Source organism: Arachis ipaensis, chromosome B5 (assembly GCF_059453495.1).
Source record: "Arachis ipaensis isolate K30076 ecotype BB chromosome B5, ASM5945349v1, whole genome shotgun sequence".
Classification (NCBI taxonomy): Eukaryota; Viridiplantae; Streptophyta; class Magnoliopsida; order Fabales; family Fabaceae; genus Arachis; species Arachis ipaensis.
The window spans coordinates 144,385,180-144,457,268 of record NC_142440.1 but is presented as its reverse complement, the minus strand read 5'-3'; the positions used below and the strand labels follow the sequence as shown (position 1 = coordinate 144,457,268).

At 34.9% G+C, this 72,089-nt stretch overlaps 3 protein-coding genes across 7 annotated transcripts in view; 2 read left to right on the top strand and 1 right to left on the bottom strand.

Annotated features, from left to right (window-relative positions):
• LOC107636010 (LEAF RUST 10 DISEASE-RESISTANCE LOCUS RECEPTOR-LIKE PROTEIN KINASE-like 2.4) overlaps positions 1–3,109 on the top strand; it is a 5,261-nt gene extending 2,152 nt beyond the window's left edge. Inside the window, exon 3 of the mRNA XM_016339550.3 lies at positions 1,743–3,109. Coding sequence (XP_016195036.2) covers positions 1,743–2,863 — 1,121 coding nt within the window. The 3' untranslated portion in view covers positions 2,864–3,109. The remainder of the gene's footprint in view (positions 1–1,742) is intronic.
• A 20,165-nt stretch (positions 3,110–23,274) lies between these two features.
• LOC107641192 (LEAF RUST 10 DISEASE-RESISTANCE LOCUS RECEPTOR-LIKE PROTEIN KINASE-like 2.5) lies at positions 23,275–26,660 on the top strand. Its single transcript, XM_021102875.2, has 4 exons — positions 23,275–24,059; positions 24,845–24,877; positions 24,990–25,079; positions 25,459–26,660. The coding sequence occupies exons 1-4, from the start codon at positions 23,315–23,317 to the stop codon at positions 26,658–26,660; spliced, it is 2,070 nt and encodes a 689-aa protein (XP_020958534.2). The 5' UTR covers positions 23,275–23,314.
• A 1,183-nt stretch (positions 26,661–27,843) lies between these two features.
• On the bottom strand, positions 27,844–48,544 carry LOC107644271 (LEAF RUST 10 DISEASE-RESISTANCE LOCUS RECEPTOR-LIKE PROTEIN KINASE-like 1.2). Of its 5 annotated transcripts, none has more exons than XM_016348106.3 (4): positions 47,654–48,544; positions 29,493–29,531; positions 29,123–29,380; positions 27,844–29,025 (listed from the first exon to the last, which is right to left on the bottom strand). In XM_016348106.3, the coding sequence occupies exons 1-4, from the start codon at positions 48,393–48,395 to the stop codon at positions 28,094–28,096; spliced, it is 1,971 nt and encodes a 656-aa protein (XP_016203592.1). In that variant the 5' UTR covers positions 48,396–48,544; the 3' UTR covers positions 27,844–28,093. The 5 variants fall into 5 exon arrangements, with proteins under 5 accessions (XP_016203592.1, XP_016203589.1, XP_016203588.1 ...); XM_016348103.3 differs by lacking the exon at positions 47,654–48,544 and adding an exon at positions 36,028–36,928; XM_016348102.3 differs by lacking the exon at positions 47,654–48,544 and adding an exon at positions 32,569–35,669.
• Positions 48,545–72,089: the final 23,545 nt, after the last annotated feature.

Genomic DNA, 72,089 nt, shown 5'->3' with positions numbered 1-72,089 from the left:
ATAGAAAATAACAGAGAAATTTTAGTAAAAATTACAAAAAGTTTAGTTAAATAACACGTAAATATTAGTTGAATAATGCATAAATTGTTTCGAAATGTACAAGTTTTTTAGTTGAGTAACACAAATTTTAGTTGAATAACACAAATAGTTATTGTGTTTATATGTTTATCGCTAAAATTTTTGTTTATCGCTAAAATAGTTATTGTGTTTACCTTCAAATTATGCTTGTGATCACAAAATTTATATATTTATCATGAATAAACTTTGTTTTCTTTTTTTATTTTTCTTCAAAAAGTTGTGTTTACTTTAACATGTATATATTTATTATCGTAAAACTTCTATGTTTTTCCTCAATAAAATTCTTTATTTTTCTTTATGTTTCTCTTAAAAAAAATTGTATTTACCTTCAAAAACTTTTCGTATTTATTGTATAAATTATGCATTTTTTTTCTATGTTTCTCTTAAAAAAAATTGCATTTACCCTCAATTACTTTTGTATTTATTTATCACAATTTGCATTCAAAATATTTTCATGTTTATCATAACATAATTTTTATATTTTTTCAATAAATTTTGGTATTTTTTCTACGTTTTTATTAAAAAAGTGTTTACCTTAAAAGTTTTCCATGTTTATTAACAAAAAATTTGGGATAAAGTATATTTTTGTCCTTGAAGTTTGCTCAAATTTTCAAAAATATCCCTAAATTTTATTTTGTTTCAAAAATTTTTTATTTGCATTAAATATACCCCTAGCGACTAATTTTCTAAAAAACTTAGGACAACTTCAGCAACAATTTCACAAAAACAACTTCAACACAAGCAAATCAGACATAGTTATCATGTATTATTGTTAGATTGATCCTAAACTTTTTGAAAACTTATCTATCAGGAGTATGTTTGATGCAAATAAAAAACTTTTAAGACAAAATGAAACAAAATAAAACTTATAATATTTTTAAAATTTTTAAATTTCAAAGAAAAAAATTACACTTTATAAAAAAATTTGTATTTATCATCAATAAATTTCTGTATTTTCTTCTTGTGTTTCTCTTCAAAATTTGTGTTTACCTTGAAGAATTCATGAGTTTATTGTCAACAAGTAATAGTATTTTTCTTTGTCTGTTTCTAATCGAAATGTTTTTTGTTTACCTTCAAAAAAATTGTGTTAATCATCCTAAAATTTATGTATTTTTCCTTAATATATTCAAAATATTGTGTTTATCATCCCAAAATTTCTGTGTTTACATCAATAATTTTTTGTGTTTTTTACTTTCATTTGTCTTCAAAAAATTATGTATTTACTTTCAAAATTTTTTTGTGTATCATAACAAAATTTCTATGTTTATACCTAATATATTTCTATATTTTCTTCATATGCTTTTATTCAAAAAGTTGTATTTACTTTCAAAAATATTTTACCACAAAAAATTAAATTCTATTTTTTATTGTCAATAAAATTTAATTTGTGTTTTCTTCTCGTGTTTCTTTTCAAAAAGTTTTGTTTACCTTCATAACTTTTTCTGTTTATCATCACAAAAGTTGTATTTACTTTCTGATATTTTTCATGTTTCTTTCTTTGTTTCTTTTCAAGAAATTGTATTTTATCTTTAAAAAATGCCTATGTTTATTGTCGTAAAATTTATATATTTTTCCTCAATAAATTTATCTATTTGCTCTCTATGCTTATCTATATTTCTCTATGTTTTTCTTAACCCCTAACTCTCCGAAGCTACTTGTATCAGGTTCAGGTATTATAGCTGTAGTAATTATAGTTGCTGGACTAATGGCTAATTGTTTTACATGTAAGTCATCAAGGATAAAGAATAACCAAGATATTGAAACCTTCTTAAGAGATCAAGGAGTCTTAACTCTGAAGAGATATAGATTCTCGGATGTGAAGAAAATGACCAATTCTTTCAAAGATGAATTAGGACAAGGTGGTTTTGGTATTGTATACAAGGGAAAATTATCCAATGGTTCTGATGTGGCCGTCAAAATGTTGAATCAATCCAAAGAAAATGGTGAAGATTTTATTAATGAGGTAGCTAGTATTAGTAGAACTTCTCATGTTAATGTTGTCACCCTTCTTGGATTTTGCTTAGAAGGTCATAAGAAAGTTCTAATCTATGAGTTTATGTCTAATGGTTCCCTTGACAATTTTATTTACAAAAAAGAACCTAAAAGTTCTCTATTCTTGAGTTGGGATCATTTGTATCACATTTCCATAGGGATAGCTAGAGGATTGGAGTATTTGCATAGAGGATGCAACATTCGAATTTTACATTTTGACATAAATCCACGAAATATTCTTTTGGATGAAAACTTTTGTCCTAAGATATCAGATTTCGGGTTAGCAAAGCTTTGTCCTAGAAAAGAAAGTCACATTTCCATGTCCAAAACTAGAGGAACAATAGGGTATATAGCTCCAGAAGTGTGGAACAGACATTTCGGTAGAGTTTCACATAAATCTGATGTTTATAGTTATGGAATGATGCTTCTAGAAATGGTAGGAATGAAGGAGAAGAACATAATTGCAGAGACAAATCAAACAAGCGAGATGTACTTTCCTGATTGGATATACAAAAGGCTTGAGCAAGGCACTCAACTAGGACCGGATGATGATGGGGAGGTGACCATAGAGGAAAATGATGTTGTTAAGAAAATGACAGTGGTGGGTTTATGGTGCATTCAACCAATTCCAGATGATAGACCAACAATGAGCAAAGTTGTAGAAATGTTGGAAGGCAGCATGAACTCCCTGGAATTGCCTCCAAGACCCGTTCTGTCTTCTCCGATAAAATCGGCCATAGAATCTTCTACAATTGTATCGGCATTGGTAGAATCTTCTTATATTGTTAATTAATTCATTGCATTGTACCCCTATGTTGTCTATATGTACCAAGCACACATAGAATATGTTTTCACTGATAAGTACTTAATTCTATTGCCTTGAGGAGGAAAGATATTTTTGAAAATTCTCTGGTTTCACATTAAGGTGGTACCTGTAATTTATTGTAAGTATGCATTGAGGTCAGAGATTCTATAATGTACCTAATTGATCAAGAAATAGTTAAAGGGTCCTGCTAATTGTGTTGATGCCTTTTACCATGAATGGTTGTTATCTTTTTGCTTTTCAAGATTCAATTTAGCTCTATTGTTCTTGATGGAAAAAATTTCCTAAGAATATTAATAACAGAAGGTGCTCACGGATACAAAATGGTAGGTTGATGGATCTGTTCCCTAGATTGTTCTGTGTTGCAGACCAAAAAAATCTCTAATTGCAGAGTGTGGGTTCTGGAATGGGGTATATTGGGCTGCGTTTGTTTTTTAGAACAGGATAACACAAGACATTGAGAACAAGACACAAATGATATAAATACAAAATTTTGTGTTCTTATAAACTAGAATAAATTATGCAAATTTAATTTATTCTAATTTTTTTTTTTCATTCAAAAAATTTAAGAAGAAAAATATAATAATAAAAAAATATAATTATGAAAAATTAACAAGAATAATAAAATAAAAAATAAAAAACAATCCCACTACATTACCAACAACGTTTCTGCCAACTTCTGCCAACTCTTGTTTATGATCGTGTTTAACGGAAGTGTCTTTGTAGATGTGTTAGTGTCTAACAAAAATGTCTTTATTATAGTTGTGTCTAATAAAAGTGTCTTTATATATATATTTTCTGGATGTGTCTCTTTATATATGTGTTTAAAATATAATAATTAATTATTATTGGTAATAAGTTGGCAGATAGTTATTGGTACCCTATACTTTTCTAATAAAAAATAAGTTATATCCCTTGTTAGTGTCTCTATTCATATTTCATCCGTTAAATATAATTTTGTGTTTCTGTATGTCTGTCTTAATGTTCGTCTATATAAACCAAGGCAGCCTTGGATATGGAATTTTCTTTGGCGCAAAGAACTACGTCAGTGGGAACTTGAATTGCTTGATGAGATGCACTTAATTTTATTATCAAAGGAATTATGGGGTGTAAATGAGGATCGATTAATATGAAAATATGATAAAAATGATATTTATGTTACTAACTCATTAGTGCAGCTTTTGCAAAGCTAGCAGTCGAAGGAGGAAATTACTAGCTATAGCTTTACATCAAAGTTGTGGAAAGGATGAGTGCCACCCAAAATTGAGACCTTTGCATGGTTTGTGCTTGTTGGGAGGATAAACACAAAAGTGAGACTGGCTAGACTGAAAATGATAACCCAAGATAGATGCTTGTGTTTTGTGTGGTAGGGAAGAAGAAAACTTGGACCATTTATTCATAAAATGCAGATTTTAATGGAAGTTATGGGAAAAGTGGTTACAACTCTTTAGCACTCAATGGGTGACGTCAGGAAACATGAAAGAAATTTTCTTATGTTGTTCCGAGGCATAATCGAAGAAGGTTGAGAAACGAAGATGGAGTGTTGCGTTCTTTGCAGTCATATGCTCATTATCGACTACAAGAAATGAGGTCATTTTCAAAGAGAAAAAGGTATGCTTTAATAAATTCCTAGCTAAAAGCAAGTTGTTTTATGACTTTTATGGTAAGATGAAGGACACTGACACACATATGGGATACGATACGGGACATGACTACATACAAATTTTAAAATGTTATAAGATATAGGAACACACATACATATAAAATATAAAGTATTTTTTAGATAAATTTTAATGATATTTTGATATTTTATTGATATTAAAATATAAATTAATTTTTTAATTATTTTTAATATCTTATTTTAATTATATCAAGTATTTAAAATATTTTTTTGTTTTAATAAATAATAATATATATTATATCTAAATTTATTTTAAAAATATATATTAAAAATAAGACTAAACGCACCCACACGTGATGGTATTTAGGTGTCTCCAAGCGTGTCTGGATAAAAAAATTTTATTTTTTTATTAAGACACAATAGACACACGTGTCAGACGAGTATCGGTGAGTGTCATTTCCGAAATATATTCGACATGCGAACACAACAATTTAGCAAAGTGTCCGTACTTCATAGCTTTTATCACTTGTGGATTTGAATGGAGTTGAGTATGTATAAGAAAAGATTTGTTGATTAGTAGAGTTTGAGGTATTTATAGAGGTTTGAGTTGATGAAATTTCAAAGTATCCTAAATATCGCAATGGCAATGGCGAAGGTTGGTCCTAGGGTCCACGAAAGGGAAAGAGGAAATAGCAATGAAGAGGCTGTGAAGTTGGTGATACAATGTGATACAATGAGATACAATGAGGAAATGTTGGAACTTGGAAGGCAGCATCATAGAATCTTCTACTATATATTGTCACTGTTCCAAGCACACATAAGTAATTAATTCTAGACGAATTCTCTTCTGTCTTTAAGTTTGGTATTAAATTTGCCGAATTTATCTTTTATAGTAAGTATTAAATATTTAAAAATTATTTATTTTAATAATTTTTAAATTAAATATTATTTTTTATTTTAATAAATTAAATAATTATATATAGATATCATAATAAATACTTTAATTCTATTGTCTTGAAAAAAAAAGATATTTTTAAAATATTTTCTATTTTTATGGTAGAATAGTATCTATTATATATGAATAAATAGTTAAATTAGTTTTTAAAAAATCACACAATTTTTAAATTAATTTTCAAATAATTTTTAATCAAATTCATTTCTCAAAAATTTTAAAGTTAGTCATGCTAGTCTTTTCATTGTTGTCATCATTTATAAAATTAGATCAAATTAATTTTAATTAATAAATCTTAATCTCAATTTTATGTATGAATATCTACTCTACTATACATATGCAGAATCTGATTATCACCAAAATTGTATGCACAATCCATCTGTCTCAAATACCTCTCAACAGAGTAATTTCCAAACTTACCACAAGTAGTCCACAAGGCTTGCATCCAACAAAATGTGTCACAAGTGGCCACTTATGATCACCAATATCAGGGTGAATGGGTGATAATTCTCAATCATCTCTTCATAAACGATCCACAAGAACTCCCAAATAGTCATGCAAGTACTAAGTAGTAATCATTTTCGAAGTACATTTTTTCATCCAAATAGCCATGTTATGAGAAGGATATGGGTAGGGGTGGCAATACTACTCGAACCCCGTGGGTACCCATCCCGCTTTTACCTGTTCGAGGCGGGTAATTATCCGTCTCCGCACTAGGGCGAATTTTTAACAAGACAGATTCTTGGAAAAGGCGGGAATGAGCGGGGCAGAATCGGATTTAGGATAAACCTGCCTCGGTGTATATAATATATATAAAATAATAATAAAATGATTAATAATATTGTATCATATTTAAATTTTTACTTTAATTTATGTTATGTATATAATGATGGTTATATAAATTTTAAAATTTAATTTTATTTGTTGAATTTTAATAATTATAGGAGCGGGTAGGGGTTGCGGGTACCCGCAGGAACGGGTTAGGATTTAACTTCTTACTACCAGCGGGTAGAAGCGGGACGGGTTCGATGCGGGTTAGTGTAGGGTAGGATGGGATCGGGTAGAGGCGAAAACCCGCCCATTGCCACCCTTAGATACGGGACTTGTTTCGAACAATGAAATTTGAAAAATTAGAGTATTGTTGGAGCCTTCTTTTGCACCGTTGGTCAATTAGTGATTTTGGGCCTAATGTGTATGGTGCGTTTGTAGGTTACTTCCTTGTTGCTGGATGGCTCGTCAACGAGAATCGTGAAGATATCAAAAGTGACGTAGTTGGTGGTGGTGGTTTTTTCTAAGTGTTGTGTTGTTCTTCGAGAACGAAACCGTGCGAATTGAGGTGGTGGCTGAGATTATTGAAGCTTTGTTGAGGGGTTTCAAACTTGTCGCGCCAACAGTGTTGTGGAGGACGATGACGGTGAGAAAAAAGTATAGGAACGTGAACGGCACCATGGTGGAAGGCACGGCGAATCTAACGGACTCTGTTGGGAGGGTTTTTTACTCATTGAGAGTGAAGAGAAGTGTATGTGGTTAAAGTGCGAGTGAGTATAGTTTTGTCAAGAATATAAAACGGCGTTGTTTTATATGGTGACATGGATTTTAACATGTCACGTTAGTTTCTATTAACGTCCTTAGCGAAGAAATTGATGGAAGGACTAACGTGACTAATTTAAAAATTTTTAAGGATAAATTTAATTAAAAAAATTATTCAAAGACTAATTTAATAATTATGTGATCTTTCAAGAACTAATTTAACCATTTACTCTTATATATATTATTGTAAATATGTATTAATCTCATAAATTCTATAATGTACCTAATCTATTTTTAATATATAAAAGTAGATACATAAGTTTACCCACATTATTTCTAAGCTATTTCTCTTCTTATATTAACGCCATGTCAGCAACATCGTTTACTTGGCAAAATTTTAGAATCAACCACTCAATTTTTGCCAAATCATCTATTATTTCCAAATCAGTAAAAAAAATAAAATATACAAAAATAATACAATAATCACCAATGACAATAATTAAAAATTAATAGTGTCTAACCAAATTTGTAACTTACAAAGACATTAAATTCATATTCCTATATTTATTATATCTTACCATTGTAAACAATACAAGACATTTATCACTCCAATAATTAATTTATTAATTTCTATAAATAACTCATTCAATGTAATAAACATCCATATTACAAATGTCATAATAATATTATTAATCATAATAAATTTTACGTTACAAATATTCAAATTCTATACTATTTGAATTACTTATATAAGTCTCTTATCACTATTTCTTCAAATTATATCAAATTTAGCACAAAAAATTTATTTTCGAACTACACAACATTTGTGGCACATGTAATCAAACACTACAATATCTAACGATAAGGTAACTCTATATACTTTTCATAATCTCATCTATCAAATTATTAGTTACTAACCCAATACTTATTTTAGGTTCAAAATTCAATTAAAGGTTTCAGATCAAAGTGGTACAACAACTTTTGTACTATTTGATGGCGAAGTAAAAAAATTAAAAAATTATTGGGTACAACTGCTTCAAATCTAATGACAGTAATGACATTGAAGCACCACCCCAATTGAAAAATTTGTGCAACCTCACTTATATTTGAAGTCAATGTAAATGATTTTAATCTTAAAGAAAGTTCTCAACAATACATTGTAACTAAGACATTTGTTCTAACAAAAAACACTAAATTTCAACACCCATTTGTTACATATCATCAGACGAATATCACATACCCATCAAGAGATTAAGGAGAAAGAAAACTATAAAAATTTAAGACACATTTTCGGAAGAAGAACGTACTTGCAAAGATGGAACAAACAACACAATAGAAAGTGCATATAACTCAATAATTCATAAAGAACATGCCTTCACAAGAACTTACACAAAAAGAAGAAAGTAACAACTCTAACCAAAACCAATAAAAAAAAGAGGACGAACACCACATAAGAAGAGTAAATTTATCAACTAAAATAAATACAAAAATCAAACCACCAAATAAAAATATTATTTTGTACATACAACTTTAATATCTAAATTTTTTGTACTACAAATTATTTTAAATAAAATACTTTTTAAATTTAACTTTAGTTTACACATTTAATTTAATTCTATAAAATATAACAATTTTTAATATTTATTACATACTATTATTAATTTATCCCGCGCCGCGGGGCTCCTTCTAGTTGATTTAAAACATGTAAACGAAAGTATGGTGATTGCTGATTAGCTCTGCAATACAAATAGAGTACTGCTAAACTTTGATGGAAAAGGCATACATGATTTCTTAAGAAAAATATTTATATAATTTATAGGATTATTTTTACTCATTTCTAATTTAAAAATTCAAGTTTCACGTATTTATACTATTAACTATTTTAATAAGTATAAATAGATTTTATTTTTTATTATATCAAATTAAAACATAAATATTAAAATAAAATAATATTAAATAATTACTTGAATGAATTAAAAAATTAACTTTTAAGTTAATTATTATTACTTTTAATATGATCTTATAAATATAAATTATTTTTTAAATATATTTATTAATAATTTTTTATAATATTTTTTTATTCTCTTATTTTAACTCACTTATTATGTTATAAAAATTGAATACAAACTAAATTATAATTTTATCTACCATTATTATAATTATTTCTGTTGATATAAAGTTGTTAATGTTCAATTCATAATAAAATATAATTATTTTTTAATAGTATAAAGCAAGAAAATAAAATTTTATAACAATTCACTCCAAAAATTGTCTCTGATATGTGTATGCATGTAAATTAGGTGTTTTATAAAATATAAATTAAATAATTAAAAAGACATTTAATATTATTAAGACGATATTTTAGTTATAGAAAATCACCATATGAATTATTGTAAGGATCGTTATAATATATGAATTGAATAATTAACAGAATATTTAATATTATTAAGAGGAGAATTTAGTTGAAAAGACCACTTTGCTAATTATTATAAGAACCATTAGAAAAATTAAGGTTAAAATAAGAGATATATTTAATTTTATAATAAATGACATCTATAATAATATATTGAGTATTGACATGCCAATTTTTTTTTTTATTAAAATATAAAACTCAACATGAACGGTAAAATAAGACAAAAAATATAAAGACTAATACCAATCTTAATTTGTTTGTCATCTTTAATATTGTCATTAACAACAACAGAAATTAGCACAATTCCATTCACTATAATTTCTAAAAGAATTTGCAACAACCTTCCCAACTTTCCATCAACTGCTTCTTGCAGAGTTCCTTTTTCATTGTGGCACCGACCCAAGTTTTAAAATATTCTTTTATAGTATCGGACAATTTAAGGGCGACTATCATCACAAATTCAAGTACATCACACTTACAAGAATATTCATAAACAATAAATAGGTAGTGAATATTTTTAACATTCTTACCACACAATACACACAAGTTATTATTATAATCAATTACACCACTCCTACTCAAATAAAAATTTTAATTCGAAGTGAAACCAAACTCCTCCAAATAACTTTTGTAAAGCTATAGCTCAAAACTTACACAAAAGAGTTAATAGTAAACCGTCTATTTTTATCAAATTTTTATACAACTGTATCTTCTCTTTCTCTTATTAACTTAGTAGCTTGTAGAACACCATGAGTTGACTTATCAATTCCAATTTTTATTGAAAGATATTTCTTTTCCATTAAAATCCACACTCTCACCCATCCCAAAATCCACACTTTCTTATGGTAGAATTTTTTTTTGTTTGAAATTAAAAAAGTCTTAAAACTAAAGTTTTTAAAACACCATACTGCAACCAATTATCTTTCCAAAATCTAATCTTCCTCCCATCTCCTGCCTCTATAGATAAATCATTAATCATCTTCTCTTTCACCATATGCTTCTTGATTTGAAGTTGATAGATGTCTTTTCATAGGCTATCTCTCATAAAAAGCGTTTGAGTGGATAATATTCGATTTCGATCTAAGTTTTTACATGAGCACGCAATCTTTTTTCAAAGCAGACACTCTTTCTTAATAAATTTGCACTATCATTTAAATAAAAAAACTGTATTTGGAATAATTACATCACCTACCTCAGATATTCAAGCTCCTTAGGAGCTTGAACTACTTCTCATTTTACTTGAGCGATTTCTGGTCTACTATTATATTTACCTTTAGAAAAATCTCTTCAAGAAATTAATTTCTCCTTGTGATATCTTGTATAAATTGAGATAAAGTATAAAAAATTTATATATCATTACTTAAATATGAAATAGGGTTTATCTCTCTTGTGTTTTAAGAACACATGTTAAATTTATAAATTAATTTTTATTTAAAAAATCTAAATTTTTAATGTATTTGTGTTACTTGACAAGTGAGTCTGCTGATAGTTAGTTAGAGAAAACTAATTAGAGTAGTTAGATATTTATGCTACTTAGTAATTAGTTAGTTGTGTATAAATATAGGAAGGTCAGTTATGTGAAAGTGTGATTCATCATTTAATACAAGTTTACATTTTCACTCATTTTTCTCTCTGGTTTTCGTCTGCTTTTTGTATCCTCTGCACTCTTTCCCCATTCTTATGTGCAACCTTCAACATGGTGCGGTGAGCGTGGAGGGAGAAAGAGTGAACGAAACCATCGATTAAAGAGAGAGTGGCTTGATCTTCGATTCACGAGCATCAATTATGGTTGGAGAGAGACGATGGATCCAGGTTCCTTTTCAAGACTTATTTCTCCAAGTTCAAGTTCTCTTCGAGTGTTCTGTTTTTTTCAAGTTTCTTCGATCTCCGATCTCATATCTTTCTGCAATTTCTTCTTCGATCTCCAATTTCTTCTTCTCCTACAACTTCTTCTCCTCTTTCAAACTCATACTGCAGAGCTTGATGAGAACCTAATTACTTCCTAGTTCGACGAGTCAGATCGAAGCGATTAGGTGTTCCGATCAATGAGATTGGAAGAGGAAGGTTTAGATTTGTGCACCAAATCCACAATTTCCGTAGTTATGAGCTCCAATTCAAGTTCTAGTGGAACGCAATTTCTCGCCATGAACACAACTCAGTTTGCTGCATTCTTCAATCAGATCACTGCGATCCAATCGCACATAAGCAAAAGCGCGAATCCGACTCAGGATCCTACAAACCCGTACTTTATTCTCCCATCTGAAAGTTCAGGTATACCTCTCACTTTTGTTGTTCTAACTGGATCAAACTATAGAGCCTGGAGTAGAGGTATGTTGTTGGCTCTCAAATCGAAAAATAAGTTGAAATTTGTATATGGTAGTACTGAGAAACCGGATAGCTTAGATCCATTGTTTGAGGCGTGGGAAAGGTTCAACATATATGTCATAGGTTGGCTTAATCTCTCACTAAGTCCAGATATCTACCAAAGTGTTTTGTAGAATAATTTAGCCTATGAGATATGGGATGATCTAAAGCATAGATATTATCATGGGGATAGATTTCGAGTGGCTAAGTTGTATGAGGAGGTGTATGCACTCAAGAAAGGAGACACGAATGTGATGAATTACTATACCAAGCTCAAGTTAGTTTGGGAAGAAATCGACAATTTTATAATCTTGCCACAATGTGACGGTGATAAAAAGTGCTCGTGCGCCTTATCTATAATTAGAAAGCAAAGAGGGGACGACAAGGTAACAAAGTTCCTTCGAGGTTTAAATGAATAACATTCCACCGTTCAATCACAAATAATGCTCATGGACAATTTACCAAAACTTAATGTGGTCTTTGCTATGATTACACAGCAAGAATGACAGTTTTTCAATCCTGACTCTACCTTGGACATTAAGATGTTGGCTAGCTTTGCTCATCCTTTGAACACTGCATCTCCTTCACTAGTTAGAGGAAGAGAGAGAGAGGCAGAGGAGGTAGATTTCAGCCTGAGAGAGGACAAGGTAGCAGAAGTAGGCTGCAGTGCACTTTTTGCAACAAGACTGGACATGGTATTGATACCTGTTATAAGAAGCACGGGTTTTCCCCCAATTTCAGACAACGATATGAATATTCCAACTCTCAAAACACTGCCACACCAATCCTCAATTGCATTTCAGCAAATGCAGGTACTGAGGGTATTAATGATGAGCTCAGTACCAATTAAGACCAATTGGAAGCGAGTGAAATCACAGGGGATGGATTCACTCCAGATTAAAGGGAAGCCCTCCTAGCTCTACTTAGCAAGCAAGAGGTCAAGTATATCCATAGTGTTAGCCAGATTACGATAGAACCTCAACCATCACCTCATCAAGGTTGAATGGTTCATCTTCTACATTTTAATTCTCACATACAGGCTCTAGATATATGCATTCAAAAGCATAAATCCTGGGTAATAGTGGTGCCACGGACCATGTCTCATATAACATAAAAGATTTCAAAGATTTTCAAAAAATTGAACCAATAATTGTTAGATTACCTAATGGTGCCCACACCACCAGCTGCATCATGGGCACAATTGTGCTTTCTGGCACATTATTTCTCACAAATGCATTATACATCCCTTCATTCAATTTTAAACTAATCTCAGTCTCAAAACTGACATCATCATTGCATTGCAAAATGAGTCTTACTGATGAAAAGTGTGAGATATAGGATCGGCACACTCTAAAGATGATTGGTGTAGCTAGAAATGTTGATGGCCTGCACATTTTGCACCACGAGGTTCAAGGACCAACACATACATCATACATTACTGCACTCATCTCTCATACATTTTCAAAAAATTTGTGACATGATAGACTAGGACATCCATCTAATCATAGGTTAGCAACACTGAAACAACAATTTGAATTTGTAGATTGTTCAATAAGTAAGGAGCCGTGTAATTCTTGTCATCTTGGCAAGCAAAAACGGTTAGCCTTTCCACATAGTGTTTTTGTGGCTGAAAATGTACTTGAGTTAATTCATTTGGATATTTGGGGTCCAGTCTCCATTCCTTTATTTTCCATTCAAAAATATTTTTTATCAGTTGTGGATGATAAATCTAGATTTAACGAATTTTTCTTATGAAAACTAAGGCTGAAACAGCTCAATTAGTGAAGAATTTTATTAATTTTGTCAAAATTCAGTTCAATACAATAGTGAAAGTAATCAGGTATGATAATGGTGCTGAATTTTCAATGCCTTTTTTTTATAATAATTTTGGAATTCTGCACCAACGATCTTGTGTCGAAACGCCACAGCAAAACGGAATTGTTGAGCGAAAGCATTAACACATTCTAACTGTGGCTCGCACCATTATGATTATTCATTCTCACCTGTCCAAAATCTTTTGGAGCTATGGTGTTGAACATGCGTAACAGGTTGCTTTCACCATTCTTGACCAACCAAACACCCTATTAGGTTTTATACAATGCTCCACCAAATCTACTTCATCTTTGGGTGTTTGGTTGCCTTGCTTATGCTAATATTATTACGCATAATAGAACCAAACTGGATTCAAGAGCAAGGTGCATCTTGGATTCAGGGAGGGTGTTAAGGGTTATCTGTTATTGACTTATGTAAGAGCTCGGATTCTTTTGAAAATTAAATAATAAGTTATTTATAATTTATTATAATCATTGATAATTTTATTTAAAGAAAATTATTTTACTAAAAATAATTAAATTAAATTTTATAATACTTTGAGTTTAAAATTTATTAGAATTAAAATTTTTTAAATAATTGAATAATTGAAAGTTTTGATTAATTTTCTGAACTAAAGCAAATTATTTATTTAACTCTAATTTTAAATTAGAGTACTTAATTAAAAATAATTTGTAAGTTAAAAAATAAATAGTATTCTGAAAGTTAATTATATTGGATTAAATTTGGTTTTTTATTAATTCTCTACCTAAACTCTAATTCCCAAATCAAAACCCTAAATTCCCAAAACATAACTCTAACCCTAATTTTCCTAAACCTAGCTTCCATTCCTCCATTTTCCTTTCTTTTCCAGCACACACTCACACTAACAGCAGGAGAGGAGAAAGCAGAGGGAGAGAGAAAGAGAAGCGGAGAGGGAGAGAAGAAAGGAGGGAGTTGTCCACGCCGCTGCCGCCACTGCCAAGTTGCCGTCACGTAGCCACCATCACAGTGTTGTCGAGTAGACCCGCGAAGAGAGAGAGAGAGAGAGAGAGAGAGAGAGAGAGAGAGAGAGTTCGCGAGTGAGGGAGAAGACGACGTGGAGAGAGAAGGTCGCGGGACCGGAACCGCCGCGCCATCACCGCAGACCGTGCCACGGTTGTGGTTCGTCACCGCCGCAGCTGGGTCACCGGGAGGAGGAGAACCCAACGCGAAGAGGAGGAAGAGTCGCTGTCGTTCGTCACACCCAGCTCATCCTCGCTATTGCCTGCACGCCGTTCATACTACTGCCATTCTGTTCGCTGCCGCCGAAGGCCCGTCGCTATCCCGTCGCTGCTGTCGCCGCTGGGTCCACCGTGGCCGTGGAGAGAAGCTTGAGTGGGAGAGTGAACTTGGAGGTTGTTGTTGTGGGAGTCACTGCCAGAGGAGGAGAAGGTTGTCACCATGATTCTGGCCGCTAGGAACGGTTTTGTGGCCGCCAGAACCACCGCCGAAGCTTCTGTGGTTTGTTTCAGTTATTACTCCTTTGTTACGGTAAGCGTTTACGTTTTGGAACCTTTGAAAATCAGTATTCTGTTGTGTTTGGTTAGAGATTCTGAGATTTTGGTAACATAAGGTTGAGTTCTGGTTATTGCAAGTCGTGATTGAAGCTGCCGCTGCTGCGGGTCGTGAGGAAAAAGAGTTTTGTCGCATAATTGAGTCGCGATCGAGGTAGGATTTTTCTTAAAACTTATTTTATATCGCAAAATTGTTATAAATAGATATTGATGTGAAAATATATTCTATTTTTGTGATTTCGTAAGTCATATAGATTGAATTGAGTTGTTTTGATGAATGAAATTGTTTGATTGACTGATTGATTAATTGAGAAAGTTGAATATTTTGAATAGTTGGTGATGTTGTTGAATTGGGGTTTCTTGAATTGCTGAAAAAGATTTATTGGAATTTAGTTTAATTTTAGAAATAATTTGATTTTAGAAAAGATTTAATGTTGGAATGGGTTTGGTTTGGAAGAGATTTAATGTTGAAATTTGGTTTGATATTGAACCTGATTTGATATTGAAATTTGATTTAAAACAAACTTGTAAAGGATTTGATATTTGGAAACGATCCGATTAACGAAAAGGAGTTAACATTTGAAAATGGTTTGATTATTAAAAATGATTTTGCTATTTGGAAATGGTTAAAAAGAGTTTAAGAAATGGTTTGGTTAGGACCCTTGGAGGGTGACAGAGTCTAAATTTTAGAGGAGATGGTCGGGGGTAACCGGTTTTCACAGTGGCTGTAGGCTGCGATTGAGAAAAATAGCGAGGGAATCCAAAAGATGCGTGTTACATACTGTGACAGGAGGGCTTTAGTATTTGTAGTTGCAGAGTTGGAGCCGTTTGAGGGGTGGAGTTAGGGTTCATTTCGTGTCCGATTAAGGGAGGGGACATGTGATTGCAGGCTTTTTCAGTCCCTTCATTTTCCGTGCCGTCACACACTTGCATCTTATGCAACCGCCAGCGTGGAGTGGGGTCCGTATGTGCATCAAGTCTACTTGCAAGAGACTATCTTTAAGGTGTACGCGATGGAGTTTCCGCCTATCCCTGACGAGAAGCTCTGGCCATTGTGGTACGATACGCGTTTGCAGCCGAATTCAGCCATGAGGAGGAAGGCAACTGGTAGGCCAGTTTCTACCAGGTTCCGCAGCAACATGAACGAGGTGGAATGTCAAGGGAAACGATGTACATTATGTCGACAAGTTGGTCATACTCGGCTGGGTTGTCCGAATCAACCCACGGATGACATCTAGTAGCTGTTAATAATGTTGTCATTTCATTTTGTACTTCAAAGCATCACAATGTGGTAGTGGATCCATTATGTTTCATTAAGTTATTTTCATTTTAGTTTTGTTGTTGCCGTTGTTAATGTTGCTTTTATTTTATTTTTTATAGTTGTCATTGTTAATGTTGTTTTCTACCTTATACTAATGATTTGCATACATAATGGGTGACAAAAAAAGATAATGAGTAAATAAATAAGTCAAGTAATGCCAGTTCATACAACATTTTCAACCAACGAGTTACAAGATCACTACAGTAAACATATATAAAAAAGTATTAAAGTATCATTCTACCACTATAGTAAACAAAAAGGATAAAGTACGAAAGTACTAATCGTCAACGATGCTGGTCCCATGGTAATGAAAATGCTCCTCAGTCCCACACGGTGGAGGTCGTGTCTGACAAGCAAGTCTGCGGGCATGCGTGTCTTGTTGAGCTGGTGGTGAAGGAGGGGCTGCTGCATGTTACGAGGGTGGAGGAGGCTAAGGATAGTACGGATATGCAGCATTAGAGGCTGAGCCTGAAATGGTGGTGGATACTGCGGAGGAGGAGGCATCCACTGTGAGGTCATCAGCAATCGGCCGTAGTCAGTAGAGGGCAGTGTGGCATACTGAAACCCAGGCCGCTAACTTGGACCATGGGAGGAAGATGCACCGGGAGGCATTTGAGGCACCCAGATTGATGTCGTAGCAGGTGGGGTAGAGAATGGGACCCCATATGCAGCACCATGCTCTCTCGCAACACAAAATTGCTCTGCAATCTGGAACATGGGCAAAGTAGCTCACCGGAGGTCGACCCACCCCGGAGGAGCTGTGAACGGGTTGTCATGGGCAAAGTGGCTCACCGGTGGTGCTGATGATGCTGGTGGACCTGGTGGTGGTGGAGGAGGTGGTGATGGTGGTGGTGGTGGTGGTAACTCATCGACAGCATTGAGTATGTCGCCATGATCCTCATGCCTGTTGAACTCCGCCTCCTCCTCCGACTCCACGTCCTACCTCTACCTACGGGGTCGGGCTTGCTCTCGTCGAGGCCCTGCAGCTCCTCCTCGGAATCCCTCGCCCCTCGCTCCTTCCGGGCGGGCCTTCTCGTGTCTGGGCGCACCTCCCTGGCACGCCTCTGGTGATCAGGAACATCTGCTGGAAACTGCAGGACCTCTATGGGCTGACTAAGCGTGGGTTGAACATCGTCAAGAATTGTCGCAAGTCTAGGATCATCTAGCACATCCTCACCTGACAGATGTCTCACCTTACAAGCCTGCTAGTACCACTCCCAATACTCTAGTGTTGGCCTGTCATCTGCGGTGGGCTGAACGGTGATCATGTGGACGGCCTCAAACCGAGCCCTAAAACCATCGTACCAGGCTCATGCAGCCTGGTTGGCCATCGTACATCCTCTCCTCGTCCAGTACTAGTGAGAAACCAGTCGACATTGACTGAGTCGACCGGGACCAGCTGCTCACCTTTGAACTGGCGCTTCACCCGGTTAGGCTGGTAAAACTCCATAATGTTGAAGAACACAAGTGGGACAACAGACAACCAAGTCCTCCACTCACGAGGAGTCCTCACCCACTTCGGTGTAATGGCCTGCAACCGGTCATCAACGTACGGCGTCCAATGAAGCTACAATGCACAACATCATATTTCCGTAAGAAGCAATTCACTACTAAATGACGCATAAGTGTAACATTTAACAAAGTAAAGATAAGGGTATACCTTGTCTAAAGCGAGTTGGTCTAACAACGTACGCCAGCGAAGAACCCTCTGTGCATGGTGGTCCCTAGTCTGATGCGACATTCCTATCAACCTGTTAAATAAACAAAGAAATTTACATATGTCAACCCGTGCAGGTAAAAATTGAATTCAATAATTAGAAATAAAAAAATATCAAAACGCAAACGGTTACCTCATTGCTAGTGGAAATGTTAGAATGTGGCTGTTCTCAGGACGCCGCTGTGAAAACTTGTGGTATATCAAGGACATAAGAAGCAGTGTGCAGCCGGCGATGCCCGTCGTATCACGACATGCTGCATGGCACAAGGAATGGTACGTCTATGCAAGCACAACAGACCCCCAAGAAAGACCGCTGCACCTCCCAAAGTCCGCCAACAATGGCAACCACCTGATGTGCACCTAATTGATAGACTTGTCGGTCATCAGGTATCCGTCGATCGACAGCATGATATAGCACCTAGTGTACTATCGGAGGGTGTCTGGATCATTGGTGGCTGGCATCTGCCGGACTCGGTCCCTGAGCCAAGTCATCTTGGTGCCAAGTCTGGAAGTCACGTAGGGACCTACCCACTGGTCTCCATCTGTGCATAACCCAAGGTGGTACACAATATCCTATAGGGTGATGGTGCACTCATCTCATGGCAAGTAGAAAGTGTCGGTCTCCGAACGCTATCACTCCACAAATGCAGTAATCAGGGAGTTGTCAAAAACAAAGTCCCTGAACTACACCGTGTCACTAAACCCGGCTTCTCTCAGGTAAGGGACAATGGCATCCGTGGATGCAAGTGTGTGACTAACCCGCCTAGGCAATAAAAGGCGAGCCCTCTGTTTAAAAGGCAAAAAAGTTACAAATACAAGAATTCAAACTAACTTCTTTAGCATGTTCAGATCTATTCTTAAAAATATCATATGCAACTCAGATAATCATCATCAGATAAACATCAGAATGAATAGCATTTATTATTCCTATTTGCCAACTAACATACTTCTCAAATTTTTGCTATGAATAAACTTAACTTCTGCTAACTAAGTTGTCAACAAGCCTTCCCTATAAATAAGAAGTTCACTATAAATTAAGTTAACTACTTATAAATATTTTAATCCATATTTGTCAACTAGCATACTCTGTGTTACCTAAATATGTATCTATGCCGTCTATTCACTAATTAAAACACAGTCAATTATTAATCTGAAACACAAAAGATAGCACCAACCTCGAAGTCGATGGCTCCCGCAATGTGCCAGGTCGCGTTCAGCCAATTTATGTCAGGGTTGCATACCATACCGATCTAAGAACTCAGAAATATCAAGAAACTAGCCTAAGGATGGAGGGAAAGGAGAGAAATGTGGGTCAAGAGTGGTCCCAACCCATCTGTCAACGAATTGCTTTTATAGGTGGCATTTAACTTTATCTCGTTTATAGTGTTGATGGATATTTGGTTTGGATGGAACCCTTGAAGGGTGGAGAAATCCAAATGTTAGGGGAGACTCTGTTAAAATTTTTATAAGATTTTCAATTAAATCGAAAAAATTAAAATTATATTTTTGAAATTGTTATAATCAATTGTTGGGTTGCTGTATTTGTGTGCAATTATTAATTTGAATATTTATTTTGATCTTAGTTTATGTTTTTGATTTTGTTAAGTTGGTATTATGATAAATATTTATGGCATTTAAAAGAGAACTATATATGTATATATTCATTTTGGTTCTTACAAAAGAAAATTTTTTCCTTTGCAATTAGTGTTTTAGTGCTCTATAGGCACTTGTTACTTTGCTAAACTAACCAAAACACTTATTCATTCTAATTTAATTATTTTGAAACTAAAATACTATGTAATTTCTCTTTTTTTTTTAAATTTACTAAACTAAAATACTTTTAGAATTATTTGTTACTTCTTGAGTTTATTCTTATGTTATTATTTATTAGTGTTTGTTATGTTATTAATATGTTACTAATATATTTGTTGTACAGACATGATGACGGATAGCAGGGGTAGGTTGAGTGCGTCACGTGGTCACAGAAGAGAGTGAGCTTTCACCAAATCTCCCAGGGCTGCCTAGTCATCGCTCCCTACCCCGGCTACCCTGTCAACCTATAACATCATAGGCAGAACCATCAAACCAGCAATTTATCATGGTCCCAAACCTGAACTGGGTACCTCCTTCTGCTATGCCCCCTGCAAAAGCAATGACGACATCGACAGAGCCTGCGGTGGGTGATTCCTCCAATGCCCCCAAGCAGGATGCTCCTCCACCACCGCCCGTCATCCGACTGAGAATTTGGTCCGATGGAATTCAATCGTGAGTTTAATTTGTTTAATATTAAGTTTGTATATCTTATGTGTTTGTCAATTTGAGATGTTGTCTCTAATAGGTTTGCACCAAACCCCAATGCATGAACACAGGAGATATCCGAGGTCATTAAGTCCATGTACGACCACCCATGGCCAACCTACACGCAGATACCAGTTGATGTGAGAGAGCGTTGGTTTCAGAAATGGGCGGTAAGAACCCAATTTTGTTTGAATTACTTAACTGTATAGGAACTGTATTTCATTCTGACTAACTAATTTTGGTGAATCACTTTGTGTAGTTGAAATTCATATAGGATACAGAACACAATGTCATGATCATGAAGACCTATGACCACTACGTCGCCAAGCGGTTTCAATAGATGATGAGTGACGTTCGTCAGGGGAAAGACCACCTGACATTGTGGATCTGTCCAAACATCAAGAATGACTTGGAGACTTATTTTAGAGATAACGAGGGGTTTAAGCATCACCGTCTAACGAATGTCGCTAACAGGGCTTCGCCCAAGTCATTGAGGTATACGGGTGGATCGGCGACCGTCATGAAGACGAAGACTAGACTGGTAAGAATTTTGGTGTTGTTTAATGTTTTAATAGTTACTTGAATTAGTTTTTTACTTTTCTTTTTTATATCAATTTAATTAATTAGTTAGTAGAGTAAATGTTAGTTTAATTTTCTATTTTAGTGGATTTAGGTGGTTAAGATAGGTTAGAATAGGTTAAATTAGGCTCTAAAATTGTTGGAAAATGTTAGATGAAACTCTTCAAGGATGTGGCTAAATCCAAATTTTAGGGGAGATTCTGTCGAAATTTTCATAACATTTTCAGTGAAATCGAAACAATTAAAATTATGTTTTCGAAATTACAATTAATATTTTAGTTCATACTTATATTTTTCTATCATTATTTAATTTGTTCGTTTATTTTATTGGTTAGTTGATATATTAATTTGTAGTCTAATTTGTTAGATCGTGAGGTGACACTGACATCGAAGACCTTCAAATATATCTATACTTTGAAGGCAAACAATGAGAGATTTGCTGACGAGCGGTCTACAGCCCATTATGTGAGTTTAAATTAATCCTAAGTTTCAACTTTATTTGGTTTAAAGTCAATTATTTAACTATTATCCTAATCACAACTAACGTGTGTAACGTAGGAAGAGTACACGAAGAGGTTGGAGCTCGCGACCTAGCAATCTCAGCCGCCTAATGGGGTCGATGAAGCCGGCTCCGAGACCTCCGTCGTGGATCCCGATAGGATATGGCGTGAGACTGCCTCTAAATCCCACCAAGAATTGCCGCTTCGGGTTGGGGTCATTCTTTGCCAGTGACTTCCGCTCCGCGTTGGTGGCTTCCTCTGCGTTTGCCTCTGCCACTAGCCCTGCTGATCTCCAGGAAGTTGTCGACTTGAGGGAGGAGGTGCAGAAGCTAACAGAGGAGTTTCACCAGCAGGCGGAATAGTCTAAGCAGAGGTATCAAAAGATTCTTGCATGCGTTGTCGTCAACTTCGACTTGACAGAAAAGTTGGAGTAGCTCGATCAGTTGCAACAGTAAATGGAAGAGTACAACCAACAGATACGCGCTGGTTCCAGCGGCGACGCTGCTGGTAGGGCACCGACGGCAACACCTCCCCTACCGCCTCAGGAGGGGGACTGCGACGCCGACGATGACGAAGATTACTGAGATTTGTAAGATTTAGGGTTTTATGCATTTTTGTTTGTCTACTTCATTTTATTCTACATTTGTGAACTTTTATTTCATTCAAACTATTTATTTTTTAATAATTTCTTGATTTTTGGCGACGTTAAAGTTCTGCTAACAATTTTGTTAACAAAAGTCGCCTAATTGTGGCTTAAGTGTGCCAAAAAAATTTAAGGTTTATAAAATTAACATTATTGTCGAATTTATTGTTAGACAAATTTGACAGTAATATGGTGCCTAAACACGTGAAACGATGCCATAGTTACCGTCGGATTTGTAACTATCAACAATCTTGCCAATTCCATTGAAAAGACGGACCGAAAATTTGCCGGTAATTAACATTGGACAAAATAAATCCGACGATAAGAAGTTTCTAGTTATATTTATACCGTCAACCCAAGGAAGACGGTAAATAATCCAACGATACTCATCGTTTTTCTTGTGGTGCATGTAAACAAATGCAACCTAACGGAACGCTAATGTGGACAGCTGAATACTACGTTGGACTCTGTAAAACGACCTTGTTTTTGTTTTGGCACTCAAATAGCCCGAAAAAAACATCGTAAGTGATATTTATTGAAAATTTTCTTCCTAAAGCAAGTGATTCGGCGTCATTTTTAGGCTATTTGAGCCAAAAACTAAAATGATATCATTTTATAAGTTTTAGCATGATATTTGGTTGTCTATGTCAATGTTTCATTAATATTTTTGTCTCGGATATTGTTCTAAGGATTAATGTGAACCACGTTTACAAAGTTTTAGGATTAAAAAAATAATTAAAATTTTATAAACTAAATTGAAGTTTTAGTACAAATTTGAGACCAAATTGAGTATTAACTTTTTCATGAAGGATAAATCATCCTTTCAAGAAATAGACAGGTTCGGAATTAACTAACGTCACAACTAGGTAGTTATTTATTGTTAAAGGATGAAGTGAAAATAAAACATGCAGCAATGCAGCATAGCATTAGGAAAATGGTTGGTAATCGGGGTTGACTGACTCTGCCTAACTCGTGACATATAGTATAGTTTTCCATGACAGCGGTCAACATTCAACACCTCCCTCAACTGGAAAATGAAAAATCAACTACAGTCATGGCAACCGTCGCCATTATTTTTCCAATAACGTTCACACCATCAGATCAATAGCGAACTCCCCATGGTGCTTGCATCCATAGGGATCATCGTGTCTCTGTTGCTGATGACCGCTTTGCCACCATCCCTGTCTCAATCACCACCTTCCGATAATCACTCTCTGTGCAGCCATCCATATCAATGTGGCACACTAGAAGCATACTACCCTTTCTGGGGGAAAGAACGACCCCGCCAGTGTGGCGGCGATGACAAACTCCAGCTTTTCTGCACGGAGGAGCAGTATACTTACATTGAAATGGGCTCCAAACGATTCGGTGTGGCGAATGATGATGACCATGACAACGGGGTGAAATTGCTGCCCTATACAGTGGCTGACAGAGGACCTGATGTTTGCTCTTGGGATTCCGGTTATTCTCTGAATTACCCTCTCTTAATATACAACCAAAAAGTCCACAACATCACCATATTCTATAATTGCACCTACTCCTATCCAGATAATCATAGCCTAGGGTGCGGTGATGTTGTGTATTACAATGGTACGGAAAAAGAGGTGCTGGGAAGTCATCAAGAGCTTAAGAATTGCCATCATCGTATCCAAGTGGCTGCTGAGGCTGTTGTGTTGAACGGGGTCGGAGTTGATGATGCTTCTGCTCTGCATTTCGGTAAAGGTGTGTCGGTGAACTCTACTTATTCTCAAGATTGTATGAGATGCTTGGATAGTAAAGGAACCTGCGGGAGGAACGATACGCATGCATTTACCTGCTATTGCCCTAATGGATCTAACGCGCTCCAATGTTCTCATCGTAAGAGTATGTCTTAACAGTTCCCACATATCTTTTTTGGTTCAGTTTCCTACATTACTCACAATCTTCAAGTTTCATCCTTCATTTTACGAAGTCATGCATGGATTACAGATTAGGTAATGAGTAGGAAAACTCCAATTCTCGAACACCAATCATGAACCCCATCCAAACTCCTTCCTCCTATGTTCTTTCTCTGCATCCTTTTCAAATCTCAACCAACAAATAATCCTTCAACTCTACATTATAATCACCGTTGTCTTCTTGTTCTGCTACCACTGTTGTATCTATGCTCTCACGCATAATTACAGCTTTCTTCAATTACCATTTACTTATAGTGCTGATAACACCAAATCTCTTTCTTCTGTAACTATACTACGGAACCAATAGATTTTTTTTATTTGATTTTTAATTATTTATATTAAATATCTAGTATTTATTGTTAAATGAAAAAAATATATTGCATGAAAATTTATTATGACATTTTGATAGTAATTTTGTAATTTAATAAAATTTTATCTTATATTTATTAAATTAGAGAAATTATGTATGAAAAAAATAAGAATTTTAATGCAAGATAATTTAGATAATTTAAATTGCACAAATAAAAATTCTGATAATTCTTTTGTAGTTTCCTTAGCAAGTATTCTTCTTTGCACTTTCTTCATGTCCACATTCTTATGGTTAATGCTTCTTTCTTTCTTCATATAACATCTGGTGAAAGCACACACTCAAATATTTGAAATTAAAGTTTAAATTAAACTCGTGTTTGTTTTCACTGTTAACTGTTGCAGGAAATCACTGGAGATGGATAGTTATCGGTACAGGTAATACATCTAGCCTCCTGTGCTATTTTCTTCTGTTATTTTGTCTTGTGTTTGTTTCATTAGTGAATATATATAAAAACATATTAGCTGAAAGTTTATGTCATCTTCTCAGTCGCTGCTTCTGTGGTTGGAGTGCTAGCCCTTGCCATGGCCTTTGGAGGGAAACTTCACTGTTCTCCTGCTGCCGCATGGCACTACTCTAGTTAAGTCGCCATTTGTTTAATTATTTTTTTCTTAAGGTCATCAACTTTATGTTATAGCCTTAATTGATGGTAAATTTTGGTATAAGAAAGGTTACTTGTACCACTTTCTGGTATAGTTCCTTGACAGGCTTAACTTTTGTTAATCAAACCACATGAGTCATGTTAAATCACATAGCTCCCCTTGAAGCTTCATACAGGGTGTGATATCACGCACGAACCAACCCTTCTGTCAATTACATGCCAGCATCACAACTTTCTTAGGAAAGATCCTAGAAGCATATAGCTCTTACTTTGGTTCTGTTTCTCTAGAATATTTATAGAAAATCAAATCATATTAAATGTTTCTAACCACTAATTCTCTGAGGCTACTTGTATCAGGTTCAGGTGTAACAATTACAGCAATTGCAGTTATCCGAGTGTTGGTTAGTTGTTTTACGTGTAAGTTGTTAAGGTTAAAGAGTAATCGAGATATTGAGACCTTCTTAAAAAATCATAGAGTCTTGACTCTAAAGAGATATAAATTCTCGGATGTGAAGAAAATGACCAACTCTTTCAAAGTTAAGCTAGGACAAGGTGGTTTTGGTGCTGTGTACAAGGGAAAGTTACGCAACGGTTCCGATGTTGCCGTCAAAATTTTGAATCAATCCAAAGGAAATGGTGAAGATTTTATTAACGAGGTAGCTAGTATTAGTAGAACTTCTCATGTTAATGTTGTCACCCTTCTTGGATTTTGCTTAGATGGCCACAAAAAAGTTCTTATCTATGAGTTTATGTCTAATGGTTCACTTGACAAGTTTATTTACAAAAAAGAACCTAAAAATACTCCACTCTTGAGTTGGGATAATTTGTATCAAATTTCCATAGGAATTGCTAGAGGATTGGAGTATTTGCATAGAGGATGCAACATTCGAATTTTACATTTTGACATAAAACCACATAACATCCTTTTGGATGAAAATTTTTGTCCTAAGATATCAGATTTCGGACTAGCAAAGCTTTGTCCTAGAAAAGAAAGTCATATTTCCATGTCCGAAACCAGAGGAACAATAGGGTACATAGCTCCAGAAATGTGGAACAGATATTTTGATAGAGTTTCACATAAATCTGATGTTTATAGCTATGGAATGATGCTTCTAGAAATGGTAGGAATGAAGGAGAAGAACATAATTGCAGAGACAAGTCAAACAAGCGAGATGTACTTCCCTGATTGGATATACAAAAGTCTTGAACAAGGCACTCAGGTAGGACCTAAAGACGAAGAGTTATCAATGGAGGAAAATGATGTTGTCAAGAAAATGACAGTGGTGGGTTTATGGTGCATTCAACCAATTCCAAGTGATAGGCCAACAATGAGTAAAGTTGTAGAAATGTTGGAAGGCAGTATGAATTCCCTGGAAATTCCACCAAGAGGTCTGTCTTCTCCAATAAGAGTGGTGATAGAATCTTCTACGGTTGTACCGTTGGTAGAATCTTCTTCTATTGTATCCGTTGTAGAATCTTCTACTGGTGTAGAATCTTCTATTGTATCAAACACACATTATAACCTGAATGTTTTCACTGAAAACAAAAATGTCAGCTAGTGAAAGGCTAAGATTAGCAAGAACTTGATCCTACTAAGGCAAGTTATTTCTAAAGCTTCATTTTTTTTTCCAGTTTATGTTATTGATGTCAGAGGTTCTAAATCTTACTGTACCCGTTTGATCAAGCAATAGTTGTGCTTTTGCCTCTCACCATTAATTGTTGGCATCTTTTTTACTTTCTCATGGTAAAGTGAAGCCTCTTCGTCAAGCTTTGATCTTACGTTTTGGTTCTTGATGGATAGGGGCATAAGGCTCCTAAATCAGACTTCCTAAGAATATTAAGTGTTGCAATAGAAGGTGCTCAAGGATATGTTGCAAAGTGAAACAAAGAATGCCATTTTGATCAATTGAATACGATGAGTACTAGTAACGAGTGTCTACAAAGAAACTTCGATTTAATTGGACAAAACTAATAAAAAAGAAAGGTTGTAAAAAAGCCACAACCAGCTATGTTTATTAATTCTTCTATCTTTTATTTATTTATTTTTTATTTATACTGCAAATGCCTGTTGTTTCACTATAGGTGTTAAGTGGAAATTAATTTAGAAAGAGTACTTGCTTGTTGTTAAGACTTCTTTTGTTCTCCTTTTGGTAACAATGTTCTAAGATTTGAAACTTTCTGATATTTCATGAATTGAATAGTGGTTGAATTTCTGTTTAAAAATTTTCCTATTAATTTTAACAATAACTGAGTAGTATGGGAGACATGGTGTTATACTATAGTGTTTTATTAGTATTCTACCTAACTCGACTACTCGAGCAAAATTGCTTTACTGTGGTTTAAGCCAAAAGAATTAACCATCATCAAGTAATCAATTGTTATATTATATTGTATTGTTTATCTCAAGCTAAGAATGCTAGTATATATGTTGCAACTTGCTTAGGGTGTCACACTATAATTAGCTATTGTAATATTATCTGAACTAGGGTGAAGCCCGCACGATGCGCGGATCGTGGACTTAATCTATTTTGTTATGCTGTTATATAGTATATTTATGAAAATTTTGTTATATATTTACTTGAACTGCTAATTTACTAAGTGTACATGCATAATTACGTGTAGAAAACAGAAAGTAACTGAGTTATATGACAACCACTTGGAATATCCAATTGCATATTTGCATATACCAAAGGCTTGGGATAGAACTCAAAATCAATGCCTAATGTTACCAAAAAGATATTATTAAAATGGAAAAATGAATTAAAAATGCGTCTTATTTAAACTTGATATCACATGAAAAATATAACAATAATATTAATATAATTATTAAACAGATAAACTCTCATAACCAACGCAGCTTTATCAGCATCTATGTACATCTCAATCTTAAAGTCATCTACATTACTAATGATAGCACCCAGGCTCTAACTGGGTGGACGCTACCTATTTGATGCGCTCTCTGCTATTTTCTGAAATGTGAAAGAAGGATCACTTATCCACTAGCATTTGGTGTTGTAGATTTGCTCCCTACAGTTGAAGCCGGCGACGGTGGAGGCGGATCATCCTTCAGCAATACAGCATCATCTGCAGTTGATGAGATATCCATGACTTCAGCATGGCTTTGGCCTTTGTACTCGCCATCACTCTGTATATCCTTGAGAGTATCCACTACTTCTTGCATTGAAGGTCTCATATCTTTGGAACTCTGCAAGCACTGAAATGCTAACTCGGCTACTGCATTTATCATCTTCCTTACCTTCAAATCTGAATCAAACCCAAGATTTTTGTCCACTAGCTCATGCAGTGCCTGATTCTGAATCTTGTTAATGGCCATGGTGGACAAATTGATTTCGTGCCGATGCCTTGTGATATCAACAGCCGGCAAGGATGATATCAGCTCAACCAACACAACTCCAAAGCTATAAACATCACTTTTGACAGTAAGCTGGTAGCATTCATGGTACTCTGGATCCACATAACCAGGTGTCCCTTGAGGAACGGTTGAAACATGGGTGACATTGTTTGGAAAAAGGCGCGAAAGTCCAAAATCTGCGACTTTCACAACAAAGTTGCTGTCAAGAAGAATATTATTGGTTTTGACATCTCTATGGATGATTTCAGAATCATGAAGATATGCCAAGGCAGTTGCAGTCTCCATGGCAATGTTCATCCTAATATGCCAGGGCAGTGTACCAGCTTTGGCTCGGTTTCCATGAAGATGATCAGCAACAGTTCCATTTGCAATGTACTCATACACAAGCAGAAGTTCACGGCTGTGGCGAGAAGTGCATCCAAATAGTGAGACAAGGTTTTTGTGGCGTAGGCGAGTTAGGATCTCAATTTCATTCATGAATTGTTCTACTCTCCTGTAATTGTTCTCATACAACCGCTTCACTGCGATGCAACGTCCATCTGGTAGTTGTCCTACACCAGAAACATCAGAAGACAAGTATCTTTGTCAGCAATCATGGAAGATACACATATATGCCAATAGATACAGCAAATGATGCTTGAAATTTACCATAATACACTGTCCCGAAACCTCCATCTCCTAGTTCTCTGGATGGGTCAAAGAAGTTAGTAGCCTCTTCAAGTTCAGTATAGGTAAAGAGGTGCGCTCCAAAGTATTGACTTCCCTTCTCAGTATCTTTCCAAGATGATGGATCAGAAGACAAGCTCCGCGGCTGTGTATAAGACATTCCATAACTGGTCTTCTTTCGCCTTTTATAGAAAAGAAGGGCCATGGCAAGGGCAAACAATCCAACCACAGCAGCAGCAACTGAAAAGATGCACATAATCTTTCAGCTAATATTGTTTTTCATATATATTCTCCAATGAACATATACAACAAAATAGCCCAAGAAAATATCACAGGAGGCTGGATGTAATACCTATAACAACGAGTATCCATTTCCGGCGCTTTCCTGCATCTGTTAACAGTGAAAACAAAGATGAGTTATAGCACTCTTGAGCCAATCTTTGTTAGAGTTTAAGGTAAAGCCAGAGAACATAATCATTAATATTTGAGTGTGTGCTTTGACCAAATGTTACAATGATTTTGGCTTAATGCACCAAAAGTTGCATGACACCCTTAATGTACCCTATGATGTTTGTCATTGAACCATAGAGTCTTAGGAAATAGCTATCTATCAATTCCCTAATGACTATATATAGTGTGCTGCTAGGTAACCAGAGAACATAAGCTATTCAACCATGCATGTTGTTCCGCACTTCTTTTATATTTTCTTCAAATTCAACCATTAGAATGTGCACACGAAGAAAGTTCAAAGAAGAACACTTGCTAATTAAACTACAAGAAATATGATTAGAATATTTCCTAATATGTAATAAATTACCATCACCACAACTTTTCAGGTATGACTTATCCTTGCAGAAACAGAGAAACTGATAACCATCAAATCCACACCGTCCACCACTTTTCTCACAGTATTGGCAATCAGGTGCAGTCCAGTTTAAAAGAAATCCCATCTTCAAAATTTCAGTATAATTCATTTGCAATAAGCTACTGAAATTAACAGCAGCATTCATGTTCAGTGGCACATTAATCACAAACTGACACTCATTCATGGAGTAGTTTTTGCGCTCCAGTGCCTCCTTATGAAAAACCGCAAATGAATAATGAGTAGCATTTTTAGCACAATCTACTTCATATATAGGGTAATCTATTGGTTTCGTGGTACAGTTATAGAAGAAAGAGAAATTATTGTTCTCAGAACTATAAGTAAATGGTAACTTATCAAAACTGTAATTGTTCATGGGAGCAGGACACTTTTCCTCATAGGCAGCAAGGTTAGCAGCAGTAAATGAAGAGTTGGTATAATTGATATCTTTCACTAGCAAGTCATAATTGGATGCTTTGAGAATTGGATTCTTGTTCTTGCAGGTGATCTCAAAGTGAGGATAGCCGCAAAATGAATCCTGTTCGTAAGGGATCCAGAATGGATACTTAATGTTTAGACCATTTCCACAGCTTCTAGGTGTGCAGGCCACAAATTTTGGATTAACAGATACCACAGTGGTAGCCAGGGAGAACAAGAAGATAATGGTGATTATAATGTATAGTTGAAGTCCATTGTAATGGATGGAGATTTGAAGGATCATTTGTTGCCTGAGATTTGGATGGGGAGCAGAGAAGAACATAGGAGAAAAGAATTCGGATGGGGTCCGAAGGAAGCATTTAGAGAAGAAATTCAACGGAGTTGGCAGCTATTGTGGAAAACTTTTTATATGCTACTATTTTATAGTGGGGGTCATGATTGGTGTTTGAAAACAATCCACCAGAGAATTACCCATTCACATTTATAAAGATGGAGAAGTAGGCCAACTACCAATATTTGTTTTCATAAACTTAGTAATTAGCAATTTTGTGAATTTTCAATTTTGTTGGGGTGGGGTGTTTTTGTAGTTTTAAATTTGTTTAATCATAATAACAATGTCAAAAGTTGAATGTTGATAATGGAAAGTAGGTGAAGTAGCTTGAAAAAGAAGTATGAAGACTCCTTTCTCTTTATTAAATTTAAAAAAAAAAAATAGACACAAAACAAATACTAATGGTGAGAATGAGAATATGGTCATTCCCAGTAATGGTGACATCACAAGGATCCTGCACTTAAAATTTAGATAGTAGTGTTTTTAGAAGTTCTTTGTAAGAGAATACATGTATGTGAGGACTTTGAAAGGGAAATCGGAGAAAGAAAAGCATGTCATGTACAGAAGAAAGCAGAAAATGAAGTGTATGATTGTGAAAGACGCGTTGGACCAGAATGAAAATAAAGACTTAGCGCACTATCTAATTCTAACCCCATAATTTAAAAAATAATTCAATAAATAAACAAATTAATAATAGGAATTGCTGCTGCACTTTCATGCATATGCAAAACCCAGGGAGACAAATCCGTTGACATGTGAAATCACTAATATAACCCTCAAAAGATGTAGCTTTTGCCAGAACTAGAAAAATAATTTCCCTGCATTCCTTCTATTTTATCTCTTTGACTAGGTCAGTGAAAAATCTTGACCTATGATGCACAGTTGCACACACTTATGAGATTTTATTATCATGTCGTTAATCAGATAAGATAAGCCTCCAGCAGTTTATTTCTTTCCGAAGAGAAATATGTGCGAAACTTCAACTACATCTAAATCGTAAGAACAATTTAAAAAAAAAATATTACTCCTATTCTTTAAAAATGTCATTCATACATAATATCTTTGTATTGTATTTTACATAAATTTATAAGAAAAAGAATAACATTATCGAATAAAAAGTGATAATATCTATTTTATTTTTTAATTAACAATGGATGTAATAAAAATCAATTAAATTTGTAACTCAAACTAAAAGTTATAAATCTAAAATTGAAATATTACATATTTAAAATTTATGTTGATTGATTATTATCATTTTCTTATTATAGTACAGGAAAATCATCACTTTACTGTTTAGCTTAAAACCTTAACCTGGTGTACCCCAAGTTTTTTGTTTGATTTTAGTACACTCTAACTTTTAAGTTCCCATTTTTTTATCGTTAATTTTTTTAACAGCAATTTAAACTATTTTTAGACAGATGTTTAAAAAATAACGTTAATAAATTATTTTCTTTTTTTCCTGGCCTTTTTCATAGCATACTCTAAGTAGTGGATCACAGCTAATGCCAAACTGTAGTCAGCCGCCCTAACAGCGGAGCTGAGCTGACATGGTCAATTCCTCTGTTCTGTTGAGAATTGGAGGTTTCCTACTCATTTACCTAGTACTACACTAGAGGTTTCTGCCGCTTGTTAAGGATCCGAAAGGGATCAAATGCTTGGCGCGTAAATGGATTGAATAAAAAATAATCTAATCTTTAATCCATGCATAACTTGGTAAAATGAAGGACGAAACTTGAATGATCATGACTAATGTAGGAAATTGAACCAAAAAGATATGTGGGGACAGTAAAGACATACTCTTTCTTTGAGGACTATTATAGGGAGGAGGACCAGGAGAAGGGACCGGAGGAGGACCTGTATGAGGACATGGGAGGGCGTTAGATCCATCAGGGCAATGGCAGCTAAATGGATGCGTATCGTTCCACCCGCACCTTCCTTTACTCTCCACGCATCTCATACAATCTTGAGAAAAAGTATAGTTCACCTTCACCCACACACCTTCACTGAAATGCAGAGCAGAAGCATCATCATCTCCCTCCACGTACGACCACAGAACAGCCTCAGCGGCCACTTGGATACGCTGATCGCAATTATCAAGGTCTTGATGACTTTTCAGAACCTGTTCTTCCCTACCATTATAATACACAACGGGACCACTACCGTAGCAATTCATGTTATGCTTATCCGGATGGGAGTTACTGCAATCATAGAATACTGTGATGTTGTGGACTGTTTGGTCATAGGTGTATAGAGGGTAATCCAGAGAATAATCGGAATTCCCAGAGCAAACATCAGGTCCTCCGTCATCCACTGGCAGGGGCGCCAATTTCACCCTGGAATAGTTAATTAGGTTCTCAATTTCCACCACATTGAATCGTTGTGACCTCATCTCAATGTAAGTGTAGAATTTTGGGGGCTGCCCGCCGTATCCACTATCATTCTCCTCCATGCAGGAAAGGTGGAGTTTGTCATCGCCGCCACACTGGCGTGATCGGTTTTCCCCCCAGAAAGGAAAGTATGCTTCTAGTTTGCCACACCGATATGGCTGGTGGAGACAGAGGGAGTGATTATTGGAAGGTGGTGATTGAGACAGGGATGGTTGCAAAGCGGCCATCAACAACAAGGAGATGATGATCCCTATGGATGCAAACACCATGGGGAGTTCACTATGGACGTGGCAATCCATTCTTCAACAACTCAATACAGCTTACAACAGTTTTATTTATTTATTTGCAGAGTACGGTGTACCCAGGAAGCATTAAGAAGACCGGTTATTGGTGTAATGGTGTGAAGTTCTTACGGAAAATAATGGCCACGGTTGCCATCACTGTATTTGATTTTTCATTTTCCAGTTGAGGGAGGTGTTGAGTGTTGACCACGGCCATGGAAAACTATACTCTAAGTCATGAGTCATCTACAAACAAAATGGGCTTGCATGTTTTAACGACCAATTAGGCAGAGTCAGTCAACCCCGAAACTACCACCCACGTTCCCATGTCTTTCTTCGCTCGTTTTCAAGTTTTTTCTTTATTACTTCTTTTTTTCGCAATAAAATAAATCATTTACTACTTTTCATACAGCTGCGCTAATACAAAATCAATGATAACAAATATAATGTTTAATATTCAAAATTGTGAGCTGAACTACTATTTTCCTTTTATGTTCAGTGCTAGTACTACTTTAATAGCTTTTCCTCATCATTTCCCTTGTGATTGTTTATATTCCTTTTTCTTTAGTAATTGAAAAGAACACACATATGACATAACCAACCAAAAGAAAACAAGACGCGTGTTTCTCACATTTTTCTTACTACCTACCTTTATTCATTTAGCTTTTAACGCTCTGGACCAAGTCTTCACCATCTTAAAATTCTATGATGACCAAAATGACACAGCTTATGCAGCAATAACATGTTTCATGCTTAATTACAATTTACATTTGATCATAGGTGCATATCAACATCAACTTGCTAATTAAAAATTGTTTTTGAAATGAATTTATTAATAGAATAGATTATTTAACTATCTCTTTCAGAAAGTTCACTTCAGACGCATAGCTACATTTAAAAAAGTTTGTCAACATTAAAGTAGCTTGGATCTGAGATAGAAAGTAGGAAGTTGAGACAGTTAACTGAGAAATAAACAAATCCATCCAAGGCAGGGAACACATAATTTACCCTATCCTTGACTTTGATGATTGATCTCTATCAAGGTAATCATCACAACTAGAGGTGTAATTGTGATTTGGTTCATCTAAATGAATTATCAGATGTTGAGTACCAAGAGAACTGTTAAGAGTCAACTTCATTAAAGAAGTCTAGTATGACTAAAATGACAACAAATCGAGAAACGGCATAGATCATACAATTTTAATTTATATTTTGCAGTAGGTACTTTATCAGCATCAACTTGCTATTTAATAATGGCTTAAAGTTGAATGCATTAACATAACATAAACTAGTTCTCTATTTTGCATCACCTGAAATAGAACAAGCTGTATTCATCAACTTAAAGTTAGCAAATAGACAATAACATTTTGACCTCTACCATAGATTTCTAAATTCAGATGTACCAAACCAATCATTCATGCACTTTAAATTACAGAAGAAATAAGTAGGTGGCAGTGGCTAAAGATTTAAGTTTTCAGAACTAATCCCATTCTAAATGTTGTAATTTGTTTAATTAACAGGTGGGAACAGGGTAGAAATTTTTGGCTGAGTTTGGTATTGAGGTGAGAATGGGATAGAATCTTAAAAAATTTGTAATCTTAAAATCTTACTGGGGCAATAGAAAATGATAGGCCTATGACCAAGAACAGGACATTCATATGTATGTTTTGCAACAATACAAGCAAACTGAGCAAAGGAAGAATTTATTTCCTACAAGTGTTGACAATGAATGCCATTTAATTTATTGCAGGCCAGAGCATCTTCAAAATAAGCCAAAATAAATACAAAATAATATGAAGATTGGAGAGTCAACCTATAGGTTATGGAAATTCCTAAGTTCCATTTCTAATAAATAGAAGGTCCAATAAGATGTCAATTTGAGAACTAATATGATATATCCTGTGTTTTAAATTTTCTTCCAAGAAGCTGTACTGCATCATCCAAACTAAACAGGCAACACAATGTTATTAGTTGTTGGGGCCAATATAATACCTGTATAAGTTTCTTTTGTTTATTATATGTTTTTGTATTAAAAAATAAACTTGAACATTATAATAAAAAAATAATTTGATTAGTTTGGTATCTGTCATCTTCAAATGAAATCCAAAGTTTTAACATGCAATCAACAAAGTGACACATTGACACATACTATTACCATGTCGTATTAAGGCTTTTAAAAGTTTGTGCTCATTATTACTACTACATCTTCAAAAGTCAATATCTGCTAACAGACCCAAATTCATTAACCCTATATGTAAGTTAGAAAATTCAAATACATTATCTCATTATTATGCGTCCTTAATAGTAAGATCATATATCAACAGCACAACATGAACATGATCAAAGAAGAGTACCTTTGAACACTCAAACCAAACAATTCCATGTCTAAGAAATGGAGCTCTACCTATCCTACCGGAGTGTTATGAAATTTGGCTACTCGAAGATTAAACTAAAAGCTTTAAAATGTGATTGCAGTCACAATTGCAGTTGTGTTGCAAGCTAATGTGGTGGGACGGGCAATCATAAGATTCTTCATAAAATTCAATAGGACAAACCTAATAAAAAATAAAAGTAGGAAGAACACATACCCTTAGCACTATGATCTGGATAATTTAGTGGACCTGGATAAGGTGATGACAATGGCTCTGATGGTATTGGTGCTGATAAGGTTGGTGACTGAGACAGACTACTATTGCTGCAAATCCCACCATATGTTTGCTGATTATTTCGACAGAAGCAGATGAATTCATTTAAAGATGCATTGTGTCCACACCTCCCACCAGATTGTTTGCAACTATCACATAGGGTTTCATTCACTCCACTCCATCCAACCTCAAAACCATTATTTAACGCATAGTTATTGAAACTTAGTATATCCTTGGCTAGGGCAGGAACAATGATAAATTTACACCCCATATCAAAAATAACACCCAGATTTTCCATCAGAACTAAGTATGCAGCACTAGGATCACCACCATATATGGAGCAATTAAACATCCCAAAATATTTAAAGCTTATATCAGACCAATACGAAGGAGGATCACAGTCATATACCAGAGTTATGTTGCCATCGTTGGAAGTGAATTTGAAGAAATCGTTATCCAAACTCACATTGGTATTGTCCCTGGAACAAGGATCATTGTACAAATCAAACCTGGCAATCTTCAAACTTTGACTATTTTGATCGATGTCGATGACATCAAACTTCTGTGATTTGATGTTTATAGTCACTTGGTCTTGTTGGCAATCAAGCTTGAACCTAGGATGGCCACAGTAATCAGGTTGGTTGCTATTCCAAAATGGGTAACTAATGTTCTTGAAGGTGCCACAGGTAAAAGGTGCACAATCTGTGTAAGCTTTAACATCACCGGCACTATATGTTGGCAACAAGAGTGATGAAAAGAAAACAAAGGCCTTGACGAAAGAAGGTGGAAGTGGAGGAGGAAGAAGAAGAGGACGAGCCATTTGCTTGAATGATTTTGAATGACCAAACTTGACTATGGGAGAGTCTAATATTTATATTATATGTTATTTACTGTTTAAGACCTTGTTAAGCTGGCAAATGATTAGTACCATGTTAATTTGACTCTTTAACTTTTTTAGATATTATGATTTTAAAACCGCTTTTACAAAATTTATATTAGAACAGACCATGTTACAATTCAATTCTTGTTACGATTTTATATTTTACGTATTTAATTTACTTTTTCATTCCCTTAAAATTTTAGTTTCTCTATCTTAACTATGTGTACAATTGCAAGATTCCCCTACGTAAATAATGAAACTAGAAAGCAAGGAAATGAGGTTTACCAAGTTTGGTGGCGTCTTAAATATAGCGTTGACAATTTGGATGGACATTAAAAGGAGCTTAATTGTTTTTTTGGCTTTAGCAAGCAAGTGCATATCGGATAACATTTATTCAAATGATGTGATGCTTTTGTAGCACAAATGATCTTTCAGTTTCACTAGCATTTTCCACTTCTATTAAATGACATCTATCCATTATGGTTAATAAAAGATGTAAGGGAAAGGGGACATAAATGTTAAGTGCATTCAATGGAGTGAAGCTCCGAAGCTAGAATTGGAATTCAGCTGTAAAATAATATTAGCAAGTTTTGGATTGACCATCATAAAAAACAACGGAGACCGTGCTGTATTGGGTGGAGTAAAAAAATACCATTTTCCAAAACTGCTAGCACACTACTCCTAAATACACTAATTAACACTAATTAAGTGCCAAAACACTACCTAGTACCTACCGAGTTCATATTTAAGTTTTCCATTTCTTAAAGAAATCACTCTTACTACATGTATAACCAAGCAATAAGTCAATTACTACCATTAATGCTAAACCAAGTGATTTTAATTAAGTTGTATGATAACAAATTCTGATGCAAAGTTGGAGTGGATTTTAATAATAGCATCATGTGTATCCAGTCTATACTCATTCATATGTTAGAGAAATAAATAACATCCTTAGACTAAATAATTCATTCAGTAGTTCTCATTCACCAAACATCTGGTTGTCTATCCTTTTTTTTTTTTTTTTATTTCGTCTTTAGACTTCTGACTAAAAGCCAAAAAGAATATAGAAAAAGCAATCACTTCATAAGATAAAAAGTGGAATATTTCTATTTGTTTATATTTTTTTAGACATCGAATATTTTTCTACATAGAGTATTTTTTAATTTTCCACATACTTTTTTTAATAACGAAAAACTTAGCCAAATATAAAAAATAATAGAAAGCTTAATCAAATATAGAAAATATCAATCAATAGCTGAGTTATAATTTAAAAATATAGGTAAATATAGATAGTATCAATTTGTATATAATTTAGGAGGATTTCTGTTGTTTATTTTATAATTAATCTCGATATTTTAGGAAAGTTTTGCTGTTGTGTAAGGATATCAGTTGTATATGTGTGTGGCTTATGAAATGAAGAAAGCAAATCGGATAGAACAATTTCAATTATGTTATCAGAGCGCGACAAACACAAAAAAAAAAAAAAGAACAAAGGGCAGGTTGTAAAACCATGGCAGCAGCTATAGAACCAGAGAAGAACATTGGAGAAAAACCAAAAATCCTAGAAGGAGGGACCAAGAAGACTTACTCGCCATATGATCTCAGTGCAAGCGACAACCCGGCAACATAATCACACAAGTACAGTTGCGTGGAGAAAATTATATGAATGGGCCAGAAATGTGAAAATGTCTTTTCGTGCTCGGAGAAAATTGGGATTTATCGATGGGATACACCCCCAACCAAAGGAATATGTGGCCAAACTAGAGGATTGGTGGATGGTGTGATGAATCCATATTTTACGACAATTTTTTGTTAGAATTGAGTGGATTTCATCATATAAACCTACACTTATTCCATTAAATAGCATGCTTTTGAGCTTTCTTCCTAAATTGTGCTTGATTATGAAAACATACTCTTTTGTGCCTAATTTAACCTAATTTTATTCCATTTGTCTTCCATTCGATACCTTGATGTTGTTTATGAATGATTTCAGATGTATAAGGTAGGAATGGCTTGGGGAGAATGGAATAAGAGCATGCAAGGAAGAGGAAGCATGAGGAAACGAAGGAGAAGAGCAAATTGATGTGTGCGTGTGCACAGCCTCCTGTGTGTACGCACAGGTAGCAAATCAGAGCCAAGTGTGCGAGCGCACAGCATTTGGCGCATCGCACATGCCTTCATTAAAAATGCACATGACTCGCGTTTTTGATGGATTGGAGGCCCAATTCTGATGTTGGAAGCTCATATTGGAAGGGGCAAACCTTGTAGAGAGGGAGGATATCATTAGGGTACTTTTTAGAATAGTAGTAGGAAGCTTTAGTTTAGTTTTTTCTCTAAGTTTTCTCTCAACACCATTAGAGTTTATATTAGGGTTTTACATTTCAAGTACCATTTCCATTTTTGATCTTGGTTTGTGCTAGCCTCCATTGTAAGTGTCTCTTAATTACTACTCTTTATAGTTACAATTTTGATACTCTTTCTTGTAATTAAAGTCATAGTGTTAATATATATACTTTTTGCAATTTTGATTTCTTGTTGATGATTTTGATGATTGATGATTGTTATATGCTTGGTTGAGTTGTTCTCGTTGCTTTTGATTACTTGTTACTCATAGTTTCAAGCATTTTCTCAATTTTACCATGATTTGTGTTTTTGCCCACCAAGTGTTTGTGAAAATGTCAATTTTGATTATGGGCTAAATTTCCACCCTTTGGCTTAGGGAAAATGAGTTTATGGGTTCCTAGAGCTGGAATGTCCAACATTTAGTGATAATTTTTGGATTGTTAATTGTTTTTGTTTCCACTAAAGCTAACTTGTTGTTAAGGCAATTAGCAAGTGAGTTAGGATTTGTGGATTAAGAACAACTATGCTCCTTAACCTACTCTCCGATGTGAAGGTTAACTAAGTGAGATTAATCTATTACAATTGTCATAGTTGTGATTCCAACAAGGAAAGGATCCCTAACTCATCCCAAGCCAAGACTCCATTTATGTTTTGAATCACACACACACATACATACATCAATCACTTTTATAGCTTACTTGTCTATATTACATAGCTAGTTCTTTAATTCTTTTATTAGTTCATGACTTGCAATTTTGAATGTTCTTTTATTCCTTTAATTGTTTATCTCTTCATTGAAAATCTTGTTGCCTTCACAACCGAAATTGCGCACTCATTGATCACTAGTCCTTGGGAGACGACCCGGGAATTAAAACTCCAGATTTATAATTGTTTTGAATAGTGACATCTTTTGATTCCAAACTTTGGTCGAGCATTACTTGTTGGCTTGGAACTATACTTGTAATGGAATTATTTTATGAAAATTCTAAGCCGACGGTCCTGCGACTGACCACGGTGCAATCCATGATCGTATCTTGGATTTTGAACACAATCAAACCAAGCCTGTGATTGACTGTGGCATATGAAAAACTGCGTAAGAGCTATGGGAAGACATCAAGGAACGGTTTTCTCTATGGTGAATGGCCTGCGGATCCAGCAACTAAAGGCAAATTTATCAAGATGCAAGCAGGAGGATATGAACATGACAACCTATTTTGGAAAATTAAATGTCCTATGGGATGAAGTAGCAAATTGTGAACAAATGCCCATTTGTACCTGTGGCAGTTGCAAGTGCGGAATTGAGAGTCAACTTGAGAAACAAAGAGAGGAAGAAAAGGTTCATCAATTGCTGATGGGACTGGATGATGCAACATATAGCACGGTAAGGTCAAATATTTTTGCAGCAGATCCCTTGCCCTCATTGAGTTGTGTCAACGCGATGCTGATTCAGGAGGAGAGAGTGAGAACAATCACGAAATCAACAGAAGAAAGAGGGATGGTTGTGGGCCTTGGAATACAAACAGGAAGCAAGGCGAGAGGACGTGGATGCCATGAAAAAAAGACAGTGACCTGCTCGAAATGTGGAAAGAATGGCCATGATGTGAAAAAATGCTTTCAAATTGTGGAATATCCGGAATGGTGGTGCAACTGACCCAAAAATAAAGGAAGGAGCAGTGGCAAAAGTTCATGGCGTCAAAGGGCTTAAAACTGTGGAGCTCAAGCACGTGCAAATGTGATGCATGCTAGTGGAAGTCAAGCCAATGATGTAGAAACAAATAAACTTGAGAAGGCAGGTTTACTTAATGAACAGTGGAAGGTGATACTAGATATGATTGGCAAGCAAAAGCCTGATGATTTTGAGAAAATGACCTGTAAGAGAATGTTTAATTTGTGGATCGTTAATAGTGGTGCATCCAACCACATGATGGAACCTTGGAAAATTTGTGGAAAAGGAAAATTATACGAGGGTGCCCAGTGGGATTACTTGATGGTGAACATGTGGTAGCATGCAAGCAAGGAACAATGATCCTTGACGGAGGGCTTGAGTTGAAAAATGTTCTTTATGTGCCCGAATTGAAATGCAATTTGATCTAATTCTCTCAATTAATAGATGAGAAAAATTGTGTTGTGAATTTCACTGACAAAGTTTGTATTATGTAGGACCACACTTCCAAGATGCTGATTGGAGCGGGTGAACGGAAAGATGGGCTTTATTGGTATTGTGGCACACACAAGGCTCAAGCTTATCACATCAAAACAGAGAATCAATTCGATATTTGGCATAAGAGACTAGGACATTTGTCTTTTAAAATTGTGCAAATGCTTCCTGTTTTAAGTGAGAAATGTACCAGCAATGAGGTGAATAAAATTTGTGAAATTTGTGAAAAATCCAAGCAAACAAAAAACAAATTTCCTTTGAGTGAGTATCATGTATCAAATATTTTTTATTTAATCCATTATAACCTATGAGGACCTTATAGAACCCCTTTTTCATGTAGAGCATCATATTTCTTAACTATTGTTGATGATTGTTCATGTGCGGTCTGGATATATTTGTTGAAAGAAAAGATGGAAGTTTTAGTCACTTTGAAAAAAAAATTTCCTTGGTTGATCGACTGTACAACAAGCCTGCTAAAATGGTGCGATCTGACAATGGCATAGAATTTATGTGTTTAAAACAATATTTTCTTCAACAAAGATTGTTCACCAAACTTCTTGTGTTGGCACTCCACAACAAAATGAAAGAGTGGAACATAAACATCAGCATATCCTGAATATTGCCCGGTCTTTATGTTTTCAAGCCCATCTTCCTATTCAACTTTGGGGAGAATGTGTGTTGACGGTCGGGTAATTAATTAATCAAACGCCATAAAAAATATTGCAGGAAAAAATCTCTATGAAGTATTTCATGGAAAAGCTCCAAGCTATGAGCATTTGAAAATCTTTGGCTCCTTCTGCTACGCTCACAATCAGAACCAATAAAATGACAAATTTGAAATTCGAAGCCGAAAATGTGTGTTTGTCAGGTATTCATTTGGACAAAAAAGATGGAAATTGTTTGACTTGGAAAAGAAATTATTTTTTTGTCATGTGATGTTCATTTCGTTGAGTATATATTTCCCTTTAAACAAGTCCAAACCAATACTCCTAGAATAGCACTTATGCTGACCCGTATGATTGAAGAAATATTTAAAGAAGACACTTTCCATGAGTCACGGTCAGTTTCAACACCTGGACCCCAATCGTCTAACCAAAATGAATATGTGGGGAGTCTCACACAATCAGTGACTCTACCAATTACCAATGACCAGGGGGTCACACACTCAAGGCTGACACTAACGACCATGCCACCACTGCCTTGGACCCAAGACCGGATAACTCAGATGACTCAGCACCATTCGCCGAACCACGATGCGTCATCTGCTGATTTGCCGCCAATAGTGGAAGCTTCACTCGGTTGCGGCCACCGTGTGAAGACACCCTCTGTTCGTCTTCGCGATTTTGTCATCACTGCCATCATCCAAATGAGCCCATCCCGTCTAATATCCCTCTCCATCAGAATTCTCAGGAGTCTTATCCTATACAAAATTTTGTCAATTGCAATTCTTTTTCACCACAACACCGTATTTTCCTTGCTGCTCTCCAAGCAGAACAGGAGCCTCTATTTTTCTCTCATGCAGTGAGAGACGAGCGATGACGAGAAGCTAAGTCTCGTGAAATTCATGCTCTTGAAATCGATAATACGTGGACGCTCACTGCTCTCCCTCTAAGAAAGAAGGAACTTGGCTATAAGTGAATATATAAAATAAAATATAATGCTAATGGGACAATCGAACGGTTAAAAGCAAGACTAGTCATTTTCGGAAATCATCACGTAAAAGGATTGGATTACAATGAAACTTTCTCTCTGTTTGCGAAAATGGTCACTATTCGAACGACTCTTGCAGTAGCATTAGCTCAGAACTGGGAACTACAATAGATGGATGTCCACAATGCTTTTCTACATGAAGACCTTGATGATGATGTTTATATGAAGCTTCCCCGGTGTCGTCTGTAAGCTCCAAAAATCTTTGTATGGGATAAAGCAAGCTCCTCGCTATTGGTTTGCAAAACTATCTTCTGCTCTTATTCGATAAGGTTTTCATCAATCTCAAAAGTATTACTCCCTATTTAGTCTTTGTCGCTCTGGGTTACAACTGGTTATGCTAGTGTATGTTGATGACCTTGTAATTGCAGGAAATAATGGTGCTGCAAATTAAAATTTTAAACAATATTTGTGCCAGTGCTTCCACGTGAAAGATCTCGGCGAGCTAAAGTATTTCTTGGGGGTTGAGGTTGCTCGGTCTCCCACTAGCATTTTTTTGTGTCAGAAAAAATATGTTTTGGACATCATCACTGAAGCGGGGATGTTAGGTGCTAAGGCAGCCTCTACACCATGTGAGGAAAATCATTGGTTGGCATCAGCTGCTGGTCCTGAAATTTCTGATCCTAGTACCTATTGCCGACTTGTTGGAAGATTGATTTTTTTATGTTTTACTAGAACTGATTTAGCTTACAGTGTGAATATTTTATCTCAATTTATACAAACTCATCGCATAAAACACTGACTAGCTACTTTGAGAGTTGTTCATTATCTAAAGGGTTATTCTAGCCAAGGTATTCTGCTGCCACAAGACAATGATTTACACCTGTATGGGTGGTGTGACTTCGATTCGATGAGTTGTCCTCTAACTCACAAGTCTCTCACAGGGTGGTTTGTTCAACTTGGCAACTATCCCATTTCATGGAAAACTCAGAAACAACCGACGGTCTCTGCCTCCTCTGCTGAAGCTGAATGTCGCTCAATGGCTAAGGTGACACGCAAATTGAAGTGGATTAAGGATCTTCTTTATGATTTATTCATACCTCATCCTGTCCCATTCGCCTATACCGCGATAGTCAAGTGGCCCTGCACGTCGCTAAAAACTAGTTTTTCATGAATGCATGAAACACATTGAGGTCGACTGCCACCTTGTTTGGGATGAAATTGTGCAGCAATGTCTTCTTTTATCATATGTCACAACACAAGTTTAATTGGCTGATATCTTCACTAAGGCTCTCGGTCCCCACAAGTTTACAACAGTCTTGGTCAAGTTGGACATTCACGACTTACATGCTTCAACTTGAGGGGGGTAATAACGGAAAGCTTAGCCAAATATAGAAAATAATGGAAAGCTTAGCCAAATATAGAAAATATCAATCAATAGCTAAGTTATAATTTGAAAATATAAGTAAATATAGATAGTATTAATTTGTATATAATTTAGGAGGATTTCTATTGTTTAGTTTATGATTAATCTCGATATTTTAGGAAAGTTTTGCTATTGTGTGAGGATATCAGTTGTATATATGTGTGATTTATGTAATGAAGAAAGCAGATTGAATAGAATAATTTCTATTTCTTTTTGTTGCTCACGGTATCTCTCAGCTCGGCAGGGCCAAAAACTAATCCGTTGTGGATCAAAGCTCCATTTAATGGTTTGCCGCTAGCCAATGAGTTGCTGTTTGTACAATGTAGTACGCAAACTCCCCGACACTTGCTTAACAATTAATGAGCTAACCACTAGACCAACATTAGTTTGTTTTCACGTTCCTTTTATTTCTCATCGTTTTTTTTTTTTTTGGTTTACCCAAACGGTATCCCCCAACCTGACAGGTTAAGGACTAATCCATCGCGAATCTGAGCTTCATTTAAGGGTCTGCCGTTGGCCAATGAGTGGCTGCATGCACAAGGTGGGGTTCGAACTCCCGACACTTGCTTAAGCGGACGAGTGAGCTGACCACTCGACCAACCCAAGTTGGTTATATTTTAGGTCATGAATTTCAATGGTGGTTTTTTATTATTATTTTTTTTTTGGTGTGTAATTTTTAACGTTAAAATTGGGCTCGTAAGCTATTCATTTGGGCCCAAATCATTGTCCATTATAATTTAGGGCTTGTCACCTGCTGAGCCTATCGTATAGTCATGTGAAGCATTCGATCGAATGTTTGATATAATTTATTAAGATACTGTGAGGACTAGCCGACTAGGGTAATAATTTTAATATATAATATGCAATTACGTAAACGTTTTTCCTAGTGAAGTCCAATGTTTATCTACCAAATATCACTAAAGATCTGACAATTTTTGTCAATATTTTGACACAAATATGTTGGCGACTAGTATTCCAATGACATTGAGAAAAATCAGAATTCAGAAACAAGTTAAGATACAAAAACAAGTCTCTTAGAAAGAAGTGAATTAAACTTGGATATACAGCAGCCAATAACCAGCACTTGATACAAGCAAAGATTAATCAAATAAAAGCATCCAAATGAACCGCATCATACGATCAACCATTACATTTAATCTACTATTACTAGTGTTGGAATAAGTAGTATGACCACAATCCAATCAATCACGTGTCAAATAATTTGTTGTTGTTATTATATTAAAATGTTAATATAATAAGGTGCTTGATTAAATTTAGAGATTTATCATTGTGATAGTGATTATAATATTGAGAGATAAATCTTTTATAATTTAATCTAAATTGTTCTTGGTCATAGGATTATTAAAAAGGACATTAATAATCCGGAAAGATCAATATATATATAATGGTCTTCATTGGATGAAGATTAGTAGATCTCATTTATTAAATTATATATATATATATGGTGCATATAGAGATATGACCATTGAACTGACTCACTTTGAGAATTCCTAATGGTTATAATTACCGTATATTTGTCAATAGGATATTCTCAAGATGAACATGGTAATAGAGTTTCCTTTGACCTGCGACTGTCATAGTAATTAACAATGTATTTATTATACTTTGATTCCGGACACCTAATACCTTAGGGTGCTAGTTGAATGGATATTGGGTATGATTTAAATACTTGTAGAATTAATGATTAGTCAATAAGGAATCCGTCAACTCTCGGTAAAGAGTTTGAGCTCTATAATTATAATGATTGAGATGAATAAAACCTTGGCCAAGGGGATTGAATGAATGAAGAAATGAGTTTCTTAGGTCATTCACAGTTCATTATAACAATGGTAACAAGTTAGAGTTTGACAATTAAACCATACTCTAAAGGTTAACAAAGAGCTGGAAAGATGGAAGGAATTATACTTTGTTCTTCTAAGGTTCTTAGTAAAAATATATTACTTCATACTATCGGGTCGTTGAGGAGTGTTGCTAGACGCCAACCTTGATTAGTAAATTTAGTATGACTAATTTACTACCCGCTTAGTATTGAACCTATGGGGTTACACACTAACGAGTGTTCTAATCTTTGCTGTAGAATTATTTAATTATTATTTTGATTTGATCAAATAAATAATTATATTAATTCAAATGGAATATTATTATATTTTTTGCTAGCACCAAGAATATAATAATAGTATGATAATTGAGAATATTATATGAGATTTGAGAATAATTAGTTATTCTATTTCTAAACTTGAATTCTAAATTTGGATGAGATCCTAACTGATTCTATTTCAAATTGAGTTATGATATGATTCATAAATTTGAAAGATTCAAGTTTAAAATAACAAGATATGATTTAAATTTGAATTGAGAATCAAATTTAAAATCAGTAACAAATCTCATACTATATATATGTATGCCAAGAGTAGAGGAATGTGAAAGAGACGAGAATAAAACACAAGGGTTTTATTCCTTTACCTCTATACACATAAACGTATGTAAGCCTGATTCTTTGAGAAGAATTTTATGGCATGCAAAGAGTTGTAAGAGGTTTCTCAATTTAGATCAGATGTCCATTAGTCAAGGAGTTGACAGCAAAGGTTGGTCTCGGTGTGGATACGCATAGCGCCTTCGTACCATCGAAAGAGAAAGTGATTTTTACTAAAAGCGTCTAAAGGTATTTAGATCTAATCTACTATCTATATATTATTGGAATAAAGTTTAAGCACAAAATAGATATTTAAGGATTACTTTTTTTTCTTCCGCTGCGTGTTATGAACACATAGTAATCCTTCAACTAGTATAAGATTATAATCTTATGTGCAAGTTCTAACAAATTAACAACAATTCAACATATCACTGTTGACCTTGGGTCAGCACCTTGTTTTGGAAAAGTCCAGCTATAGTAAGATTTTAAATCTAATAATGCCATTTGGTAATTATCAAATAGTTTTGAGCAATAAAAGTTGGTATTTTTTAGCTAATAGTTATAACTTTTAACCTGTGACATGCACTTAATGTAAGATTGAACCATGATAAATCATGCGAAGCTAAACAAAAACTAATATATATAAGATTTTCCCACAAGTTTCAAGGCTAAAGAGTGTACCTTTTTTGCAACTTTTGGCAACAATTCTGCCATCTTTGCATATGCACAAGGTTTGCCTAGCAGTTCCATTATATGCACAATACCCATCAGAAAGCTCGCACTCAGCACAATCCACAGCTCTGTTCCAATCAAGAACAAACCCTTTGTTCATAGCTGCACCAAACCCATTGATCAAATCACCACTTTCGATCTGATCATGCTTCACTGCCACCATAACCTCAGCATCACAAGAGTTAGTCCAAGTCCTACCACCAATATCCGTTCCAACCTCGAACACATAAGACTTCTTCCCCTGACCATTTATCAAACACTTGATAGGCACGGCATCAACCACTGAAGGCTGAGAACTGCAATTGAAGTAGAAAGTGATGTTCATATCCAAATTACTGAAAGACAAAGATATGTTCCCTATGGAAACGTTGTTCTGTGCCCTTGGACATGGATCATTCATCACATCAATGTCAACAAGTGTGATTGAATGATTCACATAGTTTATGTCTGTAACATAGTATGTGTCAGTTTTCAGTTGGAGGATAGGGTAGCCTTTTTTTGAACATTCAAGACCAAAATCCGGATAACCGCAAACTTCTCCGACGGCGGTGCCGGAACGTTTCCAGAAAGGGTACTTAATGGAAACTTCATTACCACAATCAGAAGGAGCACAAATTGGTAATGAATCAGCATAATATCTCATGAATATGGTGGAGAATAATGCACATAACAAGTAGAAAGCTTTTGACATGGTGATGACTCTGTAGATGGAAACTTCAGAGTTGATATTTGTGTTATTTATTCATTTTAATTTATGTGTGAGGTAATACTTGATTATGTTATCTATATAGGTGCTAGTTTTCTACTATTTGATTCGGTAGTCAAAGAGAAATTTTCTGGGGTTTGAAAGTTATCTATTTTTTTACTTAATTAGACAAAGGAGGAGTGGAAAAGGAATATGTGAAAATACGCGGCAACTTCATTTAATTTACTTTAAAATGTCTTTATATAAAAAAATAATTAAATACTTTTATATTTGATTAAATGATTTAATATAATGTATGATATTATGATGTAAGTAAATTAGACAAAGAGTGAATATTATTTATTTTATAATAAAAAATATTTAAAAAATAAAGATATCTTATACAAAACATATTCTATTCAAAAATAGTCACCAAAAAAAATATTCTATTCAAAAATTTAGTTATAGTACTGAATCTCCATTTTTCGTTTAACTTCATTCATAAAAGAATTTTCTAATATAATATATTTTATATCTTAAATATAATTAAACATCTTATAAAATTGATAATCTTCATGGCAATAGTGTAATATTACAACTTGGTACTTTAATTGAGTTTCTATGAGCATGAAGGTTCATATAGGTCTCCTCCAATTGATCCCTATAATGTAAAGAAAAGAAAAAGAGGTGACTGAATGAATGTACGTCAAACTAAAAATTGTTTATTAAATTGGGTTTCATGATGGCCGGAGATACGTGGCTAACAAGTTAACTAATAAGCACTAGAATGGTTTAAGTATGGACATTAATCCTACGTTCGCCACTCACATTCTTATTGAATAATAAATATGAGAATTTGAGAAGATTGGTAGATAAAGCCTTTAATTCAAAGTGTCAACATTTTGATATTCACATTTTGTAATATTTTGTTTGATGAGCAACTTTAATGGCACTAAAAATCACATATATAGATGTGTTATTTCGATAGGAACACAATGTTAGGTGTGGATACATATAGTCATCATTATTCTACTAAATTAAAGTTACATCGGTTTTAGAGAAATCTTGAATGTGAGTATGATCACAAAACATTATTGTCAAGATATTAAATTGAAAGGCGTGTGCCAGCCACGTTCCTTTGAATATAAAATTCGCGACAAGGGCCCAGCCATCTTCGTTAAATATGATCAAGTGGAAGTAAAATGTATTGAGAGGATGTGGGCAGAGGAGTGGAGACTGGAGACAGTACGCCGTAGATATATAATAATATAAAGGGACAGGACAGTGTAAATAAAAGATAAAGATGGTGCAACTTGTGGTTGGTGGTATTGTAACACCATAACACAATTCTATGGGCGAATGAATAATGAATCATCCTTCTCAATCTTGAAGCAATTTCTGGTTTTCTGATCTTTATCCTATTAGCTGGCTTAATACCATTTTGCTATGGAGTCGCACTATGGTAAAGATGTTATTTGGTACAGATTTACAGATATTTCATCTGTTCAATAGAATATTAACACATGACATTGGTAGATATAGGTCTTGGCGGGCTTGGATAATAGCTGCGGCTAAGCCAAGCTTAATAAATAGAAATAGTAGCTACTAAACTTGTAAAATAGACTTTAGCAGCAATGGATCATCGAATTGGATATCAAAAAAACAAAAATGAACTTGAAGTGATTTTGATTTTGATAATAAGAATAAAAAAAAGTGAAATCCATCTTTATAGAAGGGCATTCCAGTTCAATTAAATAAATTTTTTTTTTAACTTAGTTCAATTAATTTTATACTTTTACTAAAACACAGAAGATTTTAGTTTATATTGTTATAGAAGAAATGCACACAATGATTTATTAAATTAAACGTATTAAAAATTATTTTTATTAATCAATACTTTAAGGTTCACTAATGGTACTAATTTATTAATAATTTATAAATAATTTTTTTAATTAGTTTAATAATATTAAAAATCAAATATCAAACTACCTAGCCAGTAAATTTAAAAACTAAATTCTTGTTAATATCTATTAATCTAACCAAATAATTTATTAATTTATAAATAAAGTTTAAAAAATTATAATGATGACAGCTAAGTTAATAATTCCCAAACTTAATATATGAGCGTCATGTCAGCATTTTAAATTAATTCAATAATATTAAAAATAAAAATTAAATTTTTAACAACTTTGTTAATAAATTCAAAAACTAAATCCTTGTTAATATCTAACAACCTAACCAAATAATTTATTGTTTATTAATTTGTAAATAAAATTTCAAAAATTTCTAACGACAGACACCTAAAAAAATAATTCCCAAACTCAACAACATATGAGCGCTATGTCACCAAAAGAACTTTTTATTTGTATTACTATAAAGACTAGTGTTAAACCCGTGCGATGTACAGACTTATATTTTAATTTGTCGTCTTCGTCCAGAATTAAAACCTTGAGACCATTACGACTCTTAACTCTTGACAAAATAACGTAAAGTTGTCCATGGGTGAACACTGATTTTGGCAAATAAAGCCCTACATGTGATAATGATTGAAATAATAACCACCTAAACAAAACAACTTAAAATTTAAAAAATAACAACCTAAGCAAATAACTTAAATTTAAAAAGTAACAATCTAAGCAAATAATAATTTATAATTTATAAATAAAATTTTAAAAATTCAAAAGAGTAATATGAAAATAAATTAAAATTAAAAAATAACAACCTAAGCAAATAACTTCAAAATTTTAAAAATAGCAACTTAAGCAAATAAAATTTATAATTTTTAAAAATTTCTAGTGACGACACCTAAGCAAATAATTAGTTCAACAATATTAAAAACTAAATACCTAACAACCTAAAGAACATAATTTAAAATTTAAAAAATAACCACCTAAACAAATAATAATTTATAATTTATAAATAAAATTCTAAAAATTTCTAATGACAACACCTAAGCAAATAAAGTGCCAAACTCAATGTATGAGCACCATGTCAGTATAAGAGCTCCCCATTTGTATTTCTATAAAGATAAATGTAAAAAAAATACTCATAATAGAAGAAACTAAATTTACTCTTTCATTACATTTATAGGATCGTAGATGATTCATATAAGAGTTATGATATTTTTTATTTATTTTTAAAGTAGTATTCATTTTTGAGTGTAATAATTATAAACTAATACATGGTGGTAATTAGTTGGGATCGAAAAAGAGAAGGTGAAAAAAGAATAAAAAAAGGAGAAAGGAAGAAAGAACAAGTCAATATAATAGTAGTCGTGAGACAATGATAGATATGTATACAGAGAATAGTAAGAAAAAAGAATAATAAAAATAAAAATTAAAAAGTCTAAAAGAATAATAATAGTACGGTGATAATTAATTGCGGTTAAGGTGAATAGATAAAAAAAAACAAGGAAAGGGAATAAAATAAGGCAACATAATAATGACGGACTAATTGTGAGATAATAATAGTTATAGATGTATAAAGAATGATAAGAAAAAAGGATAGTATATGATACGATTGCTGAGTAGGTGTGGTCGTAATCTGGTGTGTCATCGTTGATACTGTGATCTGAATTTTGGAATCGTGCCTGCAGTTGGGTTCATTTAGTGGTGTATCATATTGATTTGCTTTCTTTGTATCGTGACAGGTAACTGAGTTGCTGTATTATTGAAGATGGACTTTAGTTTCAATTAGTGGTGGAAAGGAGGAGTCTGGTTCAAGGAGTACAGAAAAGATCTGTACTTACACTTCCTCCGATATAGAGGAAGACGACGATGATAATTTATACCTCAAACTATAATTAGAGAAAGCATAATAATAATAATAATAATAATAAATTTGAGCAAAAAAACTCATTTATATAAACTTCAACTAAATAATTTTATTATTTTATAATAATGTTTCAATTTTTTTATTAAATTTGGTTTAATATGTATTTTTATCTTATATTTTAAGATACAAATTATAGTTTAATTTCGATGTACTAACAGTATAAAATATTTTCATACAGTTATTCGATTATATTTTTGGATGAGACGACATAAGAGTTTAATTGTATTATTTTTTCTAAAATAATTTATTACTCTTTCATTTATGCTCTTCCAAAAATATAATTTTACTATCTTATTATTTTTTGTTTCTTAACACTATTACTATCTGTTTTTTATTGTTATTATTATTTATATTATTATTATCATTATTAAATCAAAATAAAATATACATGAAGAACTAGTCAATTAGTCAATATTTTAAGATATTTTACTTCAATAAAAATTATTTATTCAACATAAAATTAATTGTCATTGGTTTATTTTTTATAAAAATACTTATTTTGTATTGAATATCTAATATGAAATATATATATATATATATATATATATATATATATATATATATATATATATATTAAAAGAGAATTCGTTAAAGCCTCTTTAATTTCTTAAGCTTAACATTCTTAATTTAAAATAAAATAATTTGTTATCATTTTATTTTAAATATTTATATGCATTCTTAGAATTTCATAAAAAAATAACAAAAAATTAAATACATATTTAATATAATATTTTTTTTTCAAAATAAAGTTCAATCTAACCAAATAAAGAAAATCAAGAAAAAAGCCTATCTAATTAAGTACCCATTACATGACCAAAAAAAGTAAAAAAAAAAAAAAAAAAAAAGAAGAAATTCTATAACCAAAAAAACGGTTCATGACCAAATATTAAAACAATAGATCACCTCCTTTGCAAGCAGCTGGTTATTCTCCTCTAAGCCGTGGCTCTCCTTGCAAGTCCGACAAATATCAGAATCTTTGCCAAGCCTATTTCTTTTCAAACATCATAGTGCCACTTGTCACATCATCCATTAATCTGTATAGACAAATCTGTACGCTACAAGTTTCTTTCGCTATGCATTTACACTTTGTTTGGATGTAAAAAAAAATTAAATAAATAAAAAATTAATAAATTTTTTTTATTTGAATAAAAAATAAAAAATTATAATAGTATAAAATTATATTAATACTTTTTTATAAAATAAAGTATAAATATTTTTATTTATTTATATTTTATTACATTTTATAATATTATAAGATATTATAATTTTATATATTTTATTTAAATTATTTATCTAATACATATAATATTAAAATATGAATCTCTATTATAATAATATATTAAAACTAAATTTATATCAATAATTGTTAATAATAATATAACTAATAGTAGTCATGAAAATACAAAAATATAGTATTTTTTTCCTTATTTTCTTGTTAGTGATGGAAAGAAAATTGATTCAGTGAGACCCATACCAAAAATTTTTTTTCTTCTTATTTTCTTTGATAACCAAACAAAAAAAATATTATTTTTTATCCATTTTCTTTTCATTTATTTTTTCTCCTACCAAACATAGTGTTTAAGTGTTTTTTTAAACTAAATTGACATAAATCTAACAAAAATTATTCATTGTGAATCATGTACTTCTTTTTTTTTTTACGTTTTTTCTACTTTTTCACATATGTTCTCATTATTGTTATTTTTTTTATTACTCTTGCTATTTCTATCATTTTTTTATTTTTTCTCTTTTTTTATTCCCAATGATTATTGCAGTATTTTTTTATTTATTTTTTTTAGGAGGAGGAGGAGGAGGAGGAGGAGGATTGAATTATGCAAAATTTATTAGAAATAGCAATGAAATTTTTTAATCATGACATAGAAAATTTTTTAATTTTAACACCCAAATTTATTAATTGTGACACACGTTTTTGTTAACATTTTTTTAAATAAATATTTTTAATATTTTATTTACTAATATAGATAATTTGAACACAATTTATGTTTTTGCATCTTACTATTTATCTCGTTGAAGATTGAATTATGCAAAATTTATTAGAAATAGCAAAGAAATTTTTTAATCATGACGTAGAAAGTTCTTTAATTTTGACACCCAAATTTATTAATTGTGACATGATAAACCACTATTTTGTGGTTTATCTTGTGCTAATTTGAGTGATTTTTATCAACTCTTTACTCATTTATTCATACTATTTGCATGGTTTTACAACTCCTTCCTAATTATGCTCTATGATTGGAAACTTGCTTCCTAAGCTTTTAAATTGTGTATTTTTTAATGTCCTCTCGTACCATTCAATGCCGTGATCCGTGTATTTAGTATTTTCAGGCTTTACAGGGGCAGGAATGGCTTAGAGAATGGAAAGGAAGCTTGCAAAAATGGAAGGAGCATAAGAAATAAAGGAGATAACCAGCGAGAAGCGACGTGCACACATGCCTCACGCGTGCGCGCGATTTGGAGAAATGCACAGCGACGCGTGCGCGTACCTGACGCGTACGCGTGGAAGCGAATCTGCACAACGACGCGAGCGCGTGCTTGACGCGCACGCGTGGCAAGGAAAATCGTCAAACGACACGTACGCGTGACTGACGCGTACGCGTAACATGCGCGATCTGCAGAAATTACAGAAAATGCTGGGACGATTTCGGACCAAGTTTTGACCCAGTTTTCGGCCCAAAGTTACAGACTAGAGCCAGGGAACAGCAGAGACTCAACACAGATTCACATTACGCATAATTTTAGTTTAGTTTTTGGAATCTTAGAGAGAATACTATTCCTTCCTCTAGGGTTCTTCACATTCATAGTTTTAGAGTTTCATGCTTTTGCTTTTGGATACTGAGAAGGATCATTACCTCCATTGAAGTTTCATCATTCTAGTTTGTTTTCTTATTCCTTTACTTTTTACTGCCCATTAACTCTATTTGGATAAGTATGTTGCATTTTGGGATTTATTAATACAAGAACTAATTTTATTTTTAATTGATTTTTAATTATTGTCTATCATGTTTTCCTTTTATTCTCTTTTTAATTTTGTGAATTTTATATTCATGATAATGTAGTAGTTCCCCAACTTGATTGGGAGTTGATTAAGAGGAGAACCTTGAGTTGGATACTCAAGTGTTAATCCTAACGGATAGTTGATGACTGACAAATCTAATCTCTAACTCTAATCTTTCCTTAGGAGAGGATTAGGACCTGAGGATATAGTTTGTTAGTTAGTTACTTGACTTTCCCTTATTAATTAAGGGATGACCAAGTAGAACAACAATCCTTTAGAATTGCACTTGGGAAAATCCAACAAGGATAGAAAATCCAATTAATCTTCTTCCGGTCAAGGTTTTTAATTAAATTATATAAATTCTCTCGTTAAATTCTGTTGCTTAATTTTATAATTATTTATTTTCCTGTTTCTCAAACTTAAAATTTCTGGGAAAACCTCTGACCAATAAGCTGCACTCTTTTGTCAACTCGTTGGGAGACGACCTGGGATTCATACTCCCAGTAATCTTATTCTTAAATCTGTGATAACTCTTCTAAATTGACAAGTGGATTTTTGCTGGTTAAGAACTATACTTGCAACGTATTTCTATTATTACTTTCTTAATCGGTCAATTTCCGCCACGTCAATTTTTGGCGCCGTTGCCGGGGAGTTGCAATAGTGTGCTAATTTATTGGTTGGAATTTATTTATTTGCATTTTATTTTATTTTGTTTTATTACCATGAGCTATATGTTTCTTTCGTTGAATGACGCGTTCACTGCCTGATCCGAGCTTAGCCGCTTTTGATCCTGAAATCGAAAGAACTCTTTCACGTATTAGGCGAGCTCGGCGTCGGTTAGCATCTGAGGGTGGTGAAGTGGTTATTGCCAATTCACCAGTCTTATCTGAGAACGAATCTGAACCGCCATTTGAGGAAGAAACAAACTCCTCTACTACTGATTCAGTTGATTTACGTGCAGGTAACATGGCAGAGCCCAGGAAAATTACCCTCCAGGAAGATGGAGCCCCAGACTTCACCCTGCAACCGTATCACGCGCGTCACCCAAATCTGGCTGCAGATTTTGAACTGAAGACGTCACTAATTAACTTGATACCCAAGTTTCATGGCTTACCTACTCAGGAGCCTATAAAGCACCTCAGGGATTTTCAGACAGCCTATTCTACTGTTAGGCGTCATGGTGCAGATGAGACTACTATTCTACTGATCGTCTTCCCGTTTTCTCTTGAGGGAAAGGCGAGGGAGTGGTACTACACTCAACCTGAGGCAGTGGTCACCAACTGGGATATGCTCAGGAGAGAGTTCCTGGACAAATACTTTCCTGGACAACTGTAGCAATGATAAACCCATATTTTATGATGTATTTTGTGCTCAATTTAAGTGATTTATTCAATCCTTCACCCACTTATTCATGTAAATTGCATGGTTTTACTTTCCCTTCCTTATTATGTGATATATGTGAAAAACATATTTCCTATGCTTTAAACATATTAATTTTAATTACCGTTTATTACTATTGGATGCCGTGATCTGTGTGTTAAGTATTTTCAGATCTCCTAAGGCAGGAATGACTTAAAGGATGGAAAGGAAACATACAAAAATGGAAGGAAAGCACAAAATGGAGTTTTTGAAGAAACTGGAAGTGACGCGTCCGCGTAGACGACGCGAATGTGTGACTCGCACGAAGTACAACTGACGTGGAAGCGTGCCTGACGTGACCGCGTGAAAGAGCAGAACTCCAGATGACGCGGCCGCGTGACCTACGCGGATGCGTGACAGACGCCATGTGCAGAAACTGCAAAAAATGCCCCCCAGCAATTTCTGAAACCTTTTTGGCCCAGATCCAAGTCCAGAAAACACTGATTAGAGGTTATAAAGTGGGGGAATGCATTCATTCAAGAGGAGGACCTCTATTATTCACTTTTCATGATTTAGATGTAGTTTTTAGAGAGAGAGGTTCTCTCCTCTCTCTTAGGATTTAGGATTTTAGAATTTCTATCAGTTTAGTTCAATTCATCTTCAGTCTCAGGTTCAATATTCCTTTTATATTTTTATTTGCTATAATGCTTTTATTCATATCTAACTCATGTTACCAATTTGGCTTATGAACTCTTTATGTTTGGATTGATTTTCTTTTATTAATGCAATTGAGGTATTTCAGATTTATGATTCTTATTTAGCTTTCTATATTCTTGGCTTTAATTGATTAACTGGAGATTCTTGAGTTATCAAGCTTATCGTGGTTGATAATTGTTATCTTTGCTAATTGACTTGAATTCTACTAACTCTAGTCTTTTCTTAGGGATTGACTAGGACTTAAGGATCACACTAATTAGTCCGCTTGACTTTCCTTTGCTTTAGTAAAGGTTAACTAAGTGGGATCGGCTTCAATTCTCATCACCACCGATAAGGATAACTAGGATAGGACTTCCGAATTTTCATACCTTGTCAAGAGTTTATTTTATAATCATTTATTTATTTTTCTTGTCATTTAAATTACCTGTTCCTTACTTTAGAAACCCCCAATTTACAAGACTCATAACCAATAATAAGAACATACCTCCCTGCAATTCCTTGAGAAGACGACCCGAAGTTTGAATACTTCGGTTATCAATTTGTTTAGGGGTTTGTTACTTGTGACAACCAAAATATTTGTAAGAAAGGGATTCCTTGCCGGTTTAGAAGCTATACTTGCAACGAGGATTTATTTGTGAACATTCTAGACCGCGCAGGAATTTCGCTCTTCAAAATGGCACCATTGTCGGGGAATTGCAAACGTGTGCCTTATTATTGGTTATTGTAAATATTTTCTTTTACTTGTTTACCTGTTTTTATTTTTAATTTTTATTATTTACTATGAATTCTCACCCCCATCGCTTTGAGTTTGGTTCTAATGCTGTCATAAGGAATGGAAGTTATAATAGGAACATGCATCAAGGTCGGAACAATCAGAGATGGATGGAGCCACGAGAATCTGATCAACCCTTTAGGCAACAAAACCTTCCAAACTACCATGGACAACGACCATTTACCAATGCATGTCGAGACAACAGTTATGGTGGACCCCCTTGTAATTACCGACTAGCCCCACCATACACCTATGAACCACCTTCTCCACACAGCTTTGAACCACCACACTCACAAGTTCTTTTTCACCACTCACCACTATATGACCCTTATCCACCACAATTCCAATCCAATTACTCCCAAGAACCACCACATTCTTATTATGAACCCTCTCCCCCAACCAATGAACCCTCATATCCACCCCAATCTCCAATGGATGACAACCTTCGTGTTCTTCTTCAAGGGCAAGCGAAGATGCAAAGGGACGTACTGGAACTCACTACTTCCTTAACCGAGGTAGTAAATATAATAGCTTCCCGACATCTGAGCACTCGAAGTACTCCCATGGCTACATGTGGAGAATCAAAAGAAGAGCATAGCATGAAGGAGAAACTAGAAACTTCGGTGGACAATGAGGAGCATGGCTTTGTATTGGAACAAGTGGAGGAATCCATAATTGTTGTAGAGGAAGAAGTGGTTGAAGATTTAGGAGATGCTGAACCTCCATGGGAATCAAAAACTGTAAAGGATTCCGCCGAGAAGTTCGAAATTGACGCCAAGGAGGATAGCGCACAACTTCCTAAGCATATACCTTGTGAAAAATTGGACGGAACAGACCAAGAATTTGATTCCATAGGCAGTGATGATCATGAATTAAGTTCTCCTAGTCATGAACTTGCACCTACAACTGAACCCCTTGAGCATGAAGAACCTTATCCAAGTGAATACGAAGATGACGTCGAGGTAGATTTCTCTCAACCTCCAACGTATGACATAAAAGACTTTGATCAGGACGCAGTTGCAGTTGAAGAATTTTGCAAAGAAGTGGAGGAATTCACAGAAGAATACAAGGGAGTAGAGCTTACAGAACCACTGGAAACACCTATCCCAATGCCATTACCACCTTATACAAGCTTCAAGTGGGTACAATCCTTAACCTTTATCTTTACTTTTTCACTTGAATATAGTTTGCTTGAAACAGATGGCCAGCTTAGAGCTCTCTGCGGCTTTAAGAGTAAGAGGGAAATGGCTCATACTCAGAGCTGGTGTGCAAGATTCAGTAAGGTTCCACACTTCAATCTGAAGTGCAAGGATTGGTATCAAGTTCAATTGAATGGGTCCCGGAAGATGTTTGGTCATCTTGGTGAGAATACAATTTCTAAACCGCCCGGATGGAAGAATATAGATCAAGACAAAGGCGGATTTAAAAGCAAGGTTTGGAATCCTGGAATCTATTCTGACATTCGTCACCCCGGGAGCCTGAGAATCTGTTTGAAGCTGCTCACAAGCTTTACATGCCTAGTTTGGGACCCCGGAGGCTGTTGGAATTTCAAACACTGGTGGAGATTTCTGGATGAATTTAAGCACAAGCCATCATAACAGAAAGCTCATCAAATGTCCAACTTAAGGACTTTAACTAAAAGTGCTAGGTGGAAGACAACTCACCATGGTATGATCGTTCCTGTTTCAATTTTATTTAGTTTTGTTTTTCTTTATTGTTTTATTTTCATTGAACCTGGATATTATTCATAGCATCTACATTAGCACTGCATATTGCATACTGCATAATTGCATATTGCATACTACATAAAGATCCAACGCCCAGAAAGTTGGGCTGGAATCGTGCGGCTGGTGTGCGTTTAGCACAAACGGCCCACGCATTCGCGTCCCTGACGCGAACGCGTCGTTCACAAAACGCTCATCCCACGTGAAAGCGTGAGCAACGCGTCCGCGTCGCATGGATATTATGGCCCCCTAAATGGAGACAGAGAGTTGCGCTGAAACGACGCTGGAAGTGTGCGTCTAGCACAATTTCCAGCGATGCGGTCGCGTGCCTCACGCGTCCGCGTCACCCATCTTTTACCCAACCCACGCGATCGTGTCAATCACGCGACTGCGTCAAAACTATTTTGCCCTAGTCACGCGATCGCGTGGATTCAAAAATACTAACCCCTTTACCCACGCGAAACCCTACCCCGTCGCGCCCCCATACCCCCCTTCTTCTTCCCTTCTCTGCAACTCCCTCTCTTCTCCTCAACCAACCACCACCACTCCCAGCCACCATTCCGCCCACCGCGCCGCCATCCCGACCGCCGCACCACCCTCGCCGAAACCCACCCTTTCTCCTTCTCTTCTTTCTCTTCTTCCTCCACCTCTCTCTTCCACTCCCCTCCGCCACTGTCGCCCCCATCACTGAACACCACCACCACGGCCACCACCCCAACCACCCAGAACCGCCGCCAACACCCTCGCTCCCCTTCATCTCACCATCACCGCTCCCCTCCACCATTAAACCCTACCCGAGCCCCTGCCCCCGAACCGCCACCACCGCGCCGCCGTGCCCCTCCCCAGCGCCGCCGCATCACCACCACCATCTCTCCGCCCTCACCTCTGTTCATACACATACCAGGTTCCGCCGAACACTGATTTCCCTATCATCCGTAGTTAATTGCATATTTTTCTGATTTTGTTCAAATTAGGCTAGTTAGAGTTGCATGTTTGTAGTGGATTCTAGGTGGTTAGGTAGCTAGGATGTGGTTAGTGGATTTAGGCCTGATAATTGCGCCGTTCTTGTTACTTGTTTAACCTATTCTGCAATTTTGCTCTGGTTGTGATGTTCATATTGTTCATACATTGTTCTTCCATGTTTCTTGCTGCTGTTACACTGCTCTTTTATGTTCATGTTAATTGTGCCTAATTGCAGTTTTATTTGAATTTATATGAACTGTTTTTCTTGCTGTGTATTACCCGGGAACATCCAATTTTAGCCTGAATGCTGCCCAATTTTCTACAAGTTGTTTCACTTTTACATTCATGAATAGGTTTTGGCAATTTTGAATTTTGCACTACTTAGCTCCCACCAAACCAATTCATGAATGCACGGGACAACATTCTTATTCCTTTTTGATTCCCTGGTTAATCAATTACATTATTGATGATTTCATGTTCATTTTCGCTGCTCCTGTATCTATATGAATTATCATCGATACACTGAAATTTTTGCTTGAATATGAGTTGATTATTCTTTAAATTTGTGAATTTTTGTTAACTAGGAAACTATTATCACGCCACTGCCCTTTACTTTCTTTTTACTAACTCACTTCTTTAACTTTCTAACCCCCTTTTTTTTAACCACTAACCATTTTAAACTTTCTGACTTCCCTTTTTACCTGACTACTTTAACTTTCTAACTCAAGGCATGATTACTGTTTTTCCTATTTAACTTGAATTCCGCTTATCATATCTTTTGGATTGCATTTTTACTTTTCACCTCAGATTTTTAACTCAAATACAGTCCAAAATGTACATACACTTAAGTCATTTCATAATTCTCCTGCTTGTTTGTCTTTATGCTTACATTGATAAATCCTATTTGCCTACTTGTTTTCCTGCTTTTGTTCTTCAATTATATCCTAGAATTTCTGCTTTTCAGGATGTCTGACTCTCAGCGCAAAGGTAAGGGCAAAGCAACCACTGGAAAAAGGAAAAGAGGCGAATCCTCTATGACCATCATCGACATGTTGCATGATGACTCTAGGCGGGAAAAGAACTTTACCGCGCAGGAAAAGGCTGACCAGCTCCTCACTGCCACAGATCCGGTAAAATTTGCAAACAGATACTGTGAGCTGAAGTATCCCGTGTTTGCCACTTCCAGGAACCTGTACCTGGAGAGAACTCTAAAAATCCCAGAAGAACTACAGCAGTACACTTCCATAGAGGCTGGTTCTTCTTGGAACGAAACTTGACAGAGGTCAATGCCTCCTGGGTCAGAGAATTTTACTGTAAATATTTCAAGACTTCCCTGGATGCAGTGCACCTCAGAGGGAAACAGATTTTGGTCACTGAGAAAGCCATTGAGGATATTCTATAGCTTCAGCCTAAGTCTGATCAGCCTGATGGTTACCAAAAGGCCGAGGAGGATATGCGATTTTTGAGATTTGACTGGGATGCTGTGAAGCAGAGGATAGCCCTTGATCCGACTGTTCCATGGGTCATGGGTAAGAACACAGCGATGCCTAAGGGAATCAAGCTGATTTATCTGAATGATGAGGCTCGGCTCTGGTACCAGATTCTGAGCAACTATGTGATGCCGAGCACTCATGAGACGGAGCTGCCCGCTGCTATGATCACCCTCATCTGGTGTGTGATGGAGGGTAAGGACCTGTATCTTCCACGATTCATCCGATATTACATGGCCAGGGTCCATGTCAGAGGCACTCTTCCCTTCCCTTATCTGATCACCCAGCTCGACCGTCAAGCTGACGTGCCTTGGGAGCTTGCTGATGAGAAGCCACCTGCTGCAGACTACAATAAGATTATCCCTCACAGCAGGAAGTTTCAGGCTTTCGGTTACAGACCCCTATTCCTCACCGCTTCTGATGAGACAGCCACATTTTTAGCTGCCCCTTCTTCATCCACTGCTGCACCAGCTACCACCACTGCACCTCCACCTGCCTCAGAGCCCATTTACCACCTCGTGCACCGCCTATTCCAGCAGCTGGACCAGATGAAGCGCCGCAACCAGCGGTGATATGAGAGATCTGAGCGTCACAACAAGCGACGCTATGAGCACCTCAAGTTGATGATCCGATCCGGCAGCGACATCCCCTCCGAGCCTGACACCCCTTCTGATACATCTGAGGTGGAAGAGAATGATCATGAGGAGGAGGCACCTATCTAGGCTGAGCAGGCAGGACCAGAGCAGGCTGTGCCACATCTTGAGGAGCCACACCAAATCCAGGCCGCAGACCCGGAGATTCCTATACAGTCAGCGCCTCCACTACAGCAGACAGACCCTCCTACACTTATCCAGCCTGCAGACCCTCAGGCCACCACAGGGACACCAGCAGCCCATCCTTCCGGTGATGACACTTCTTCACACCCAGCTTGAGTGAGCATCGCAGACGATGTTATATTTTAAGTGTGGGGAGGTCGCCATCCTGGCTTATCTTTTTGGTGAACCACTACAGACTCTTTTTTTATCATATTTTGTTTATTTTTCTGTATTTTTATTTTTATTTTTCAGTACTTGCACATTGTGATTTTGCTGTATTTTTACCTTATTTCCGCATTTTGTACTTTAGTTTATATCTTAGACATTTAGTTTAGTTTGCAATTCTGAACTTATTAGTTATAGAATATGTGGATTAATTAGTATAATTTACCCTTTTAGCATATAATAGTTTGGTTTAATTGAAAATAAAAGGGGAAAACTAGAAACTTTAGTAAATTAAAATAATCCACACACCTTGTATATATAGCATTACATGTTAGTTAGTTAACAACATTTCATCAAGGAGGAATACTAAGATTTTAAGGGCCACCCTAATATTTACATTGAGAATAATGGGAACTCTTGATTTCTACTTGCATGACATACATAACTGATATATGATTTTTGAGCTGGAGAACACACAGCCTGTGAGTCTTAAGCTTAATTGTATGGTTACATTCAAACCATAAATTTTATTCCTGTGTGTTTTGCCCTTCTTTTTCATTCTGATGTTCTTTACTTTGTTTTAATCTATATATCCAATATAGAATATAGATACATACCAAGAGATGATTGAGGCCATCATTTGAATTTTTCCTCACTTATCCCAAATTAGCCTACCTTTTATATCACCCTTGTTAGCCCCCTTGAGCTTTTTAATCCCCTCTTGTTCTATAACCGCATTACTAGCCTTAAGCAGAAAAACAAAATAAAAATCTCAAGTTGAATCCTTGGTTAGCTTAAGATAGATATTGTGTACAATTTAAGTGTGGGGAATTCTATGGGAACATGGGATGATAGAAACAAAGTAGGAATTTAAAAGGAATAAGTTGTTTCAAAAATTTGGGAAGCACGCTCATGTGAAATCAAAATAATTAAATTACCATGTGTAAATATATATATATATATCTATATAATTTACATTTTCAGTATTTAAATGAGGGGATACAAAAAAAATTCCCCAAATGCAAAATAAAAAGAATCAATGCACATGGGACAAAATTTTGAACTTAAAGTTAATGCATGAGCTTGTAATACAAAGTGAAAAAATTTGGGTAAATAGGTTAAGAAACTTTAAATTATATAAAGTATGTATGTTAGGTGAGATCTTAGACTAATCAAGGATTCACTTTGTTAGCTCACTTAACCTTATACATATACCTTTACCTTTACCTTGACCCCATTACAACATTGAAAAAGACCTCATGATTTTTGTATGTCTATATTCCATGATTGTTGATTGGTTAGATGAAGAACAAAGTTTTAGAAAGCAAGGATAGAAAAAGAATTGAGTGATTAACCCAATAAACACTGAGTGACTAGAGAGTAAACACTAAATCCGGTGAGGGTTCAATAGCTCATCACCATATATCTCTGCTTAATTGTTAATTGTCTTGCAAGTTTGTGAAATACTTTTCCCCATCTCAATTGTAAAAGTGCTTTAACATTATCTAAGGTTTGGCTATGCATATATGATTCCTTGAGGATATGAATTAATTTAACTACATGTGAGTTTTATATACAAGTGAATAAAAACTAGGATTGCATGACTCATTTAGGTAGCTTGCATTTAGAATAGATTGCATTGCATGAACTTCCACCACCTTACCTTATTCTTTATCTTGGATTTAGCATGAGGACATGCTAATGTTTAAGTGTGGGGAGGTTGATAAACCCATATTTTATGATGTATTTTGTGCTCAATTTAAGTGATTTATTCAATCCTTCACCCACTTATTCATGTAAATTGCATGTTTTTACTTTCCCTTCCTTATTATGTGATATATGTGAAAAACATGTTTCCTATGCTTTAAACATATTAATTTTAATTACCCTTTATTACTATTCGATGCCGTGATCTGTGTGTTAAGTATTTTCAAATCTCCTAAGGCAGGAATGACTTAAAGGATGGAAAGAAAACATACAAAAATAGAAGGAAAGAATAAAATGGAGTTTTTGAAGAAACTGGAAGTGACGCGTCCACGCAGACGACGCGAATGCGTGCTTTGCGCAAACTGGCATCCGCGTGAACGCGCGCATGACGCGAACGTGTGACTCGTGCGAAGTACAACTGACGCGGAAGCGTGCCTGACGCGACCGCGTGGAAGAGCAGAACTCCAGATGACGCGGCCACGTGACCTACGCGAACGCGTGACAGACGCCACGTGCAGAAACTACAGAAAATGCCCCCAGCGATTTCTGAAACCTTTTTGGCCCAAATCCAAGTCCAGAAAACACAGATTAGAGGTTATAAAGTGGGGAAATGCATCTATTCAAGAGGAGGACCTCTATTATTCACTTTTCATGATTTAGATGTAGTTTTTAGAGAGAGAGAGGTTCTCTCCTCTCTCTTAGGATTTAGGATTTTAGAATTTCTATCAGTTTAGTTCAATTCATCTTCAGTCTCAAGTTCAATATTCCTTTTATATTTTTATTTACTATAATGCTTTTATTCATATCTGACTCATGTTACCAATTTGGCTTATGAACTCTTTATGTTTGGATTGATTTTCTTTTATTAATGCAATTGAGGTATTTCAGATTTATGATTCTTATTTAGCTTTCTATATTCTTGGCTTTAATTGATTAACTGGAGATTCTTGAGTTATCAAGCTTATCGTGGTTGATAATTGTTATCTTTGCTAATTGACTTGAATTCTACTAACTCTAGTCTTTTCTTAGGGATTGACTAGGACTTGAGGATCACACTAATTAGTCCGCTTGACTTTCCTTTGCTTTAGTAAAGGTTAACTAAGTGGGATCAGCTTCAATTCTCATCACCACCGATAAGGATAACTAGGATAGGACTTCAGAATTTTCATACCTTGCCAAGAGTTTATTTTATAATCATTTATTTATTTTTCTTGTCATTTAAATTACTTGTTCCTTACTTTCAAAACCCCCCAATTTACAAGACTCATAACCAATAATAAGAATATACCTCCCTGCAATTCCTTAAGAAGACGACCCGAGATTTGAATACTTCGGTTATCAATTTGTTTAGGGGTTTGTTACTTGTGACAACCAAAACATTTGTAAGAAAGGGATTCCTTGCCGGTTTAGAAGCTATACTTGCAACGAGGATTTATTTTGTGAACATTCTAGACCGCGCAAGAATTTTTCTCTTCAATCAATTATGGAAAATCTTATATCATTTCGAAGCCCCAGATGTTAGCTTTCCAACGCAACTGAAACTGCATCATTTGGACCTCCGTAGCTCAAGTTATGGCCGATTAAGTGTAAAGAGGTTGGCTTGACAGCTTTTGCGATTCCTTCATTTCTTTATGAGTTCTCCATTTATACATGTTTTTTCTTCATTCCCTTGATCCATTCTTTGCCTCCTAAATCTGAAATCACTTAACAAACATATCAAGGCATCTAATGGAATCAAGGTGAATTGAATTTAGCTATTTTAAGACCTAAAAGCATGTTTTCGCACTTAAGCACAATTAAAGGAGAAGTTATAAAACCATGCTATTTCATTGGATAAATGTGGGTAAAAGGTTATAAAATCCTCTAAATTCATCACAAGATAAACCCTACAAATAGGGTTTATCAACCTCTCCACACTTAAACCAAGCGTGTCCTCATGCTTAAACCAAGAGAAAGCAAAGGGTATCAACATTTATTCAATGTGAACTAATCTAAATGCAACCTAAACTATATGCATCTATCTATATGAATGAAACTAAATGCAAAATGGTTCTACCTACTTGGTTAAAAAATAAATCATCTCCAAGACATACATGCATACGTAGGGCTAAGGTCCCATGACGACTCATGAATCCTACCAATTTAAATATCAAAATGAAGTTCAAGTAAACTTACAAGAAGAATGCTCATGAAAGCCGGGAATCAAGGGATTGAGCATCGAACCCTCACCGGAAGTGTTTGCACTCTAGTCGCTCAAGTGTGTAGGGTCGATTCTCTCAATGCTCTCCTAATCATGCTTTCTAAGATTTGTTTTTCTTCTAACAATCAACATATATTTCATGCATGCATACAAGTATCATGAGGTCTTTTCTTTAGGTTGTAATGGGGCTAGGGTCAAGGTAAGGATGCATATTTGGTCAAGTGAGCTTGAAATTTGAATCTTTGATAAGCTTAAACTTCCCACCTAACCTATGACATCCTATACGATTTCAAAGCTAACCTAACTACGCATTTTTCTCACTTTTTCACATACTCATGTATTTTTTTCTTTTCACAACACATAGGGGTGCACAGACCCGGCTTGACCCGAAGGTCCGGCCCGGTCCCGAACACTTTAAGGACTAATTTGGTGTGATTTCATCGGGTTTAGGGTCGGGTACGGGTCTCAAAAATAGACCCGGTCATTATTTCGGGTCGGGTCTGGGTCATAGCTCGGGTCACCCGAAGTTGGCCCGGTAGCCCGGTCATCATACACAATTAATATTTTGTGTTATTAGTGATGGATCATGATTATTCTTATGTGGAATTTAAGTCTTGTAAACCTTAATATTTTGTGTTATTAGTCATTATAAGACTATAAATTAATGTTTTATGTTTAGAATGCATAAGACTTTAGACTAATACATAAGATTGTGTTATTTGTATTGATTTAAATATTTGGTATTATTAGACAATATTAGTATTGATTGTGGTTATGCTTTAGTATTGATTGTGGTTATGCTTTAATTTTGAAGAAGGGTTGGTTCTTGTTATATTTTTCTAAGTGAATTTTACCATGTTAACTAATGGTTGGAGTCTTGGAAATTTGGATATTTTTACATGCTAGCTTACAAGAAGGTATCAACGTAATGTAATGTTAACGGCCCGATTTTCACCCGGTTTTCACCCGGTATAATTGTGGCCCGAAAGTGTATTGGTTTCATCGGGTTTAGGGCCGGGTTCGGGTCTAATAAATAGACCCGGTGTATATTTCGGGCCGGGTCTGGGTCACATCAAACCCGGCTTCACCCGGCCCATGTGCACCCCTAACAACACATATGCATTGATTATTATTGAGCTTCACTTGGGGCATTTTGTCCCCTTTTTATCACTTTTCTTTTCTTTTTTTTCCTTTTCTTTCTATTTTTTTTCTTTTCTTTTTGATATATATATTTTTTTCTTTTCTTTTTCCTTTTTCTCATTTTTTTTCTATATACAAGATCATCAATGCATAAGGTTTTACATTCATTACACATGAGCATGTACCCAATTCCCAATATTTACAACAAAATACAAAACTACCCTTTTATTCACCCAATGTCCCAAGTTTTCCCACACTTGAATGACACACACACACTAGCCTAAGCCAATCAAAGATCCAAATAAGGACTTTTATTATTTTTCGTTTTAAGGCTTGTAATGTGCTAAATTAAGAACAAAGTGGGTTAATCGTAGACTCAAATTTGGCTAACAAAGGAAGATAAAAGGTAAGGCTATTTGGGTAAGTGAGCTAAATGAAACGATGGCCTCAATCATATAAATGCATGAATACACAAAATAATGGACATAAAGAATTAAACAAATCAAAGATTACAATCATGGAAAGAGAATAGTGCACACAAGAAGGAAAATAAGTGGTTATAAGATGTAACCACACCATTAGGCTCAAATCTCACAAGCTTGTGTTCTTAGCTCAAAAACCATGTTCCAAAATAAATTCTTTCAAGCAAGTTCAACCAAAAATTTTTCAAATTGGTAGGGTACCCTAAAACAATTTTTCTTGGAAAAGAAATCATCACCATAACCAAGTAGTCCTAATAAGAAAGAAGTGGTAAAGTATGTACAAATTCTGACTAACATGCAACCTATCATGCAATGCAATGACTATCTAACAAAGAAAATAAAAAATTGGTGTTGAAAAGGAAATTGTTACCCATGGGATCGGTCGGACGACCTCCCCACACTTGAAGATTGCACCGTCCTCGGTGCATGCAAAGAAGAGCAAGGTGGATGGGTTGTTACAATTGATGAGTTCCTCAAAAAGTTGTGCGGATGGCTTGTTTGTTGCCCCGTTTAAAAGCTTTTCCTTTTTCTCCTTTCTTGGTGACCAACCTAAAAGGATCCTTTGGAGGAGGTAAATATTGGTAATGGTGATCATTCTAGACCAACATATGTGAGCAAGATGTTGCCTGATGATTTCAAAAAAAGAAATGGTGGAGATATTAAAAGAATATTACGACTATTTTGCATGGAATTATGTAGAGATGTCAAGCTTGAGTGTGAACTAGTAGAGCATTAATTGCCACTGAAAGTCAATGTCAAACCTGTCAAGTAACCACCAAAGAGATTTGCTCCTGAGGTCGTGCAGAAGATTATGGAAGAGATTGAAAGACTTCTTAAGACTAAATTTATAAAAACAACAAGATATGTCAACTGAATTTCTAATATTGTTCCTGTTATGAAAAAGAATAGAAAATTAAAGGTTTGCATTGATTTTAGAAATTTAAATTTTGCAATACCAAAAGATAAATATCCAATGCATATAGCTGATATGTTGATAGATTCTACTGCTGATCATGAAGTTTTAAGTTTTATGGATGGATATTCAAGTTATAATCAAATATATATATCGTTGAGAAAAATGTGTTAAAAATTGTATTTAGGTGTCCAGGTCCTTTAGGAACTTATGAATGAGTTGTGAAGCCATTTGGGCTCAAAAATGCCGATGCAACTTATCAAAGAATTATGAATAAATTTTTTCATGACTTTATTAGAAAATTTATGAAAATTTATGTTGATGATGTGGTTGCCAAATTAAATGCTAAAAAAGAGCATCTAAAAAATTAAAAAAAAAAGTATTTGAAAGAGTATTTGGTGTGAGTACAGAAATTTTTTTTTTGTTTTCTTGGTACAAAAAAATGGGATTGAAATTGACAAGTATAAGACAAAGGCTATTTTAGAGGCTCCTTCTCCAACTAACAAAAAACAGCTGCAACCCGCAAGCATTTTTAGAAAAAGTCAATTACCTCAAAAGATACATTTTCAATCTATCAGAAAAAATTAAGGTTTTTGAGCCTCTGATCAAGTTAAAAAAAAAAAGAGAAAGAGTTCCAGTGAAAAGTAGAGCATCAAGAAGTTTTTGACAATATCAAGCAGTACTTGATTAATCCTCCTATTATAACATCTCCAAGGTACAAAGCATCTTTAAAATTTTACGTGTCAGCTTCTGAAGTAACAATTGGTGGAATGCTGTCTCAAGAAGATGAGGATGGCAATGAAAGAGTAATTTATTATCTAAGTCATGTGTTAAATGATGTTAAATTTGTTATTCTCTAATTGAGAAACTATGTCTAACTTTATATTTTTCTTGTTTAAAACTTAAGTACTATTTAATTCCTAGGAATGTTTATGTAATTTCTAAATTTGTTATTCTTAAATATATGTTGTCTTTTTAAATCTTGCATGGTAGACTAGGAAAATGGATGTTGGCCTTAACAGAATTTTCTTTACATTTTGTTCCTGCGAGAGCCGTTAAGGGATAGGTTCTAGCTGATTTTCTGATTGACCATCCTTATTGACATTGATGAAAGTTTACTGGGTTTTGTTAGTTTGGTGCCTTGGAAATTATATTTTTTACGATTCATGACATACGGGTAGTGTTGGTATAGAAATTTTAATTATTTTTTCAAATGGCAAGCCAAGTAAATTCCTCTTTGAATTAAATTATTCATCTTCTAACAATGAAGAAGAGTATGAGGCATTAGTAATGGGATTGAAATTATTATTAGAAAGATGAATAAAAAATATAGAAATTTTTGGGGATTCATAGCTTGTAGTCCATTAAGTATAACTTGAATATATGTGTGTTAGTGAAAATTTAAGAAAGTATTTCAATGTAGCTACAACGTTGTTGAACGAATTTGACAATGTCATTATGAGGCATGTTCCACGGGAATTAAATCTAGAAGCAAATGAATTAGCTCAAATTGCTTCAAGATTTATCAAGTTCTCAACACTAGAAAAATTGGTAAGGATAAAAGAAATGTTTATGTCTTTGAGAGAAAGAGAAATGTTGCTGTTAGAAAAACTAGACCCAGAAAATTAGAGAATGCCAATTGTGGAATATTTAAAAAATTCAAATCTTAGTGTCGATAAAAAACTTAAATACAGGACTCAAAGTTATGTTCTAATGAATAATGTGTTATTTACGAAATCTACTGATGAAAATCTCTTGAAATGTTTGGGAGAAAAAAGAAGTGTATTTGGCTCTTGTCGAAGTGCACAAAGAAATTTGTGGTGCCCATCAATCAGGAAAAGAAATGAAATAGGTGATAAATAGGACAAGATTATATTGGCACTATTCAAAGAGATTGTGTAAATTATGCTAGGTCTTGTAAGGAATGTCAAAACCATGGAAATCTTCAACATATTCCAACATCAGAATTGCACGTTATAATTAAACCATGACCGTTTAGAGGTCGGGTTTTAGATATGATTAGGAAAATTCACCCACCTTCTTCTAAGGTCATAAGTTCATTTTGTTTGGTATTAATTATTTTTTTAAACGAGTAGAGGCTATCCCTTTATGGGAGGTAACTCACAATGAAATAATTGATTTCATTGAGGAGCATATTGTGCATAAGTTTAGGATTTCTCAATCTATTACCACTAATCAAGGAACCATATTTATTGAAAAAAATATCATGGACTATGTCAAGTCTAGAGATATAAAAATACTTTTTTCTACACCTTATTATGCCCAAGCAAATTGACAGGTGGAGACAGCGAATAAAATTTTGATTGCATTAATTAAAAAACATATTGGAAGATAGCCAAGAAATTGGTAACAAACTCTTAGTCAAGTTCTTTGGACTTATCGAAA

Bases quoted from the DNA above. Each gene is read 5' to 3' on its own strand.
- LOC107641192 (XM_021102875.2), top strand. From the start codon at position 23,315: ATGGTGCTTGCATCCATAGGGATCATCGTGTCTCTGTTGCTGATGACC. The intron at 24,878-24,989 runs GTAATACATCTA...TCATCTTCTCAG, and splicing joins ATGGATAGTTATCGGTACAG to TCGCTGCTTCTGTGGTTGGA. The intron at 25,080-25,458 runs GTTAAGTCGCCA...TACTTGTATCAG, and splicing joins TGCCGCATGGCACTACTCTA to GTTCAGGTGTAACAATTACA.
- LOC107644271 (XM_016348102.3), bottom strand. From the start codon at position 33,457: ATGGATTGCCACGTCCATAGTGAACTCCCCATGGTGTTTGCATCCATA. The intron at 29,532-32,568 runs GTATGTCTTTAC...CACTGTTAACAG, and splicing joins TAATAGTCCTCAAAGAAAGA to ATGCAGGAAAGCGCCGGAAA. The intron at 29,026-29,122 runs GTAAATTTCAAG...TTTCTGGTGTAG, and splicing joins TTTCGGGACAGTGTATTATG to GACAACTACCAGATGGACGT.